This window comes from Argiope bruennichi, chromosome 9 (assembly GCF_947563725.1).
Source record: "Argiope bruennichi chromosome 9, qqArgBrue1.1, whole genome shotgun sequence".
NCBI classification, from domain to species: Eukaryota; Metazoa; Arthropoda; class Arachnida; order Araneae; family Araneidae; genus Argiope; species Argiope bruennichi.
Window position 1 is genome coordinate 18,327,479 of NC_079159.1, and position 72,089 is coordinate 18,399,567.

Here is a 72,089-nt window from a genome sequence, read left to right on the forward strand (position 1 = left end):
CATCTAAGTTCTTAACATGGTAAAATATTCTTACATAGATAAGCAATCGCTATTCTTTTCTCGGATTTTTATCGTAAACAATCTAATTCTCAAAATAGAAAACAGACTGTAAACTTAAGTCGGTAAATTTATTTCTGCAACCTTTGAGAAAGAAACAGACTCTAAACTTTTTTTTTCGAATTTTAAATACCTATTAAATGCAAATAAACCATGAGAATAAAATACATCATTGTTTAAAATATTGCTTTAATTCACTACGCCGGCAATGTAACTGAAAACAAGGTTCGAACTAACGCATTTAAAATGTTATTAATCAGACACAACAGTCAATTAAACACCAGTATCGACCCTATTTTCGATCATAAATTATATTGTTAATATTGATAAGAACGTTTAGGCCTTAGGCTCAAGTCTGCTGGGATGGAAAAGGGCCATTTTATCCAACGGGCGAAAAAAATCATTCGTTTCTCAGAAGGATGTTGTTACCTTTCTAGAACATTACGTGCAGTAAAGTGTTCTTAACAACCATTACTTTATTCTAAACCTGGGTCGATAGAAGAGGAAGAATGATTTCCTTTTTTTATTAACCGATGATAAGTGTTCTATTTCAAAATTTTTTTAGTACTTAGTTAGAATATATATTACTGTGTCATTAAAATGCAGCAAAAAAGTACGAATCATCGGCTGTAATTATAATCAGATTTTGTTTCCATTATTTAATGATTACTTCAGAGAACACTTTAGTTTCAAGAAAATCTTCGCAAATATCTCTGTCATTCATTAAAGACATGATTTATCATACGATTGATCCAAATGTTGATTTGATTTTAGTACATAAATTGGATTATATTCTTTTAGAAAAATAATTCCATTGGCAGAATAAACAAAATGTTGAGTAGACATAAATTTTAAAATCCGTGCTGTTAATGAAGATGTATTAATTAAATTATAATAATTAAAATAAAAGAATTAATTGGTATCTTTCTTGGATATGAAATAAAATGAAAAATACTCAAAACATAGAAGAAATGAAAGTAAAACTGTTATTTGAATGTTTATCAGATTTTATATATGAAATGATGCTTAAGTCGATTTCGGGCTCTTTCTTTCTCTCTCTCTATATAAAAAAAAAGTCATTTTTAAAAGTTTTGAATTCCGATACATTCTTGATCGGATAATCGAAATATTTTCATATGCAATAAAACATTTTGAAATATTTGATACATACAGTGGCTCAAAAAATTGAGAGTACACCTACATTTTACTTGACAAATTCGACTTTCAATATAAATAACACATTACCGGAAAGTGCAAATATGTTTTTGTTTTTACACATAACAAATGGTTTAATTTAGAATAAAAATAAAGAAAAATCAACGAAAAACTTCTAAATTGAAAAGTTTCAGAAGCATTTTAAATAAACATACGCAAAATTTTGCCTAAAAAAATTGAGAATACACCAATGAAATTTTTGCAATATCACGCATAGAAACAAAGTGTCACTATTAAGTTGTATGTCTTTTTGCTTTTCGAATGGCCTCTACACGTCATGGAACCGATTCGACCCATTTTTGGTGGTATCTGAGGATATTTTATCAATTTTTCTTGCACCACTTGTTTTAAATGGCTTTTGTTTCTAATTTTGTGTTTTTGGACCACTGCTTCGAGTGTGTCCCACAGATATTCAATGGTATTGATGTCGGGGTACTGTGGTGGTGTGTGCAACTGCTGTTTGCAATGAAAAAGACACCACATTTTGACGTTATGTGCATTCTGTTTGGGATCGTTGTCCTATTGGAAAACGAAATTTCCATCAAAACCGAAATATTATTTTGCGTATGCTTATTTAAAATGCTTCTGAAACTTTTCAATTTAGAAGTTTTTTGTTAATTTTTCTTTATTTTTATTCTAAATTAAACCATTTGTTATGTGTAAAAATAAAAACATGTTTGCACTTCCCGGTAATGTGTTATTTATATTGAAAGTCGGATTAATCAAGTAAAAGTGAGGTGTACTCTCAATTTTTTGAGCCACTGTATTTCAGTCGTTTATGTATCAAATCACCAGCTGTTAGAGAAAGAATTATCTTCTTTAACTCAACTTGAAAGCGATAGTGGATATAACATGAGCACGATGAGCAGAAGTGATTGAGCTAAGAAATTTGTGTTCGATCTTCATGTTGGTGGATTGGAAAGAAGTAACGCTTGCAAGCCATGCTGTTTTCATGTAATGTAGCCCAGTATGTCACCCAATAACAGGTGCTCGCTCAGCATAAGTTTTTTGGTTTCGTTATATAAACATCCCATTTTTAAACAATACTAGGATTATTTTGGGACGAATTTCGTAATTTTCAATCGCCAGATGAGGAGGACGACACCCGAGATAGCACTCCCATCTTTAAACTTCCACACCACAACAGCTGTAGTATACGTTTGGCCCTGAGAATTTTACTTGCACCAGACCAGCTTACACAACGGTTCTTCGGTGGAATAAGGTCTCGAACTTAAACCCTCTGATTCCGTAGCCGGGACGGGAGGCCACCAAGGCTTCTCACTCTGCATTAGAGTTATTGTAATTGTATTGATTTTGTAGAAAGCTGAAGTTTACGATGCAAGGAGGCTTGTCTTAGGAAGACATAAGTGCAATCGTCTCCAGTCGAGGAAGCTATAATTCTCGCGATTAATTTTTATCTCATTTTGTGTACTAATCGGCTCTCTGGTGAGCGAGTACAATGCTTTACGGGCAATAATTATCTTAATTAATTCTTCTTTCGCTTTGGATAATACTAAGGAGGTTCTGACGAATGCTTACAGTGTTTTATAGGTAATAATTTAGTGAACCAATTTTCCTTTCTTTTATATTGGATACCCTGACTAATGGGTATGGGTCTAACTAATGGGTATTCTGAAGGGTGTCTATAGTGCTTTACAGGCAATAATTGTCGTGATTAATTTTTATATCATTTTGTGTACTAATGGGCGCTCTGGTGAGCGAGTACAATGCTTTAGGGGCAATAATTATCTTAATTAATTCTTCTTTCGCTTTGGATACTAAGGGTGTTCTGACGAAAGCTTACAGTGTTTTACAGGTCATAAATTAGTGAACTTATTTTCCTTTCTTTTATATCGGATACCCTGATCAGTTTCTAATTAATGAGTACTCTGAAGGGTGTCTGTAGTGCTTTACAGGCAATAATTGTCGTGATTCATTTTTATCTCATTTTGTGTACTAATAAGTCCTATGATGAACGCTTACAATGCTTTGAGGGCAATAGTTGCCATTAATTACTTGTTGGGCAGGCACTAGTGGGTGATCAAACGCACACTTACATGTTGACTAATTACGTATGACTATGTGTTGAATAATTACGTGACTACGTTTCTGATGGACGCCTACGTATTGTCGTGATTAATTTTCCTTTCCTTTAATTTGCATACACTGGTCAGTTCTTGATCAATAAATACTCTGACGATCGTCTATATTTCCTAACAGACAATAATTGTCTTGATTAATCTTTTTTTATCCTTTGGTGCACGAATGGGCTCTCTGATAAGAGCCTATAAAGTTTTATGTGCAATAGTTGCCCTGAATCATTTTCTTTTCATTTATTTTGTATACCCTGACTGATTCCTGATCTGAAATATTGATATATATCCAATTTGTATTATTTAAATGTAAAATACTTTTGATATCACCTCAATACTTGATTACAGGAAAAAAAAGGTTTTAAATTCAGAGATCAATCATTTATTTTGAAAATTCAGTACTACTATGTGTTTTTGCATGCTTGTTTTACTTTCAGAAACTCAGCAAACTGAGACATAGATGATTGCACACTCCTTCCAAACGTGTAAATCTATTCACAGATTTATATGATTTAAAAAAATAAAATCATGATTTATATCTCAAGAATAATAGCCTTATAAATATTTACATGAAAATGTTTCGGTTCTTTTATCCATAAAGTTTTGTTTATTGTTAAAAATTATTGATATATGCATTTCAAGATGTGCAAAATAAATCATCTATTCAGCAGGTGTGACTGTAATTGTTTTGATAAGTGGAACATCAGGAAAAATAGAACATCTTCAAATAAATATTTCTTTTAAAGAGTGCGAATATAATGAGATAATTGGACGAGCAAGTAATTGAAATAATCGCAAGGCCATAAATTAGAGTCGTGACACAAATAGTGCATCATTTACAGCTTAAGAACGAATAAAAAAAAAATGGTTAAAATATTCTGAATAAATCAAAAGAGAAATCCTAATATATGTTGATGATTTGTATCAATCTTGTTTCTATTCTGTGACTAATAAGCATCTGTAATGTTTCCAAACATCGGTAAAGAGAAGCGTGAAAGCTCACGTTCAGTTCAACCAAACTGCACAATATCGATGAAGTCAACTTAAATCTATTTATATCTTTTCAGTTCAAGAACTCTTGTTTGATTTCTTAGCTGAAAAGGAGGAACAAAATCAAAATAGATGTTTTATATTTACAAAAAATAGGATTAAAATAAAATCTCAAGTTTTCAATAGTCAGTAAAACAGATTTTTATGTTTTATTATAAATTTATCGTTTCTAATTTCTTATGCCATTAATTTTTTTAAACAATGATGTGCATACATTTTATTTCTGGATATTCATAGTTCATTTAAGTAGAACTTTTGTGTATATATATATATATATATATATATATATATATATATATATATATATATATATAGCATAATTTTATTATATGCGTGGCCGAAGAAATGACATTTTAGAATAAACTTCAATTTATTTTTTCACTGGAAAGCAAAGTTTGAGCATGGGGTGGAATTTGGAATTTATTCGTGTGCACAAGAAAAAAGTGACAAAAATGTTTCCCTCTTCGAGGAATTTCTTTGACCTATGTCGATTTTGGGCAGGGAATCTTAAGTATCTTTAACAGAATGCCGTGGTCATTAGGTATTTTAGCTTTTCGTCCGGAGTGTGGTAAGTAAAAACTCAGCAACTTTTAGAGAACGTGCTAGAAATAATTACATAAAACATTAGAATTTGGATAAGAAAATAAGATCAGTTTATTAAAAGAGATCGAAATTTTTCATTTCAATTGTTTTTGCAATTAGATTTTGATAGGGATTTCTTTCCCTCATGATGTCTTAGGAAAGGGAAATTTAAGTATCCTTCAAAGCATGTGGCAAACATTAAGGAATTTTATCCTTCACTCGGAGCTTCAGAATCTACTGAAGTGAACAGTTTTATACAGCGAGTGTTGAATTAATTAAAAAAAATGCTTCAGAAAAATGCTTTTATTTATCATACTGATAAAAAAATATGTAGGCCCTTTTTTAAAAATGCTGGTAGTAAATTTACTAGGACTTAAATTAAATAGGACTTTACATATATATATATTAAAATTCCAGTGGTGAAGTATATATATATATATACGATTTTTCATGCCACAAAACTTCCTAATTAGTATCGCAAATATCTCGGTCAATTGACTGATAACACCATGACATTTTTCCCTGTGTTTTTATTATGATATAGGATGCCTTAATCTAACAAGACTTTTTGGCTGGTTTCCTTTACTTTTTTAGTTATTTTTGTACTTTCCTTATTTTATATCTTGAGCCACTATAACCTGCTTTAATAAATGCAATATAGTTGCTCTACATCAGATACGGGTTGCTTCCCTGGCTATATAAGATGACATTTTAAATTTAAAGGGCTTGAAACCAATTTATAGATCGCCCTGTATGTATTACATCTTCTTTCTTTCTTTTTTTTCATTCTGATGGAAAGAGTTTAATTGTAGGATGCATTATAAAAATTTTTTGTTAGTATCGGGATCAAACACTTGCTTAAACAAATAAAAAAAAATAGAAACAAGCAAAACTTGCAAAAACAGCTAGAGCTTATACAGATTTAGAAGACAATTTTAATGAAAGCATAGGAAGCGTTAATTTCATTTCACTTAATATAGGAAAATAAGAGATAGAGTGATTAGAAAATAATTAGTATTAAAACGCCGATAAGCTGATAAACTGATTGTTACATATTTATTTTGAAAAAATGATAAAAATAAGAGTTTGAAGAGAGAATGAAATGAAACGTGTTTTGCGAAGCATAATTCATTTCTAAATAATCACTTTATTTTCTTTTATTCCAGAGAAAATAATTTTCATTATTTTTATTACTTTTGAAAAAAAGGTTATCTTTTTTTTTCAAAATTCTCCGTAGGTAATTTATAATATCCTTATATATAACAATATTTTTAAGGGATTTTAATTATTATTGATAGTTAAAATATTAAAATAACTTGCAAGCATAATTCGATCTTGCAATACTTAGGAGCTGTGCGAAATGATGTTAAATGATTTTTCTGAAACTGAAAATGCATTTGATTTAATTTTCTGTTAAAACTAACATGTTTGTCAATTGACTAAAACTGAACTTCTTAAATGCATAGTTTCCAAACACCTTTCGAGAATCACAGTATTATCAAAACCGGTCTATCCTACGGCCTTGAGCGTGTAGGTTAATGGATCGTAGACTTCATAAATATTGAAAAAAATAGTTTGAATAAAATATTTTTATATTTATTTTTCTAAGCAAAATAAAAATTTTTTTAAACATTTAAAGAATAGTTATTGAACGCAGCCTATAAGAAATACATCGTCATCACACAATTATTTCAAGGCAGTATTTCATAGCAAAGACATAAATGAGTGACAGTTTTTTTTTTATTGCTAGAGAATGAATAGGTGTAATTGACTTTAAATAAACAGTCATCGACATATTAAAAGACGTTAAAGAAAGATGAAGAATATTTCCCTATTTCACCAGCTGGTCTCTCAGAAGAAGACAAGAAAAAAATTTGAAGAACGCTCATAAATTGCTCCAAATGCATCACCCAATTTTCTTTATTCACTCGTTGCTTAAAAATATTGCTAAATTTAGAGATGTTTCTTTCAGTCGCGGTTAAGGAAAACTTCAATTGTAAAGCTAAATAATGATAGTATGTAAATAATTGGACTGTTGTGAGATAAAATTTATAAAACAGGAGCTAAAATTACTGCAATGGTAAAGGTGAAAAAGGCTTTTCAAGTAAAGCGTTTATTTATACATTAAATCTTTTTCAATTCTGTTTTCCTTTTTCGTTTAAGATGAGAAAAATTAATCAGTTAGAAACTTTATGTTAATCTTTTTGACAAGAAAAAAAAATAGTGATATATGTAGATTCAGAAAATAGTAATGTTTTGTCCCTGTATGTATAATTGTTTTTTATTTCCTTAAAAATTTTATTTCTTTCAAGTAAATATTCTTTCGAATTTTACTAAATAAATTTTTATGGGATAAAATGTATTACAAAACACTGTCTTCTATATTCAAATAATTTTGAAACAGTTACTCTAAAAGATGTTATTAAAATATTTAAAATATGATGATAAATCTATTTTCAGAAGAGGTAATATACATTGCCAAATTCCATTTTTCTACAAATTAAGAAACTCTAATATTTTTAGAGATGTGAGTATATTTTTTAAATATTATTTTTTTCTGCTAATACATTTGTATGAAAACTTTTCAACTAAAAGTATATTGCATTATTTCAATAATAAATTCACAATTTACCTCATAATTTATCAAATATTTTTAAAGAGGCATCATCAATAGTAGTGTCTGATATTTTTATGAAAACACTCTATTTTTATATAACAAATTTGGACTAAATTATGTAACAAATAAGTTATTAGAAATATATACTTTTAACTTAACTACGAAATGGAATTTCATTATTTTAGTCTGCTTAAGAACCTAAAACCTAAAACAAACGGACCTAAAACGAACCTAAACGGAGTTACCTAAAACAAACGGACCTAAAACGAACCTAAACGGAGTTACCTAAAACAAACGGAAAACAAATTTTAAGGAAACAGAAAATCGTGCATTTGACCTTTTCATTACTCAAATCCTTTCGATACAACGTGAAAAAAAAGTGAAAAATTAAAATTTTAACTGATAAGTGCACCTTACATAGTAAAAATAAATTAATCTGATGATCGATTTTGAGTAAACATTTACAATAATTTAAATAAATAAACAATAACTTTAAGTGGTCATATCCATATTGAGAAAAAGTATAACAAAGATCAAGAATATTTTCCAACCTCAAAAGCTAGTTTCTCCGTTAGGGTGAAGAAAAAAATATTTTAAAACTTTTTCAGGAATTTCTTCAAATTTATCACCATATTTCCTGATCTAAAAAATCAGTGATACATATTACCAAATATGGAAATAAGTTCTTATTGCTTGACATGAGTTTTGTTTTTCTGACCTAATTTGTGGCAACAGAAGTCAAATAAAGAAGCTTTTTTCAATGTATAGCAAGTTAGATGGAAAAGCAAGCTTTCAAAGAAGAAAATATTTCCCCTGTGATTCTAATCTCTTTAATATGCTTTCATTTAAAGAATATTATAGAATTCCACTTTTTCCCAACGACATTTTTTAACTATTCCAAACGATTTTGAATCAAAATAAAAGAATTGTTGTTTTGTCTGCAATATCATGTTACAGAATAAGCAGTTTTCATTATTTTCTTTTATACAGAAAGTCAAAATAAGGCAAATGTGTTATTTCGAAAATTGTTTCCATTTTAGGGCTTCCAAATTTTTGAATAAATAAATAAAACACTTGACATTTTTTTTTATTTGTGAAAATGATAATTAAAAGCGAAGCGAGTCAGTAATATGAAATTTAATATTTTATCTTTCAAGCGAAACTTTAGCTTTAATGTTGTGCAAATCAATACCGTCACTCAGGAAATGTACTGAGATTGACGAATAAGATTTGGACAATGATTTAATCACCAAAAATTTAGATTTGTCTAATTTTAACAGATCTTCTGTTCATGGGATCGTCCTATTCTTACATTTGTGAACATAGCAATTAATATATCTAGCTAGATAAATAAAATTTTGCATTTGAATTACAAAACTATATAAATATGTATTCAATTGGACAGAGAGCAGAATTCTGAAATGCATATTAGAACTATACACTATTCTACGAAAGCCGGAGATAAAATATGTTGCATTGTGGAAATATTCTAGAAAAAAGAGAGGAGATTTCTGTTTTTGGTTCAGAGCTTCTTTGCAAATGGTTGGGATATTTGTTGACAATGAATCATTTTAATCTAAATAATTCTACGATAAACTTTCAAATTCCAATTTCTAATCAACCATTTAGTTGAATGAAATTGTTTATGAAGGAGTACAGATAACAATAAAACAACAGAAAACTAAAATATTTATGTAAATAACGTGAAGATTTTAAATCACGCTTCCACACAAAGCATAGCGTGATCGAATATTCGAAATATTTATCTGAAGATTTTATCGGAAATCTGAGATCCGTTTCCTTCCAATATTCTTCCTCGATTTCCTATCCCAATTTAAAAGGTCAATGAACTTTTCCAATTAGTATTAGATTTTTATATTTATTTCCCGAGAGTGAATTCGTAGATTTTGTTTAGATAATAATTAGGTCAAAATACGACACATTTAGTGAAAGAAATCATAAGCAATATTTAAAAAAAAATTGCATTAAAAACTCCCTTGTCAAATTATATCGTAATAAGGAGGAGAAAAACCCGATTTAATGACTTAATTTTGATGTTTATCTATGCATTACATTTAAAATTATATACTTTTTTTATCTCAATTTTTAATAAAATTAATTTTTTTACCCATACAAAAGGCAAAAACATACTTCTGTACATTTATTTCCTTATTAAAACTCTCCATTAATATTTCGTCATTCAGAAGAAACTGGAGTAAAAAGACAGACTTATTACTAAAATAAAATTGAAAAAATATCTATTTTAGTATGGAGAATTAAATGCGCTTTTATTCTCCAGAATTTCATTTTATTTTTCAAGTTTACTCTTTATCTTATATTAGCGGCAATGTGCACACACACACACACACACACACACACACACACACACACACACACACACACACACACACACACACACACACACACACACACACACATACTGTTTAATGACTTCGCAACAGGGGTGATTCTTAATTCAGTAGCTAAAACAATATGAAAAATATTGTTGCAAAATAAACTTGAAAGTATTTTTAAAAATTTGGAAAAAAATTAAGAAAATCAAAATTGATGTCACTTAAATATTAAAATGATATAAAAATAGTTTTTCCCAAATTATTGAGGGAAAACGTTTACATTTTGTTTATTTTTAAGGTAAAACCAAAAACTTTGAAAAGCATTTTCACAATAAACTCCTTTAATCAAGCAGTAATTATGTACCAACTTCTATAGCAATGAATTCAACCGTCTGCTCTTTGAAATGCAAATAATGATTTTTTCATCATGCGTGATGGCAATTTAATACCAGCTTATAAATGTTATATACCAACTAATAAATGTTAACATGTTAGTTTTTGATCCAAGCTCATTGTATCACAATCATTTCACCAATTAAATATGCGTATGATCAAAACTGAAGAATTTAAAATATTCAGCTATCCTTAGGAACATACAATTTCAAATTTTTTTTTCAAAGTCAATTAGGAAATGTAGAATCAATTATAAGCACATGAAAGAATTAAAATTATTTAAAAACGTGTAATTAATTTAATTAAAGTTTGTAATACAGTTTTCAAAATGCAGATGGGAATTCCGCATATCCGGTAATTAAATTCCTGTTCAATCATTGGTTGAACCGGAACTGGTTAACAGGAAATGAACTGGTTAATTAGTATCTCTATTACGTTTCTTATCTGTAGCATATATTCTTGAGATGGCTGCACGTCACCAGTGGTTTAGAGAGGATAAATAAAGTTATTCTCTCTAGGGGAATGTTGACGACTCTACTTCATGACGAGTAGAGGGAGGACATATTAGATCGGAATCTATTATATCTCCCATGACCAATCGTCATCATGATTTAATTTATGTAAATGGCTGTTACTTTATAAACATTAGTTTTTTTTTGTCTGGCATGATAGAAATGCATTGATTTTTTGTCCCCATGACCCTTCCAGGCGACAGAGGCATCTATAACCCTTTCCCACTATATGTGATATGTAGCGATAAGACAACAAACTTGTACTAATGTTCCCTAGCTTGTAATGAGAGTAATTAGGTCTTCAAGGAATTGAAGACCAAATCCGAAATACCAATTTTTTTTATATTTTCAAATGGAACTGCGTGGTCTGGAGGTTCGGTTTCGGCTGCGGGACCGAGGGGGGCACCACGATCAAAACCTAATTACACTAAAGTTATGCCATGAATACGAGATTAATTCACACTAAATTTGACATCATTGGCCTAAAATCATGCACTTAGTGTGGTGCGGAAGTTTGGAGAAATGAGACGCCAGCTCAGGTGTCGTCCTTGTCATTTGACAACAATTCAAAGTTATGTGGACTGTCATAAAATAATCTTATTATTGCTTCCATATTTTAATCTAACTAGCTATTTTTCATAAAAAAACTCTTCTCTATTATGTACTTAACTTAATAATATCATATACTCAGAATATGAACAATAATCGATTTATCCAGGGCGCATAATTCCGACCAAACGATAGATCGTTTTAGATTGGTTATATATTCACAAAGGCCTTACAAAAATGATTATCAATGTGCTTTACATCATTTCTTTCGCCCAAGCCGTCGTCAGTGTTTTAGTAAATATAAATAGTTTGTAGGGGTACGGAATTTTATCTCATTCTCATGATATTTTACATTAAAAGGTGACAAAACGTACTAGCGTTCTATTACCATGGTGTTCTATGAGACAAATGCATGCAACTTCCATACCACCCTAATACTCACTAAAATAGACGCCTCTTATCCGTCATTGCATCCCGGCTACTGCAACATTGCATATGATCTATCAAAGTAGAGATGGAGTACTTGCATAACAGTTCCCTACTTTATAAAGCAAATAGTTAATTCTGCATATCTAAATAAACCGACTGTAATTCAAATTACAAACATATTATTTTAATTTTCAAATGAATATATCCCCCTCCCACTTTAATGAAATTATCGCCTTAACCGAAATATAATAGCTCTCTCACGAACGGTTAATTCTGATGAATAAAAATTGTTCTTAATCCTGTGATATTATCTTTACAAAGTGCTTAAAAAATTGACGAAGTTTGTAAAATTTCACAGATCACAAGTAATGTTCCTTAAGAATCTAAGCTAATTATGACAAACCGCATATTTCCTAATTTTTAATTAAGCACTCTAATGAATTCAGGTGGAAAATTTGTGAGCAAATAGCTAATTTCTTTTTCCAAATAGTTCTCATTCTCATTTCTATTGCTTCCAAGTGTAATTAACGAAAGCTGATATTTGCATTTCCGGTAAGAAAGCAGTTTCCACTACTTCCGTATTTGAATAGTTCCATTTTTTAGGAAGAAAAAAAAATAGTATAGAAAAGGGTAATCAGAAGGACAAGGTGGTTCTTCCACTATAATCGCCATTTTAAGATAGAAATTGTTCTCTAAATGCCATAAACAAAATAATAAAATGCCATAAACAAAATACTTTCAGAAAAACACAAAACATAATTTCAATTTCACATTTAACTTGAGAATGCTTGATATACAATATACGAATTGTGACATGCATGATCGATAACACTCTTGAGAGCAAATGGTATGATCTAGAGCACCAAATTTCAGGTTATTCTAAATCTTCGATAGTACATGACCAATAAATAAAGGAATCTGGAAAACGTTTAATTAAAAATAAATTACAAATTTTATTTTCCCCTTCGATAAGTTTGGAGTATGTTTTCACAAAAGATAAAATATTTTTACATAAGTTTAATGTTCAAATTATAAGTTTTTCAGCAGTACTAATTTTATTTTATATAATATTTCTTTTCATATTTTCGCAGATTTTTACATTTATTTTAAAAAACACTTCTCATTGTTTTAGTAACTGGATTTATATAAACGTCCGTTGCCAAGATATTAAATTAAATTTTTTCATGCATACGTGCGCATTACTGATATTATATAATTAAGAGTATATTTAATTAGAATACGTTTAACCAAAATAAATAGACAAATCCTGAAAAACGTACTCATGCTTTCATGTTTTGACTAATTTTTTTTCAAATTTTCTTAGAAGATAAACCGAAATTATTAAATTGATTGTCAAATATACCTATTAATCAATCAAAATGTAAACATTTTCGCTCTACAACAATAGCTTGTGCTTATAAACGGAAAACAAATTAAATTTCTGAAGTATATTAAAATTATTTTAAAATAATTAGAAATAAATTCTCTTTAATTTTACTTTATATAATATTTTTTTCTCATTTTGGCAGATTTTTACATTTATTTTACAAAAACACTTCTCATTGTTTTAGTAACTGGATTTATATAAACATCCGTTGCCAAGATTTTAAATTAAGATTTTGCATGCACACGTGCTCATTATTGATATTATATAATTAAAAGTATATTTAATTAGAATACGTTTAACCAGAATAAACAGACAAATCCTGAAAAATGTACTCATGCTTTCATGTTTTGACTAATTTTTTTTCAAATTTTCTTAGAAGATAAACCGAAATTATTAAATTGATTGTCAAATATACCTATTAATCAATCAAAATGTATATATTCGCTCTACAAAAATAGCTATGTGCTTGTAAACGGAAAACAAATTAAATATCTGAAATATATTAAAATTATTTTATAATAATTAGAAATAAACTCTCTTGTAATAAGATTTGTATGATATTTACAATAAGCACAAGAATTCGTTCATCTTCAAAAGAAAACTCAAGTTTGAAGTTTCAACTCAAATTATTTCAAATTCAACTCAATTATCAAATTTTTCGAAGTTTTCACATTTGAAGACTAAAATTTATTTAAAATAATTAAAGTATTTTTTACAAAGTTTTTTTAATATATATATATATTTAAATTTCTTTTTACTTAAAAAATAAAAAAAAAGTCTAATTTTTGCTGTTAGTTTTACTTACAAAAGCTAACCGATGTACAAAATTAGGATTTTGAATAAACAAATAAAATAAAGTAAAATAAAAAACATTTATTGCAAGCACTTTTACAAACAGTTTTGAAAATTCATATCTTGATGATCTACAATTCGTAATTCAGTTATGAATTTATCATATTTTAGTTTAATTTTTAGAAAGATGTATATTTATTATTTTACATAAAAAAATATAAAACGTTTAAAAAACTGACGAATTTATGAATTTTTTTTATAATCAAATTATTCAAATTTTAAACGATAGATTTAATACTATACTGCTTTATTTTTTTCTTTAATATATGCTCCTTTTTTGTTCTTGAAGGAACTGGTTTAAAATTTTGACCATCAGTTCATTCATTGACATTTCTTTTACTGAATTCATTTTACATTTGAACAATTTTAGATTTGGAATTATCATAGATAATTGATTTTATGTAATTGTAAAATTCTTTCTTTTTGAATTGTATTATATTAAAGAAATCACATAAATAATCTCACTTGTAAAATTGGGGGAAATAATTCAAAGAGACTTTTCTTTCATAGAAAATGAAAAATTTCTCATTTTTTCATTTCTTTTTAAATTTTCAGCTAATAGTAAAAGGGCTAATAAATCTTTATAATCCTAAAACCGTTTTTATTGTGATAAGTATTATTTCTTTAAAATTGTGAAGCAAAATATGCATTTAAATTTAATGGAAATTCCAATACTTCCGCATTATTCATACTACTATTCAGACAAAATACTTAACGAGAACGGTATAAGATTTTTTTTTTCTCTAATGCCTGGAAAGTTCGAAAAAAAATAGTAAAAGAAACCTAATTCATCACGCCAATACATTAGATAACAATGTCCTCTTCGAGCAAAAACCCTTCCTTGACCTCACACGAAATTGCGTTTTGCTGTTCAATCATTGGATAATTCACTTGGCGAACATTGGCGCTCAGGTTTCCTCCAAATCGAGCCAAAGAAAACGCGCCACATTTAATATTTTAATTTCTTCCTCTAACTCTGAGATCCATATTATGAATTTATACTCCTCTCTGATCAGAAGAAATTTTGCTTCAGCTGCTTGAACGAAGCTGCTTAGGATAATATTTCAATATTTTATTAGACATTTTTTTCAAGATTTATTGAACATTCTTTTAAGAACTGTTCTTTTTAAGCACTTAATGAAAATGATTCTGGTAAGTTATAAATTTATCAGTGATGGAATTGTACTATCATATTAATGACTAACTGCTTTAATAATCATTTGTATTTTAATATAATTGCCTTCTAAGACTTTCTCTACGTTTATATTAATGTATCATTTGATTTAATTGCATATATTTGTTTTTTGTTAGTGTTTTATGCCTGTGAAATTTTGAGAATTCTTTCTAATATTTTTCTATATGAAAATACAATGAATAAAAGATGATAATCATGTATATTGTATTAAGTAAATTCGCAATTTTCTAAAGGTCATTAATAATATATTTAACAAAAATATTGTCAAATTAATAAATAGCAATATTCTAGTTAAATTAAATTTCATTAATAAATATTTCTACCGAATGTTTAACATAAATAACTTACGAAGTCCCTATTTTGGTTAGAAGTTGCTTTATTTAAGATAATTATTTTTTTAAATTCTTTGTCTCAACATTTTTAAAAATATTTTTGATTACAGACCATTTATTTTTATTTTTGAAGTTTGTTATCTGTTAATAATATCACTCTGAATTAGTCAATGTCTTTAATTAAAAATAATTAAAACAATGTAACCATTAATTAGTTCTTTTATTTGGAATCCTTATGTTTTCTGTCATGTATCCGAGAAATTTAAGACATTTTAAAATTGTTCTTATCATTATTGAAGAAACTGTTTCTCAGATGAAGGTTTTATTTTCTTGTATTCGTTATAATGTAAAAGAAACACATGAGAGATAATAATTTTAATAAATATGTATAAAAAAACATTGATCAATGATTAAGTAATGAAAAGAATTATGGGGCATGTTGAATGAAAAAAAAGATGAAAACTTGTGTTAAATGATTAATTTATCTAAAACCTCTGATTACATGAAAAATATAATAGCCAAACTTGGAAAGAAATATACTATTTTTAACTATACTGCCGTAATTATGTGTAAGTTCATTTCTAAAATTAATGTAAACAAAATATTAAATGTTGTTCATTCTGTCTTTTGTTATTTGATAGAATCAGGCAAGACATGGACTGATAAGAAATACAAACTCAATTATTGCATTTAATAAAAGAGTAATAATGAATATATTTTTTTACATAATCGTTTGCAACATTATGAATCTATTACAAATAATTAATTTATATTCATTTTCTAGTGACAGTCAAAATCCTTTTGTTTCAAAAACTATTTAGATAGTCTTCATCATGTATGCTTAAGAAAACACCCATTAAAAAGAAACATGAGTTAAGATTTGTATACATAAAAGCAATATTTTTTTTTAATTCTAACTTTTTCTAAAAGAAATTTTGTTCGATTCTTATACTTACTTTCTAGAAATATTAAAAGTAATTTTATTGCCAAAGACAAATGAGATTGTTCCCATAATCATGTATGTATCAAATTATGCAGGAAGGGGGAAAAATCACTCATTAAAAAAACATGACTTTAGATTTGCATATACAAAAGCAATATTTTTAAATCTAACTTTTTCTAAAAGAAATTTTCTTCGGTTATTCTACTTACTTTCTAGAAATATTAAAAATAATTTTATTACCGAAGACAAGTTAGATAGTCCCCATAATCATGTGTGTGTATCAAGTTATGCAGAAAGGGAAAAAAATCACCCATTATAAAACATGAGTTAAAATTCGTATATACAAAAACATTTTTTTTTTTAATTCTACCTTTTTCTAAAAGAAATATTCTCCGGTTCATATACTCACTTTCTACAAATATTCAAAATTATTTCACTGTCAAAAATAAGTTAGATAGTCCCATAATCATGTGTGTGTCAAGTTATGCAAAAAGGGGAAAAAAAACCCTATTGAAAAACTAGAGTTAAGATTCGTGTATACAAAAGCAATATATTTTAATTCTAACATTTTCTAAAAGAAATTTTCTCTGGTTCTTATACTCACTTTCTAGAAATATTCAAAATCATTTTATTTTCAAAAACAAATTAGATAGTCCATTATCATGTATGTCTTAAATTAAGTTAGAAGGGGGGAAACCACCCATTAAAAAAACATGAGTTAAGATTTTTATATATAAAAGCAATATTTTTAAATTATAACTTTTCTAAAAGAAATTTTGTTTGTTTCTTTTAAATGTTATCTTTCAGTTTAGACTTTTCTTTCAAATTTGGAATTAGTAGTTAATTGAACTATCATTGCCAGACTTGTCCAGTAAAATTACATTATTTCTTATAAGTACTCTGAAACGATACGATTAATTACTTTATTGTTGGCAAACGATTTTAATGTTTTTATATGAACTAACCTGACCGACATTAAACACAAACCGAAGTGTATCAATGACAGAATAAGCTCTATAATTAGATGCAATCTTCTTTTCTGTCTCGGTAATATATCAAAGATGCATCTGTTAAGAATAGATAACTAGTCATTGATCTAACTCGTTTCTGACTCACTAAAATAGCACGCGGTAAATGCCAGTTTTTATTTCTTTATTTAACGTTAATTTCCACTGTCTGAGGTCTTGAAATGACCAAACGTCTGATTTATATAGAGCATTATTTTTTCTTAATTTTTATTCAGTCACGTCTGCAAAGCATTTGATTACGTCTTAGAGTCAGTTTTTCAAGATGTCTTTTGTTTACTGACCAAAATACTCTGCTATGAATAAGCTATTTGATGATTCAGTCATGTTTTTAGTATCAAAGAGGTTTATATTTTTTTATTTATTCATGTATTTATTTAATGCGAAATAAATTACTTTTATTTAAAAAATAATTAAAATCAATCTCTTTTAGATGGATAATAGATTAACGAATAAAATTATAACATAAAAAAGAACTCAAAGGTTTTCTATTAAATATTCCTTCATGGAAAAATTATTTATACAGTAATGAAAGCAAAAGAATATGAGTCCTAAGAATACTGATATAATAGGTATGAAAATGAGTTGTAATTATTCTATTCAAACAAACGAAGATGAAACCGTTGATATTAAATCTAGAAAAAATCACCAGAAACATGTTTGAAAAAACTAATAGGCAATTTTTTTGAAATCAAACCCTTATGAATATGATTTTTAAACCTGAATTAAGAAATTATGTTCTAAAAACGAAACAATCTGATTTCCGAAAATGATTATAAAATGAAAATGAATATTAATTATTTCACTATAATGAGAATGAAAATTCTGATTATATAGTCTAAAAACTCATTTAAAAAAAGTTTAAAAAAACAACCAGAGTAAACGATTTTGCAACCAAACGATAATAGATATAAATTTCAATGTGAAGGAATATAAATGTATTAAATTTAGAATATTAAAAAAAAATAATTTTAAACCCGAAATGCTTCTAAAAATTGTTTTGTAATTCATAGATTTATATAAAATCAAGTTGAAAAAACAGACTAAAACTTTGTTACTTGATACGGAAAGCGTGAAAGTGAATATATCAGAATTCGTTGTCATGTAACTGATGATTTGGAGTAACTCATAGGTATTTTAGAAAACAGAAATAAATATTTTTATAAAGTAGATAAAAGAAATTGGTATCTCAGTTATATTATGGAAAGGCATATTAAATTACAACCATTTGAATTTGGCGTAGCTAAAAACTCTTACAAAATTTATTAATTCTTATACTTCTAAAATTTATATTCTTATACTACTATTTTCTTTTCACTTTTTATATGTGTTTCATCATATAATAAAATGATATCTTTATATTTGTCAAAATGTTCTGTCATTAATCTGATTTACTTCAACAAATGTTATTTAGTTTCTCCTATTTTGTTTGTTGAAAGATTGAAAAATATAATTAAAAAAATTGTTTAAATAATTTTATTTCAGTATTTCTAATGGTGAATATTTATAGCTTTAGAAACTGAAAAAAATTGTCCTTAAAATTGAATTATGCATTCAATAAATTATAATTATTCAATATTCAATATTCAATAAATTATAATTATTCAATATTCAATATTCAATAAATTATAATTTATAAACAGTATTATGCTCATATTGCATATTAAATATGTAAAAATGTAAGATGTTTTTAATATTATTATATATTAATTATTAAATTATTTATGTAATTTTATCATGGAAATGATGCATTATTACTAAATTTTTAATAATTTGTTGTGGAATCTTTTTTTTAAATGTTTAACAGTAAATAATGTTTTATAAATATAGTTATATAGTTTAAGTATTTATAAATTTACGATTTTTGTTTTTAACATTAAGATTAAGTCTGAGAGTTTCAGAATGTTAAATTCATCGACTCAAATCATTTGCAACTTAAATTGGTTGGATTTTCCTAAAGCATTTACAAACCTTAACTTTATTTTTATTAAACAAATTGATCTTCGATTAAAAAACGAACTGAACTTAAAATTTCATTCTATATTTGAAATTATTTAAAGAATTTTATCATTGAAATGTTTCGCCATCAATTCTTTACTCTCGTAATTTCTCAATTTTTCGATTAATGTCTTCAAGCTATATATTTTAATATTTATATCCTTTTAAAAGGTAAGTTTCTATGAATTTATGGCTTCCATTTAAAATTCATAAAATTAGTATCTGATACATGAGAAAGTTGAATTCCCGTATCGGAATAAATTATTTCTCTCAGATTTAAAGCTTGATTTTTATTCGAAATGGGAGCAACTATCAAATCAGGAAATAATTTTAAAGCATTTTAGTATTTGAGGCCTCAAGACATTTATAGTGATCAAATGCTTAAAACGCCATTTTAGAGATAAAAATTCAAACGCATTTGTTAAAATGCTTTCACATGATCGTTAAACTTTTCAACATGCACGGTCACGAAAAATAAAAAATGGTAATTTCTCCTGAAACATATAATGCTCTGAAGTATTTCACAAGCTTGTTAGCATTGCTTCCTTGAACAATAGTTGGAATTATTTTCTTTCGATATGTTAGGAAATGAAAGTTGAGATATTTTCACAATCTCTTCCTCAGATATTTGAGATAATTCATATGTTTTGTAGAAGTGCTTCAATTTGAGCTCTTGATTATTTGTCGTTATCAAGAACTTTGAGAAATGTATTGGTCAAATTGTGATTGCTATATTTCTTCCAAAAAATAAGTGAGGAACTGATATAAAAGCGGAAGTGTTCTACAGGAAGTGTTGCTATTCAATGCAAACGGACGTCCATGTAATTATGTTTATGTGAAGAAAATAAAATGTTATTATAACTCGTAGAAGAACAATAAAATATATTTACAACAAAAAAAAATATTTACTAATGTCGATTTTCTAAACTGAATAATTTTTTAGATGAACATTTTTAAACAATTCGTAAGAAATTTTAGCATAAAATACATTCTAGATACTTGATATTAAGATATTTATAGCAACTGTCTTTTATGAAAAATGCCTAATGTTCAGTACTAAAAGGTTCATAAGGTTTTGGTCTTTGAAAAATTGCATTATAATGATTTGTCGGCCAATATAATAAAGCTGGACTAACTAAACTAAGCTTAACAAACAGGATTTTTTTTTCAAAGGGATCATAAAAATTATACAATGCAACTTATCACAATATGCAACTCATAAACATGCAATACAAATTATTATAAATAATTGGCACGTAAATATTCAATATTATATTATTTTCAATAGTTTTATGAAAAATATATTCTGGACATATGGAAAGGTTCGTAAGAAATTTTTATAAAAATTAAAAGTTTTCAAAATTTGCTACAATACTATTTTACTAGTGTTTTGATCCAATCAATGAAATTAAAAGTTTATGTTCATTGAAATTGGAGACCTTTTTGGGAAATGCTCTGTAATTTTTCGAAAATATTAAGAAGTATATTGTAAAATGTATAAATTCATCATTTTTTTGCTGTTGCTTATTTTTGTATAATTACTCTAGAACATTATTTATGTCTTTAACTTCAGTCTGAAATACGATATTTAATTTTGAATTGTTCTTGTAATTGTTCATCAAAATTTATAAGTTGAATACCCTTTTCTTGATTGTCAATAAGAATGTTTCTTGAAGCAATTTCACGACAATTATTTTAAATTCCAGAAAATTACTTGCTGGTTTTTAATTTTATTTTAGTATAAACTTATAATATTTTAATAACTTATAATAATAATTATTATTATTAACTTATAAAAATAATTATTATTAACTTATAATAATTATCAATTCGTCTTTAATTATAACAAAAATGAATGTGTGTTTGTATGTGTATGTTTAAATTAATACTGTACAGGTTAGACCATTTAATCTAGAGCTACCTAATTAGGCACATGTATGTTTTGGAGGGCAAACATGTGTGTCAATGAGCTATTTTTTCGAACTTTTAATAAAAAATTAAGAAATTATTTCCGAAAATATTACAATAGATATATTTTTATATCAATTTAAAATTTTAAAAAATTAACTTTTTAATGATACAAATTATTTGCCGCACATGTATTTTTTCTTTATTTCATCAATTTTTTTAAATATATACATATTTTAAATGTGTTCTCCAAGAAGAAACAAAACATATTTAACGTATAACGAACGATAATATTAAAACATATGAATTCTGGAAGAACAAAATTGTTGATAAAAGTCACTAACGAAGTTACAAATATTTTCTCACTTCCGCTTCATTTTCTTTTCTTATTTTTTTTTTCATTTTCTTATTATTAACACAAACATTATATACAAATATGATTTCCGGAAAGCAAACGAAATGTTTACTTAATTCTGGGAAGAATGTGTATAAATATTTACATAAAAAATCTGGAAGAACACAAAAAGTGTTAATAAAAGTTACGAACAAAGTTACAAATATCTTTTTCATTTGCATTTCATTTTCTTTTCTTCTTTTCTTTTTTTTCATTTCCTTATCATTAACATAAATCATTATCGGGAAATAGGATTTCCGGAAAGCAAACGAAATATTTACTTTTCTGTGAAGAATGTGAAAAAAGTGTTTACATTTATTTTAAAATTACTATTTAAATGAAGAAAAATTCCAAACTTTATAATGTTTTTACTATTAATTAAATTGCATTATTAAAAGGTTAGATATAGCAAAATGTATGAATTTGTTATGAATTTTGAGAATGTTGACAAAAAGTTAGGAAATTCCATATTAAAATGAATAGAAGGGCGTAAGGCTTCTAAAATGGTATGAATGACATATCTACAAAAATTTATTCAAAAATATTTTGCTGAAGAAGACATTAAGACAAAGTAAATAAATTACTTAATTAAAAATTTTAACGTCTATCAACCCCGTGGAACCGGCTGGTTGCCAAAAGCGGTTAGTAGAAAATATCTTTCTTCATTTGAGCTTTAATCTCTTATTTTAAAAACTCGAAGCAAAAGATTTTGTTTCTTGGAGATTTTTAATTTACAGTATAAAACCGAACTGTTTGATCCACAAATTTATTTGCTAATTTATCAAAGTTTTTTAAAGAGAGCCTCCAATTAAATTTTAATTTTCATTTCCATTGTATTTTGAATTTTATTAAATCACTCTTTGATTAACTTTGTCGATATTTAAAACGTAAAATGGAAAGCTATTGGAATTCAGAACAGGCGGAGCATAATTGAATAAGCACAACATTCTCGAACTTTGTTATTTTTTTACATGTTGTATAAATAGAATAAATCCTAACCAAAATAAAATGACGTACTAATGATGAATAATTGTAATTTTTGGTACTGTTAAATGAGGGAATTACAGTAATATTATGTGTTGATTTTTCAATGAAATTTGTACAATTATTTCAAAATTGAATTATGGTTAGATGTTCCTGTATCTATTATACAAATCCATTTACTTTTATATTTATCTTTTCCATCAGGAATATTTATTGCTTTCATTATTTTTGAGAGATATTTGTAGCAATCATTTATTCTTCGATACTGTATACTGATTGATATCGAATAGTTTCTATCGGATTGAGTTGAATCATTCTTTTTTTTTTTATCAATTCGTCTCTAATAGTATCAAAAGATTTCGTTTCTGGATGATTGTTATCTACATCATAAATCTTATAAATACAATTTACAACCGTATCTGTTAACTTTTCAAGTAATCGATATTCATGGTTGAAAGAATATGAAAAATTGAAATCATACTGCTAATTCCACCTTTGTGGTTTATTATAAACTAATAAGCTTTGTCTTGCCGGCATCATCTAAAGAAATAACAATAGAATTACTAATATGTTATTTTTTAATCTCACTAAATCACAAAAGATTTGTTCTAGAACTTAGATAAAATGGGTCAATACAATTTTATGAACTGTGAACAACCTATATATACATAATCTTACCAATTTGTGGAAATAATACGATTTTGGCTTAAATAGTTTTTTTGGGGTTTTTTTCCAAGTAATATTCCGGACATAAAACATTATAAAAATTCTTATGCTGAATTTTTGAAACAATCTTATTTTAAAATACGATCCTTACATATTTTAATTAAATCATGAATGATATAGAATGCTTGAAGAATTTTATAAAATTTTCTGAAATCTGTAATCTTCCGGAAATCGTCAGAAACAGTTCAGAATTAAAAAGAAAATATTCCGTATTAATAGAAATATAATTAAATATTTCGAACCTAGAAAATTCTTGATTTTAATTTTTGCGACAACCTAATTTACAAATATGATCTTTACAGATTTGAATTATATCGTGGATGATATAAATTTCCAGAAGAATTTTACAGAATCCTTTTGAAATATGCAATCCCCCGGAAGCCATCTGTCAGTAGTTTAAAATTAAAAATTTAAAAAAAAAGTTTATTGTAATTTGTGTTATATCTGATATATATTCCAAATTAAATAGAAACTGAATTTAAAAGAAATATTCCGAATCTAAAAAATTGTAAAATTCTGGTTCTTAATTTATGTGACAACCTAATTTAGAAATATCCTTATATGATTCTTACATATTTGAATAAAATTGTGGATAATATAGATTGCCTGAAGAATTTCCCAGAATCTTTCTGAAATCTGTAATCTTCCGGAAATCGTCTGTCAACAGTTTAGAATTAAAAAGAAAAGAAAATAATTTACTGTAATTTCCATTGTATCTGCATTAATATCTTTAAATATAGGCAGCCATTCCTCATTTTACTGCTTTAAACCGAGATTAATGGAATCTAAAATGCTGTAAATTCATTTCTCTTTGTAATCTCCAGGAATTTTGCATTATTTATCCGTGTTAACACATTTTATCTCTGTCATCTATCCTGCAGTCATTGGGAGTTAAATTCTACCAGTAGAAATTTTGCCACAGGAAAACTATTATTTCCTGTCACAAAAATTTGCAAATGAAATTCCAGAAACAGCAGGAAATTCTGTTGATTCAAAAATGGTTCATATTTAAAAAAAAAATTATATTTAAAAATAATAGAAAAATAGTAGATTTTACTTTATTTGCCCTTTATTACCATCAAAAATTATTTGTGAATTTCAAATATATGGAATAATTAGACAATTTAAATAAGTTTATTTTTGAAAACTTATAAAACCTTCTAAAAATTGAAATTAAATTTAAAATATTTGCATAACTACACTTATTGGAATTTTGGTATATATAAATTTTCTTGAAGATAAAAAGAAATATTTGTTAAATTCTCTGGTGATATATATGAAGAATATGCGTAAATATTATGAAATATCAATATTTTTATCGATTTGTACCGATTTATTTATTGCACCAATTACCAATTTATTTATTGACTAGTTTAATAAATAAACCAAATTAGAAGAATTATTAGAAATGAATATTAAGTTTATAGCCGAAGAATCAAAAAGAAAGATAATAGGAATCCGGCCTGAAGACTTTCTCAAAGGTCACCTTCAGGCAAGGATTCAAACCAGGGATTTTTTCTGTGAGGGGTCTGACCTTCGTCCAACAAACTGACCTCTCGTGACCCGAAAATCCCAGAAAATTGAGGTTTCGAAGATAAAATTATTATCACAAGATTAAAGATAATTATAAACAAGTCAAATCATTGCCAAAAAAAAACAATCCAAATAAGAACACAGCAAATCAAACAACAAAATACCATGAAAATAGAACGAAATTCATTTAAACCAGAAAGCAAAATACTTACTTATTGAAAGTACAATTCCAAAAGACAGTGTGAGGTAAAAATGCTTGTTAGTGCAATAGCACTTCGTTAAATTAAACAAAATATAATTTTTCCGCGTTTAAATCCATGTTGGGTATTTTATGTTGAAACAGTTTAATTAAATTTAGAAACATAAATTATTTTAAAATTTTTAATATTATAAATACTATTATACTTTACTATTTAATAGTTTACAAGATTTAACGTTTCGTAACAAATATTTTTAAATGTTCTTAACCTATTACCATTTGGGACCCAATTTTCCAAAATAAGTTAATTCGGACTCTATTGAATTTTGTGAGCTAAAATTATAAACTTCAAAATACTGTGAATTCATATCAATCATTTTTAGAAGACCATTTTAGTTTGTATTAACAAAATATATCTCTTCTTATTTGAAGGCTCATCAATGAATTTTCTGAAAAACATTTTCTTTTATTTTTTTCATATCTTCGTGCCCTGCACATAGTCGCTCATAACTGCTTGGAAATACTTGTTTAGACTAATAGTGAATTCCATTCATTATTTTTTTAGATAGTGTCTTTGTTCTGTGTCTCCGTCTCGTTGACATCAGCTGCTCCTGCATATGGTAAAGATGGAGGTTACACAGGCTATGCGTCTTACGTTCCACTGAAGAACCAGCTGCAAAATTCTATTGGTCGTTATTCGGATGACAGTATCCATGCTTCCGCTGGAAGTCCAGGTAAGATTCATAATAAATAAGCCTAAAATATTTCATCTGACTCATCAAGTGGAATAAAGAATAAATTATATTTCTGAATCCAACCGAATAATTAAAAGTAAAATTAAAATTTTAGCTGTCCTACCAATGATCGAGTTAAAGCATTATATGACTAAAGCGTAGCAATCGACGATTTTAAGTTCGAGCCTCTTTTTGTGCACTGGTGGAAAAATCATACTTTCTATATTCTGATTAGTTTTCAATTGACATTTTTCAACAGCTGGTTGTCAGATGTGTCATTTAACAATGAATTATTCGTTGTAATAAAAATAATTAAGTGCTAAATTTTTTTTTTTGATTTCTTCCTAAAAAAAAAAAATCCAACTTCCCTTGGCTCCCCACTCCCGTATATTAGGACTTTTGCCTGCTGGTCTAACTAGATGATCTGATTGCTTTGACTCCTACACATATTTATCCTTTATTACGAGGCCTGAACTTATGAGCTTCGCTGAATATATTAATGCAAGTGGGATTTGAAAAACCTTTATAGTAGTATTTTTCTTATGATTACTACAAATCCCATAAAAATAGTTTATGTAGTTCCTCTAACTACAAGTAAACCAATTGCTTTAAAAATCAATGCTTTAATATTACTAAAGAACTATTTTACCTCCCCTTGTATAGTTCATTTGTAATATTTTTAATCATTTTATTCATCAGTTTACTCTCTTTTCTTATTGCGTCATTTTTTCGTGAATAATTGTAAAATATTTAAATTACTAATCTAATGGCGGTAGGCAAGAGTAATAATTATTATCTTTTATTGATTGAAAAAGGTGGGAATAACCTTTACAATTTTTATTAAATCCTATTCTTTGTATTGAAAAATCTTTATTTATTTGTAATTTAAAAGTTATTTCATGTAGGACATGTATATTCCACAAATTAAAAATAATTTTTTGCAAATAATATTGATTTACATATGAAAAGTACAAATGTTCACTAATTTAGATTCTCCTTTCTAAATAATGAATAAATTTTTCAATTTAGAAGAAAACAGTTATATTAATATTTTAATTAATTTTAAAAAATACGATTGACGTTTCGAAATTTTTTTACAATATTTGTTTGTACAATGTATAAATATTTGTTCTAATGTTAAAAAATGAAATTTTAATTAAAAAAAATTGTTTGTTCAAATGTAAAAAGTGAAATTTTAATTTATTTTTTGGACAAAATAAAGCCATTTAAATTAAGACATCTTAATGAGGTTAAAATTTCCCCACATTTTAAAAAGTAAATCTGAAACCGTATCAGGCAATTTGGTGTGTTTACATAGTTTCTTTTCGAAATACTTTTTGAACTGATTCAACCTTGTTTTCATCATCATCTTTGGGTTTAATGGGTCAAATAAAACTCTCGATCTTAAAACAGTTTATCTAATATGCTTAATCATGTTTCATATAAAGATCTCTGTCTTTTGCAATTTTTTTTTAAAAATATAAATCGGTAAAACAGCTATTTTTCTTTTTCAATTTATATTCCTTCTTATGAAAGATATACGCTGGTGCGTTTTGGCTGTTGCAAGCGTTTCTTCTTTTTTTTCCCCCTCTAATATTTGTGTTTGATATGTAGAAATTTTATTCATTATACAGATCCCATTTTTATAATTAAAATCCAAGCTTATCATAAAAGGCCCAATACACAAAAATTTTCGATAAAAGAAAGTTCAACTTATTTGATAGCTTGACTATATTCAAACTCCTCTAAAGCTAATTTTTATTCCAAGAACGAAATTCAATACTCAATTGTTCGTCGGTGGCCTAAGGGAAATAAATGATTTATCTTTCAAGTTATGAATCCTGTCATGAACTTCACGCTTAATTGGGAAGAAATCGAGAGTCATATTAGACTCGCTTGACTGAATTTGTCTCCACTTGAAAAGACAGACTCACTTTCTCTTACTGGAACATGTTCATTCAAATTGTCTAACGCTCTATTAGATCTGAATATCTACTTATTGTCTATTCTAATTTCTACTTATTGGTCTATTTTAACGGTTGCCAAGCAACTAACAAACAACTTGCCAAACATGGCAGTTGGTAATGGGACATTCTCTAGTAGATATTTCTAAGTGAAATTGGACTTTAATTATTATACAATCCATCTTTTAAGAAAAAATTTCTCATTAAAATTGCTAAATTTTTATTAAATAGAATGTGAAATTAGCATTTTTTTCGTATTTAATTCGATTACATTGTTAGTTAAAAATAAAAATACTGACAGACAGGAAATTTAATTGTTACTTATTATTATTATGAAGATAAATTGCTTCTTAAAGAAAAAAAAAATTATATGTACACCATGTTTAATTAATTTGCAAATATTGAGCTGAAAGCCAAATTTGTATGGATTTTTAGATGATTTTTAGGATTGAAAATATATAAATAATTTGGATAGCTTTAATATGCACTATCATCCGCAATTTCCAAAACTCAAAATGATTAATACATTAAAAACCATAGGGACCAAAATATTAATTTACTTAAATTGTGAATTAAACAAAGTTATAATTAATGTAATTCTGATAGAAACATGGTTAGAGCAATCGTTGATGTGGAATTGCCATATTCAGAAAATATTATACTTTAGATATATTTGATGCTGACTTGAGCTCAAAACACCTTACTGGAGCATCTTGTTATTAATAATGGCTTGCTAATAAGACCAAGATTAAGAAAGCTTCTGATGATTAACAGTATTTTATCTTTGTTAATTTGAAGCATCGAAACTAAGTGTCTTTATTTCTTCATTTAATGACTATTCAAAATTTGAAGATCGTAATAACATATAGAAGGGTGCAGATATCTAAATCTAGATAGGCTATCTAATCTAGATCGACAATGGAAAAATTCAAAGGGTTTAAAACCAAAAATAAGTTATTTTGAGGCAGTTTTTCTGATGCCACTAGGTCTAGCATATCCAACCGACGCTATGAAGTTGCACTATATGTATACGGTATTGTTCGATGTTTTAAAAACTGTTCAGTACTATAAAGGTACTGAAACGATATTTTTAACGATATTTTGTGTTATTAGGAAAATTTGTGAATCAAATTAATATTGTTAAGAACAGCAATTTTAATTGCTCAAAGCTTTTTAGAATACATAAGTAGCACTTAAGGAATAGGTTTAGCATATATCTAATATATACTGACATATTACATTTATAAAAAACTTAGTAGTAATCTGTCATGGTTAGTAGGAGCGTTGGATTTGCATTCCTTGGGTGGTGAGTTCGAACCCGCCAGCCGAAGACTCTGCACGTATAAAATTGTCGTGGTCACAAAGTCCTCCATGTTGAGAGTAATACTACTTGGGGTACTGGATCAGAGGCGATCGTTCACTGGTTCAGGTCTAAATTATATCTGTGGTTGAAGGAATGAAGTACATGAATGAAGTCCGCCCCTTAACAAGGGTTGTGACGAATGAGTAGTTAACTACCACTTATTCTTGGCCCTAGACGGCGCTACTAAAGAACAAGAAACGAAAAATTTTCGGCTAAAATTTGCTAAGTCAGTCAGCGGGCTTGTCTATGACAAGTGCCAACAAAAACAACAACAACAGCATATAAAAATCTTTCAGAGAAACGAGCCCACTTCGGCGTAAGATAAACTATTGAAATATGTAGAAACTAACCAAATTACTGCGAGCAATTTGCTGTTAAATTGCTTTTGCAACGAGTAATGTTTGAATATTGCTACTAAACGCACAGGTAGGGAATAAAACCCATCGCAATTTCTGATTCATATTCCACTGCCTTGCCTTACCCCCCCCCTCCCCTGGGGGTGCCTGTGTCATGGGAGTTGAAAGGAAGCTATTATGATGGTTGGCCATCCTGGTGGAGACAGAAATGGTGTGAGATCTACTACCCCTTACCGATGAAGGGATGTCTCCTACGAGAAGGATTGTACCAAGGCCGGTGATGGCCCTTTGGATTCAACCATATTTCCTACTTACATTGTTATTGCGTTACAATCATTCAAAATTTCTATGTACCTTCGGGTGGGTCAGAGCATCTGTTTATGGTTTTCTTGCTCATGAGGTTACTGGCTGGTAAATTGAATTATTTAATATCAAAGAAAGGAGTTCTAAAATTATTTGTTTTACAGATATAACGAGAAAGCCTATAAAAGAGCTCGCTCCAGCACCCCAGAGAGATTATGAGGCACCAACCAATTTAGCATACCAAACGCCTCAGCATGGTTATGACAGCAATAGGCTAGGGCATGACACTCCAGCTGTTCCATACGCAAAAGCTTCCCTGTATGGGCAAGAAGGAGGATACAAAATAGCCGATGCCTACCAGAATGGACACATTGATTCATATGAAGATAAAGAGCATGATTATAAGGATGATTATGTAAGTATATGATTTATTTGTTAATAAGAGATTATTAATGACTTAAAGATCATGATCTATACTTACAATAAAGCTTAATGCGCATGTTGGTGTTCTACAGGCCAGACCGTGCGACCTGCAGCTACCAAATTTGGCACGAGTATAACATAGAGGCCAGGAAAGCGCACCTCTGAGGGATTTTTTTGAATTTTTAATTAAAAATTAAGCGAAATGTTGGTGTTTTTCTGCTATAACTTCCGAAAATGTTACAGCACAAACTAGATTTTTACATTATATTGAAGTATAAAAAATTATCTTTTTAATGACATCAATTTTTAAAACTGTAAATTAAATTAAAACTGTAATTCTATTTTCAATGAATTTCAAAAATATATTTTAACCATATTTGTCAACAATATATTTCGTATAAAATAAAAATTTAATTTAATCTCCTCGAGCGCGTTACGTGTGCATGGGAAAAAATGACTTTTATCAACGCTTTGTACCACAATGACAAAAGCTCAAATTAAAAAACAAGTTAACTATTACTGCAAATTAAACATGTGAAAGCGTAATTTTCAGCACGTGTCTATATGAAATGAGTTAAATATGTAATATATTTTCTAAAAAGTAAATGCAAGTTGTTTTTTTTGATATTTTATAATATTTATATAATTAATTCTATAAATCGGTTTTATTTAAGGACTATATAATTTAATAATAAACAGGATATCCCCTCTAACCAGGGCCTAACAGCTAATTTGTAAACTATTAGTAATAAACATGCATCTGACAACAAAATTGTCAAAATGAGTTACATTTTATATTTAATTTTTTTTGAGTCAATAAATGCTCCGATGAATTACGAATTTTAAATTCTTATGTAGATTTTTACATGCCCTGTGAATCATATTTAACAAAATATTTTTGAGATATTAATATTTTAAATAAAAAGTTACACTCTATCAACTAAATCACTGACTAAACTGACTGATTTTCGAAAATTTGAATTACACAATCTATAAAAACGGGCAATTAGAGTCGATTCCATCGACCGTCTCAAAGGAGATACGCCGATCTCAAGATTGATTGTCGGATCTATAAAAATTTTGGTAGTCAACTTAAACTTAACTCAAAACTTAATGAATCAATAGATTTGATCGCAAAAAATAGAAATTTATATTTATTTATTAAAATTTTGGCGTGTCAAGAATATTTTGCAGAGTATGATGCTTCTGGAAAAAGGCTGGTATAAAATTTAAACTTCATAATACAGAAACAAAATACAATATTGACGTCATTTAAATCCTTTTAAAATTAAAATTAAAAACTGAATTTTATGATGAATCAGAGAAATTTTTGTTGAATAATTCCTTGAAATATTGCATGTTTAGTTTAGTTATATTAACGTACCGTTTGAAGCAACACTAGGGCTATTTGGGGACGGACCTCGTAATTTTGAACCTTGGTCAGATGACGAGGACGACACCTGAGTTGGCACACCAGCGGGAAGACGTTTGGTCAGGACGGATTTAACGTGCAACAGACCCCCTTACACGACGGTTCTTCGGTGGAATCGGGTCTCAAACCTGAAACCCTCCGGTTCCGAAGCCGAGACCTTACCACCAGGCCACCGCGGCCCTTGAAACATTGCATAAATTATTTTATAAAAATTCTGTGGCATACATATGATTACATTGCTGATGGATTCGATATTTTGTATTCATATTTTTTAAAAATATGTTTGGTTTCAGCAAAAAAATTTTCATGTTTATTGAAGTTTTATCTGCTTGTTTCAAATTCAAATTTGAATCTTCTGTCAGCTGACAACAAATTACAGAGTTATAAAGTACAATGAAAAAATATTCTAAGGTTTTTATAATAATAGGGATTATGTGACTATCCAAATTTGAATCTTAAAAACATTTTTCCAATGACCAAGAAAGAGAGCCTAAGGTACATAAACTTTTAATTGAAAATTTTAGCGAGCATTAATATTAACGAACCGGGTGGTCGCCAAAATCGACTGGTTAGTAATAAAATAAATGAAAATAATTTTTCAGATATGTCTATCATGTTAAAAGGCATTAAAGAGACCTAAAACTACAAAATGCCATACACTGTTCTGTCAATTATGGTATTCGCAATATGAAATGTAATTATGAAGATACCGTATCATGTGTTAATATCAAAAAGAAACACAGGGAGATGAACGTAGCATTTTAAATTATTCAGTGACGGATGCACATTCTTTAGATAAATTCAGAGGACGAGGATAACACCTGACCCAGACAATTTGGCTTGAACGCATGCCTCCTCTACTCCGAAGTCGACACATTAGCAACATAACACACAGGAGTGACGACGAATATTATTCAGAATCAATTAAAAGAATCTCGACTCAATGAATAATATTTTGGAATCTTTTGTTGCATATATTTATTAGTATATTTTCTGGGGTGGGTAGGGGGTTGTCATTTCTTCTTGGATATAATGTAGCACATTTATTTTTTCAATTAATAAAAAGTAATTCTTTCTTTTCATCAGTAATGGTTCATTTTTTCTATGTTATCATTTTCCAAAAATCCATTTATTTAGAATAATTTTAATTTTACAATTTACTATTTTAAATGTACTTACCATACATAGATTTCACCAAATTAACCAAATTCTATATGTTCTCTTTCAACTGGGCTCTTATAAAATTCGTGGAGATCTCTGTTAGCCCAATGTTTTATTATTTGTTGCCTTTGAGACAAAAAAAAAAAAAAAAACATTCTATGGCATAAAATAAATATATATCTTGCCTTGCTTTGGACAGTTAAATAATTAATGATTATTACCCAAATGAGTCACACTGGATATACATTGCAAATAATTACTCCTATATTTCCCACACTATTTCTAAGATAAGAAGATATGAACATATCTCTTAAGAATAAAAGGATAAGATTGTATATCGCAAACTGAATCCCCCCTTATAATTGAGTCACCTAGTAATTGAGGATGAGAATATTCCGGCAGGGTGGTTGGTTCTCACTACCCTGGTGTGTACAGAAAAAGATGAGAGACTGGCTTCTCTCACTGATAACGGGATGCACTTCCCATGGGAAGAGTTGTACCGTGGTCGGTGATGGCCCTTACGAATCAACCACAGTTCCCGCCGGTGTTGCTGTTGCGGCAGCCAGTCATTCAGATTTTTCCGTGTCCCTCAAGGCGGGTCCGAGTAGCCAGTTTAAGGATATCGCAAACTGATTATATCAAGTAATTCATTAAATCCATGAATATATTTATGGAAAAAATATTTACAATTGCTTATGCATCATGAAGACAAAATATGCTAAATTATCTCGGAGATATTTTAATATTTACGATTTAATTGTCCTTATTTTTAGGTACTTTAATATTTAATTACTCTACAATTATTGCAAAATTACCGTTGTGTTTAAAATTTTAATTTTTTACAATATTTTCTTTACAGCTGAATAAATAAATTTAAAAAATCAATGTTAATGGTATTTGGGCCTTTTTTTTTCAGATCGCAAACCCTCAACCATACGAGTACGGTTATGCTCTCAAGGATGAGTACGGTAATGCTCAACACAGAAAAGAATCTAGCGATGGACAGGGAAAAGTAGAAGGCTCATATGGATTTACGGATGAACATGGACTTTACAGAAGCGTTCAGTACGTCGCTGACAAAGAAGGATTCAGAGCTTCCATCAAAACCAATGAACCTGGAACTGAAAGCCAAAATCCCGCTGATGTTCACCTGGATTCTGAACAATCTAAATACTAAAAAAAAAGGTATTGTGTTCGTACCTAGTGGTATTTTCCAATGGTATTGTAATATACATCTTTTGTTTGCAAGTAGTGCAGATTACGCACTAGAATTTTTCCCTTTGCCCATGGACTATTAATTTTGTTAAATACTGTAGAATGTCAAATAATCGTACACTGAATTTTACTGATAGTGCGAAATGCTCGTTAAGGGATTGAATTTTCTCTTTTGGAATCCATGTAAAATAGAAAAATTCATTACACTCCCCAAAAAATGCTCAACACATTTACAGTAATGTAATTTATTATTTATAAATACAAAATATTTACATAAGAAAATTGTCTAAAGACATTTGTTGTTTGGCTTCACTTCAAAATTTGCCAAAATTGAGACACAGCAGTATTGTTAAATAAATTTTACATTATGTATAGTATGCTTTATTCCGGTGATGATTCTCAATTTACTATATAATAATTTCCAATGCATTCAGCATCTTCCTTATTTAATTGGAAAACTATTGCTCTGTTGATTCTGTTATGTCGCCCTTTCCTTACCAAATTTTCTCCGCAGTTTTTTACCGTGACAAAAAATTGCGTAATTTCTTCCGTACTACGTCTGCAAGTCTTTCTAAGCTACGCCCGTAAGTTCTTCCAATTCTTCGATGACTTTTCTAACTATCTCTAACTCCGTATTCTTCACCAGAAACACAACCTCGACAATTACGGCTCTACAGGCACTTACCCAAACCCTTCGTAGTTGCATTCGGTAATGCTATCCGGCCGAAGCTTCTTCCATGTAGTTATAAGGGTTCTCTACAAGTAATGCTCAACACACATTGATGTTACGGTATCTCCCCGCCACTCGTTCTACGAAACACCACTCGTTAAGCGAGTCACTATTTCACGTTTTGATTGTTTGTTATGCGAATGGCTCGTTGAGTGAGTCACTATTTTGTGTTTTGATTTGCTTGTTATGCGAATCACTTGTTAAGCGAGTCACTATTTTACGTTTTGATTTGTTTGTTATGCGAATCACTCGTTACGCGAGTCACTATTTTACGTTTTGATTTGTTTGTTATGCGAATCACTCGTTAAGCGATATTCTAATGTATTATGCAATATTATTACAGTGACAATAATATTTATGAATATTTTGATCAAACTTTCTATCTATTCTAATTTATTTGATTTATATAATCTATAATTATCCAAAAGATTTTCTTATCAATATTCAAATGTTTTTATTTCTTTTTCAAAATTCATCAAATAAAATTTTAAAAGAATTAAAAAATAAATTTATAAAAAAAACACACGTTCAAGGATATATAATCGGAAGTGCTCCTATATGAGTTAGATGAAGAAAGAATATGTAGAAATTAGAGGTAACTAATCCTTTTTACTTTCTCGTATACATAGTATAGAGATAGTAATTGTCAAATAATTTCATTTCAAGATTTTCCCGAATTTTCACATTTTAGACCACAAAATACATTTTTGGAAGATGAAAGATAACTGAAAAACTCTTCGAGGGTGGTTGAAATTTGGTATATGGTCTTTAGACCAAATTTGCAGATTTCTACCAAAGTCTGGGGAAAATCCGTTCAGAGAAAGTTCGTCAACCCGGTTGTTCGATATTGCGATAATTAGAAAACGAAGAGAGCTAAATAGATAAAATTCACTGCACAGATATAACATTTTTTAATATAAACAATTATCAAATTTTGAGCTAAATCCCACTATGTGACTGACTTATCTGCCTGTCTCTATTTTTAGAAACATGCAAAAGAGATAACTGTAAAACAGAGCAGCATATATATATCAAATTTGTTATGGAATTTTATAATTACAAGTGTAATTTTGTATCAAATTTTCGTTTCAATCGGCTGTGAAAAACGCTTCTAGAATACAAATTCTATTTTCAAATACTATTAACAGCGTGTCATAGATAAATCGCCCCTCCCCCCCCCAAAAAAAAACCTCGCCAAGGATGGCACGATATATTCGATAAAAATTCTAAATTCTCGCCAAAGATTAATATTTCGTACCTCTAGCAAGCCAATGCCATGCAAGGTGTTTTCTGGGATAACACCTTTATTAAAGAGTATGCGAGAAAGTTTTAAGGAGACCACTCCCACTGGTTTATGATATGTTGATAAACGTCGTGCAAGCGTCCATTTTCATAAAAACTCTTACCATCTGTAGCTGTGCACGAATGTTACGGATCGGCACGTGAATTTTCAATGGCTATAAAAATACTTGGTACGAATCGGCATATGAAATCAATGGTTACCTTGTTGACCAAAACCTATTATAAGAATAAATGTGGATGAATAAAACGGAGGCTATCAATTAAGTCGAGGGATATCATGTAATTACATGTGTTTGTGGTGAAAGCTTATAAGCCAGTTAACAACTACGCTACACGAGCAATTGCTTTTGTATCGTGGTCATGTTACTGGACTGCGAACCACAAGGTCCCAGGTTCTATCCTCGCGCATCGCAAAACCGCCGCATTGGTTTCCCGGGCGTTCTGTTTTGTTTCTGCCTATCTAATTTACGGAAACTGAAATTCGAATACTTCCGTTTATAATAATACTGTTTTTGTAACAACTGATTTCTGTTTGTTTTTTCACAGGGCAGAGCAAGGTATGGTTCATTGCTGTGACGTTTAACATTGCCAAAGTTACCTCAACTTCCATGGTAGGGAAAGGTGGTGAGATCATTGGAAATCATGAATGCTTTGCACTTATTTAGTATGCTTCGAACTCCATTCTGAAGCATTCAAATCAGTACAATTGCCATTTAAAACAGAAGATAGAGGGCATTCTTCCTCAGATTGTATTATTGTTATTTCACTTGGTTGAATTTGTATATTTTTGTTATTTATTTATTAAAGATCTTGGATGGTTTATTTTTTTTTCTCTATTATATACAACAACACACATTTTCACTTTCTCGTATATATACAGTGACCACCAAAAAATTCGAACCAGACATTTTGATGTATCTCCGCGTTTTAGATCTCCCTGTATTTGAAAACAAATTTTTAGAAAATGTCCATCTATCTGTGACAAAGATACCTAAATAAACTTTGAGCAGGATGGTTGAAATTTGGTATTCGGTCTTTTCACCAAATTTGAAGATTTTTTTATTAAATTTTTAGTAAAATTCGTTCAAAGGAAGTCCATCTGTCCGATTGTTCGCATATAAGCTAACATTATGATCGCAAAACGAAGACAGCTAAATATATAAAACTCGATTCACATATTTAATATCTATAGTGTAGACTCCTGTGCTCTAAAATGCTGTGCTCTCGCCTGTGCTCTCGAGTTGATTGTGTGCTCTAAAACACATTGGCATTTATCAAGTTCGGTACGGAATTTTGTGATTTCAAGGGAAGTTTTGTGTCAAAATTTAATTTCAATCGGCCTGTCTAAGGCCTGTCTAAAACATAAATTTGATTTTTGGATACTATTAACGCATGTCAGGAATTAATCGCCAAGTAGATATGATAGATTCAGTAAAAATGCTACTAGTTGGCAGTCTGTCTATCTGTACTTTCAGAAGATTGTAAACGTGATAATTCAAAGCGCAATAACTTAAATATATCAAATTTGGTATGGGATATTGTAACTGCAAGTGAAATTTGGTGTCAAATTTTAGTATCAATTGGTTGATAAAAATGTTTCTAAAACACAAATTTGATTTTTAGTTATTATTAATGCATGCCAGGCATTGACCTCTAAATAACTCGCCAAGGAGATATAGCAGATTCAATAAACAGCTAAATTCAAGCCAAAAATTAATATTTCGTGACTATTGTATGACAATGCCATGTAAGGCATTCTCTGTCGCGACAAATTTATTGGAGAGTATACGAGAAAGTTTCAGGAAGACTACTCCCTCTGGTTAAATATTTGCTTATCACTATTCATGCTCATAACATTGGCAATAATCATCTTTGCTTTTCGTATCTAATGTAGAGCAGTTAAAAATAACTGAACCTTGAAAGATTGTATTGAAGACGAAAGGCGCTAAAATGGGTTAAGTTTTTGCATTGTTTAAAATAATTTTATTTCGTATTAAATACGTGAATAAGTATGTTTAACTTTGAATTTTTAGGATTAGTTAATTATTCACCTAATGAGTGTAGGCTCTCTTGATAAATGGATCATTTAACATGTAGTGAATTAAGTGAATCCGTAGTGCATTAACCTTAATTTCTCTTTGCCGGGATTCTCAACTATTTGTGACAAAAAACTTCCTTTTAATTTCTTTTATTTTTATTGGCTCTTTAAAATTCTTATTAGGGAATTTAACTTAAGTTCCGGTTACTTTTAATCATTACGAGAAAAAGAAGTATATAAATTTTTTTCTGTTAATTAACGTATCACGATACGTTGCAGAAGCAATAACCTGTCCGTATTTTGCAACCACTCTACGGTAAATAAGTATTACAGTTTTAAAATTAATCAATATATCACTGCATGTTATTAATATAACACTAATTATGACTATCAATATAGGAATACTGGGACTAAAATCAAAATTGCAAAGTTATTAACATAAAAATACTTACTATTGAACGTTAATCAAAGTACTTATTAATGACAAACATTAAAATACTTATTATTGAACATTAATTAAAATACTTATTAATGACAAACATTAATTAAAATACTTATTAATGACAAACATTAAAATACTTATTATTGAATAAACGTGAATAGAAAATATTAAGCAAAATCATTATCAATTCAATATTCTTTTGGTTAGTATAGTTCATTTTGCAAACTTACAAAAGGAATTACGACATCTGGAATTAGTTTGATAGAAGTATTACTATAGCTGGAATCAAATCAGATTATCTATATGCTATGTATAACAGAGGTTTTGAAAAAAAAATTGAATTCAGTTTAAAAAAAAATTAAATCAGATTGATATTTCTAAAAATTATGTCAACCATTTAATGAAAAATAAAAATAAACTGGAAAATTTAAAACATTTTGTTAGAAATTGCTACAAAAAAGTTTAAAACCGTGTAGGAAACTAAGCTACATCCGCCTAGTTTTGTTTCCAAAAATCAGAAAGATACAGAAAAAGCATTTAATCATTCTTAATCTACATATATTGTTCAAAAACTTAAAGGGATGACACATTATCCTTCAGAACAAAATTTCCTTATACGATTCTCTTGAAGATTTTCACCGCACATCTCTTCTCAACAGAGATTCTAGAGTTCTTAGATGTTTATCATCCAAATGTAATCAGTCGCAAACTGTAGAAGGTTGAGAATTTGTAGCTGTTAAATCAGGTTGAAAAAATTTCCATCCTAACGGGAAATAATTACACAGGTCATCCACGTGTTTGTACTGACCGAACTGAAACCTCTAATCACATCAATGTAGTTAAAGAGTGGTGAGCAAAACAGGTTATCCAGGCGCCATTTTGGGAAGTAACAACAATATCAGATTCGTTGACACCAGTAGCTCAATCCTTATGCATGCAAAGATAGTTAATTAATTAATTATAAAGCTCGAAGTTTAACATTGGCAACTTAATTGTAAGTCTTTACTAATAATGAAGATGAATGTGTGAGTGTGTGTTGGCGCTCTACAGACCAGACTGTTTGACTTACAGCTGCAAAATTGGGCACATACATGACTTGGTGGGTAGTAATGTGCACCTAGCAGCAATATTTTAAAAAATTTATCATTGTGATAAAAAGTAGATTTGTTTAATTATAATTATTTTATACTTTATAGTCTTAAATTTATCATTCATTATCTCTAATAATAATAAAAATAAATGTGTGTGTATATGAGTATTGGCGTTTTAGAAACCAGACTGTTTGACCTACAGCTACGAAATTCGGCACATATATGACTTGGTGGGTAGTAATGTGCACCTAGCAGCGAATTTTTTAAAAAAAATTATCATTGTGATTAAAAGTAGATTTGTTTAATTATAATTATTTTATTCTTTATAGTCTTAAATTTATCATTCATTATCTCCACTAATAATAAAAATAAATGTGTGTGTATAAGAGTATTGGCGTTTTAGAAACCAGACTGTTTGACTTACAGCTACAAAATTCGGTACATATATGACTTGGTGGGTAGTAATGTGCACATAGCAGCTATTTTTAAAAAGAAATTATCATTGTGATTAAAAGTAGATTTGTTTAATTATAATTATTTTATACTTTATAGTCTTAAATTTATCATTCATTATCTCTACAAATAATAAAAATAAATGTGTGTGTATATGAGTATTGGCTTTCTACAAACCAGACCGTTTGACCTACAGCTACAAAATTCGGCACATATATGACTTGGTAGGTCGTAATGTGCACGAAGCAGCGATTTTTAAAAAAAATTATCATCGTAATTAAAAGTAGGTTTGTTTAATTATAATTATTTTATACTTTATAGTCTTAAATTTATCATTCATTATCTCTACTAATAATAAAAATAAATGTGTGTGTATATGAGTATTGGCTTTCTAGAAACCAGACCGTTTGACCTACAGCTACAAAATTCGGCACATATATGACTTGGTGGGTAGTAATGTGCACCTAGCAGCGATTTTTTAAAAATGTTATCATCGTGATTAAAAGTAGGTTTGTTTAATTATAATTATTTTATACTTTATAGTCTTAAATTTATCATTCATTATCTCTACTAATAATAAAAATAAATGTGTGTGTATATGAGTATTGGCTTTCTAGAAACCAGACCGTTTGACCTACAGCTATGAAATTTGGCCCATATATACCTCGGAAGTTGGTAATGTGCATCTCGGAGCGATTTTGTAAACTTTAATTATAATTTTTAATTAATCAAAAATTAAGCTAAATTTTGTTGTTTTTCCGCGATGGCGTCCGAAAATATTCGTGCACAAACACAAAATTTACATCGTTCCTAAATTTAAATTTTTTTAAAAAAAAATATTAATGGTCGAATAACATTTTGCTTAATTTTGGAAATTTCTATATTTTTAGCAATAGCTTCTTATGAAATTTCTTTACCTAATTTCCAGAAATATATTACAGTACTGCTCTCAAGTTTAAACCATTTTCGTTGTTGCATCATCAATCAGATAGCGTGATTTTCTTCTGTTGTTAAAAGTTAAAGAATAAAGAATTCTTTTTTTAGTATGTATCTGTGCAGCTTACGAGACGTATAAACAATATCGCAAAATATATAAGATAGATAAACCGCACATTTATATTTCTAACAATATCATAGAACTGATCTCCATTAGACAGTCTCATGCACAATGAGAAGAACATATGTAATATGATTAAAATAATGCATCTTGAATGTCACGGTGATGGGGATATGAAGCTACATATAAACGATTTAATTGAAATTAAAAATTAACGGAGCGTATGGACGGTAAACGAATGAACCCGGGTTCGAGATCCACTTTTATCAAAGCTTTGTAATTCGGTTTGGGGCATTTATATACGTCGGAGCCAAATGTCCTGCCGCTGGTGCTGGCGGACACTTGAGTTGGCAAAACTTCAAGGTCCGTCTGATATAATAACCCTAGCATTGCTTAATAAATGGGCAATTAGTAAAACACATATAAATATCCATATTTATTTTGCCAGTTAGATTTTCGCCTATTGCATAATGATAGTAATAATGCTGAAAATCAATTTCGCACTGACTGACAAAATCATATTTCTGGTTATAGCTTTTATTCGGAAGACCCTAAAGAATATGGAAAGATGGCATCTTTGAGCTACTTACAGTTTCTTTAAAATGATGACGTGAATAATTATTAATGATAATTACGATTTTCTTTATGAATCTATAATAGACATGTTGTGACAAAAATTAATCAGAATATAGACTAATAAAATATAATCTGAGATCAACGATGATCAGTTAAGAAATCTTACGATATTTTCTGTTGTTGTTTTGTTTATAATGGCACTTGCCATGGACAAGCCCGCTGACGAAGTCAGCGATTTTAAGCCAAGGGAGCGTCTCTTGTTTTAGTAGCGCCAACTTGGGCCAAGAGTACGTCTTAGCTACTCACGCCTCACATTCGCTTGCACAGCCCCTTTTTACGGGGAGGGGGCATTCATACATCTCACAGAACAGATGAAAAACAACCACACCTGAACCGGGACTCGAATCCAGGACGCCCAGACCACGGGGAAGACGCGTTACCCCTATGCCCGGACGCCGGCTCAATATTTTCTACTTCTATCTATATCTCTACAACTAATAAAAATGAATGTTTGCTTGCGTTGATGTTTTATAGGCTAGACCATTTGACCTACTGCTACTAAATTTGGTACATATATATTTTGGATATCGAAAGTGTTCACCTCTAAGCGGTGTTTTAAATTTTAATTACAGCTTTGATAAATTAAAAATTAAGCAGAATTTGGGTGATTATTTGAATACACAAAACATCCCGAAAATATTATTACAAAAAAATAAATTTCACATATTTTAAAATTCAAATATATATATATCTTTTCAATTGCCATTTTTTTAAAAAAAATATTTATTTGCTTAATTTTTATCAATAAATTACATTGTTGTCCAGAAATTCTAATCGTTTTCAGTTTCTCATCAAGTATTTAATTCCTTGATTTTCCTTCACCGTTGAAAGCTAAAGAAGAAGGATTCTGAATCCTGTTTCACATCTGTAGAGTTTAAAAGTAGATTTTAAAAAGTAAATTTACATTATAGCGAAAACTAGGAGGTAGTTGAATACATTTATATTTTTCAATAACGCTATGATGTCACTGGCCGTGTCTCCATTAGAAATGTTCATGTATACAATAATCAGAAGATACGTAAGACAGTTAAAATAGCAAGGATTTAATATCTGAATATTTAACAGAATAATAGACATCAGTTATATCTAAATTATTTAACTAAAATTAAATATTGCCAAAACTTTCGGCAAGCAGCTGGTCGCCAAAGTTAGTTTTTAATTAAAGAGAATGCATGTGTGCTGAATCTGTATAAGACAGACCTTTCCTCCTAGAGTTACTAAATTTGGCGCATATATTTACTCTGAAACTTGGGAATGTACTGCTCACAGCAATTTTTGTTGTAATTTTAATAAGACATTTAATTAATTAAAAATTAAAAAAAATTACAGAATATATTATTGAATAAAGCAGGATTTTGTATTAATTAATAATTTTTAAAAAATGTCTTGTTAATGATACCAATTTAATTGTTGTGTAATTTTTTCCTTGAATTTTTGGCTGCTTTAAAACAAAATAGTTTTCCCTAGTTTCGCATAAATCTTTACAGTATATTTCTTTGTAACCATTTTCGTTGTTTCGTCAAATATTTAATTGCACGGTATTCTTCATTTACTGAACGTCATCTGATTTGCTAATCCCGCTAGAGATGAGAACACTTTGAAATAGATTAATCAGACGATTAAGATTTTAATGGTACCATAATGTCATCGGACTTGCTGGTAGTAAGAAGGTTCATGTAGGTACAAAATGAGTAGAATAGGTGCAAGGGTATTAAAATAATTCATCTATCACGATTTGATATATACTTGAAAGCATCATAAACATCAAATTACGTATAACAGAATTGTTTGAAACAAAACACATTCTCAGTGAATCAACTGGACACCAAAGGCGGCTAGCAGAACATTAATTAATCCATGAAGCAAATTTGAAAGAAACAGTGAGGTGGTAGCAAAACAAGCATAAATTAAATTATGATTTTGTGTTTTACATTAGAAGTAATTCTTTGATTAAACTTATCATTCCTTAATTAAATAGTAAAATCTGGTAAAAGAATGCCTTGAGGGGCAAAAATTGCATTTAGGGTATTGTCTCTAACACTTATACAGAGAATAAAAGAAAAAGAATATATTTTGTAAAAATTAACAAATTGCACCAAAAGTATGTGCAATGTATAAATTAAAATTTTTAATCGATATATATATTTTAATATTAAGAAACTAGTGAATTTTGATTACAGGTTTATATATCTTTGCATTTCAAAATGATAAGCATGAAAATTAAATAAAATCCGGCGTGAACTGTAAAAAAGGAATGAATTTTTCCTTAAAATACAGAAATATTACTATTTATCCTAACACTTTAAAAGGCTTACAGGATTACTAAACAAATATATTTGCATTAATGTAATTCATAAAATAATGCCTCGAATCGTTAGAATCGATTTCGAAAAACTTTACTGTCGATAGTTATTTCCTTCCAAGCAATTAGAAGAAAAGATGTAAAATAATTCTTTTTAATGTAAAAGAATTAGAATTAATTTTACAATTGCTTTTTTCTATATATTAGTCTTCCTAAAGAATGTTCTTCCCTTCTCTCCTTTAAAAGTTGTTTTTAAAACTTTCGCCTTTGTGCATTTTCGACTGTTTTGATTTAACGTTCTTTAATGCTCGTTCCGCCATCTGGTGAGAAGAAAGAAAAGAAACTCTCCAATTAATAATTTTAAAACAGTAGATTTTCTTTACAAATTTACGAGAGAGTTGGTGGTGGATAAATCATAAGAGGTAAAATATATATTTTGTAATCTTAATAATGACATTATAAAATTCAATTACCATTTTAAATTATATTAATCCTTTCAAAGCCTAAAATAAATCTGTGCAGTTAAGAATTCCAATAATGATATTATATAAAGAAGAAAAGTTCTTAATACATGAACAGAAGAATTTCTATCTATGCATTTAAAGTATTTACGAATGAAAATTTTCCCCTTAATATTTAATATTAATTGCTGTACTTTATGTTCATATAATTACTTCGATATTACTTTATATTTATTTATTCCTTTAATTAGCATGAATCAAGGAAAATATAAATTAGTATATCGTTTTTCAAATATCATAAATATAACCATTAGTGACTTAAAAAGTTTGTGTGTTCACAATTAAATTTTATGTTTGAGATTTTAAATATGCTATAAAATGTATACTTTTTCTCCTCCTTATACAAAGTTTTTTTTCAATAAAACAGTAACTAATAGTAATTCAAACTGCTTTTAAATAGAAAAAAAAAATGTACCAAACATTTTTTTTAACGGAAGTTGGATATTCAGCTGGGAAAAATCTACAATTCTAACAAAGTATACACATAAGAAATGACATAAAATGGCAACTGAAAAGATTATGATGCTTCAAGGCCGAGCATCGGTGGTTCAGTGGTAGAATGCTCGCCTGCCACGCGGGCGGCCCGGGTTCGATTCCCGGCCGATGCAATTGTTGTTTTTTCAATTCTCCCCTTATGAAGAATATTTTTCGGAATTTTGGATTCAATTTATTTTATTTTCTTGGTGTTTCGCTGTTAAATTCGATTAATAGAAAATGTTAAGTCGATTGCAGTAAATTTTTATAAGATGATAAGAAAAATGTGGGACGAAAATGCTGCAAGATTCTGACTTAATTGGTAAAAATGTAATACATGCGCGAAAGTGTATGAAAGTTTATTTCTAACTAAAAACTGCTCGAATGCATTTTCTTTTTTAGCTGTTGCAGAAAGCCTAATAACTTTAAACTAATAGTGAACAAATTGAAATGCCATACACCATTAAATGAAGGCAAAAGTGAATATCAATACAGCCCTGAAAACGTAAAAGTATGTAATGAAACTCTCGAAACATAATTTTTAAAACTATCATTAATATTCTATTTTCAATAACGAACCAAAATAGTTATTAATGTCCTATCACTTATCATGTTACCTCAAAGATCACCCCCACTCGAATCAATACATAGGACAATAATAATCGACATTAGATAAAGTAGACTCCCGATTATCCGCGGGCGGGTTATCCGCGCCTGCCGCACTAAGTTTTTTTTTTTTTTTTTTGCTTCCAAGCAAAGAGAAAATGCTTCGAAAGCAAGAAGCAAACTGAAATGGTTGATTTCTTCAAAAAGGTGTAGTTTTACAGTTATGCTTTTGTAATTACATAATACATTACAGTATTAAAACAGTACATATGCATTAATTTTTCTGTATATCCTTGACGCCTCTCGTAAGTACAAAGCACTTTTCTGTTTTCATTAACAAAATGCATTTTAGGTTAGTTTTGAGTGATATACTAAAATATTAAGCGTTAGTGAAACCTTTCCTGCTGTTTATTTTACGTTTTATTGTACATAAAACGATTTTTCAAAGTTGGAATGACTGTTTTCTCTTTTGCTATACCCGTTTTTAGCTTTTTTCGGATTATCCGCGATTTTTGTTATCCGCGGTGGCCGCGCCATCCAATTCCGCGGATAATCGGGAGTGTACTGTAGTTAGATTTGAACGGAAAATTCAATGAAGTTGCTAAGAACTTTTATATAAAAAATGCTTACTTAGTGGTAAACGCCGAATATTATGCAAAATATGATGGAAAGTGTTTGCCTCGTAATCACAAATTGTATCCAGTAAGATGTAAGAAGACATAAAAGCAATCAAGAAATATGTTTCAAGTAAAAAAATTTAATCGAACGCAAAAATAGGTTTAACGATCGTTTAATGGGTAATTGTTGTAGCTTGGCTATGTAAATTGTTATTCATATCTTCCAAAACAATTATCTTACAAAAATTGTCTTCGTATTATTTTAAGACACCAAAAATTTTATTTTAAATGATATCAGTTCCATCTACGTCCAATTTTCACCTTAGTTTTAATAACAATTTTTAAGTCAATGTATTAATCAATCTAAATAATGTCTTTAAATATTATGATGGAACTCAAATTCATTTATCAAAACATTCACAATCATGCTTTTAATTCCATAGTAATATTTTCACTTTCCCTTTTATTTCGTAAAATATACATTTTTTAATTTGATATAAATTGATTTAATAGAATTATTTTTTTTCAGTCGTATTATATAATAAGATGGAAAATTTTAAAGAAAATTATACTCCGATTAATTATTTAACAGCCTAAAAAGTCAATAATTCAGGCAATAAAGCTGTTCGCCAAAGGCGGCTAGTTTTTATAAAATTGAAGTTTTTATTTAACTATTCATTCACTTAGATCTTGTTAATTTGTTCATTGTTAACGTTTGAAATGAGCATCCTTTTTTCAAAACTCTTTTAAAAAAAGATCAGTCAAGAATATTTTATTTGATCAATGCAAATAATAATAATAATAAATAAGTTTTAAAAAAAACCCTTAATCTTATAATTTATGATTTTATTTTCTTAACAAAATATTTCTATATTTTATAAACATTTTTGTACACTCTATATAGTTAGTTAATATCATTCATTTGTAAATTGGAAGTTTTAAATCTCTGAAACTGATTTTTATTTTGAAAATGTAAACAAAAACATATGTTATAATTTTGGTAGTTAAATACAATTCTTATAAAAGCATTCTTATAGCTTGGCTATGAAACACATACAGAATTCTTATACAGTTATTCTTAAAAACTTTTGTAAAAACTGTATTCTTTTCTATAAGCTCTTTTTTCAAGATTGCTTGTTTCTTATATAATTGGGATATCGGGAAACTTATTTTTTTACAAATCAAATTAAAGTATGAATTTAGATTTCACGTTTTGGCATGTTTTCACAGTGAAGCATCTTGTTTCAATAAAGAAGTTATAAATATAATGAATCAATATGAAAATACAAACTTGGACCAAGAAAAGTTATAATTGTCACAATAACAAAATCAATAGTCATATTATCAAAAATTACACATATATATAAATTTAACTAGGATATTTAATTTAAAACAATTATGAAAAACAGAATAATTTAATCTTTCAGAAGTTAAACAGGAAAGTTATTTCACTCTCACATCATTCCAGATACTGTTTTTTGGGGGGTGGGGGATGAAGAATAAGTTCCTGCAAAAAGATTTGTGCTGCCATCTATTGAGAAATGATATCATTATTATAATTTATTTTTCAATAGAAATTACAGTTTTCGAAAATAATGTTCAATTTCCATCGCTTAGCAACTGGGAATGTTTAAATTTTACTTCCCAAATTTAATTACTAATAAAAAGTTACAATATTATTCATGCCCTATAAATCTCTGAAATATTTTTATTGTGAAAACAGACTTTTGAAACATTGTATATTGTGAAAACAGACTTTTAGCTAACATTGCAAATATTCAAAAATTCACTGTTTTAACAGCATAATGTTTATAGGCTAACATAAAGTATATAAATTACGCAATACGATATGGATAATAAAATGAATCATTCAAAATGTTCTATTGCATAGATTCTTGGGGCTACAGCTGCAAAATTTGGTGTGATTACATTTTAGTATTAAATGATTACTAAGAAAGAGTTGTTCTAAATTAAAATTAGATATTTAAATTAATATCAATCAATACATTTTTAGCAATAATTTCAGCTCTTGTTAGTGCACTAAAACTTAATATATTTTAAAATTATATAAAAGAAAAGTAATTTTATCTTATATTTTGCATTACATATTAAGTTGTGAAACATTAAACATGTATAAAATACATGAGATGAATGTGAAATTTGTAGTTCTAGATCCAACGATCAGCCCAATAAAATGCTTTGATTTTTTTTTTCGCATCATTTGAGTATTAATTCGCAAATAATATCTAGTCAGTAAACTTTAGATTAAAAATTATATATAAAAGTTATAACGTTAAAATATATAGTCTCATAACTACTTCTGAATCATATTTAAAAAGTGATGTGACTATTAAAACCATTTAATTCATTTTTACCGAATTGTAAAAACTGTTTATTTTTTATGCATGAAAAGCAGGAATCATTAGTCTACCCCCCCCCCCCTCATTTTCATTATTTTCAGGTTAAAAAAATTCAATGCAGTTTTCAGCTTTGAAATACACTAATTGTTTGTTTTAAAATATCGATATTGAATTCAAATCTTTTTATAGGAATTTCCCTTGTTTTACGATGTAAAGAATTCTAAGCATCTTTAATTTCCAATTCTTTAATTAATTTTTAGTTTTGAAACACAAGTTTTATGCTTATCTTTTTAAAAAACAATTCTCTATTGAAGAATTCAGTTACTACATTTTTTATAAATTTTTATCATCTTGGCTCAAAATAATCATTCTATAGGCTTCTCATTACTGATATATATATTTTCAAGATTATGTTGTTTATGAGACTGAAGCTAATGGAAGGTTTGGAAATTTTTCATTGTGATTTCAATTTTTCAGAAAACATATTTTTATCAAGATGAATTCTAAAACTTCGCCTATTCCATATTAAAGGAAAATTCGAAATTAATTATTTGATAATAAAACTGTATTTTTTAAAAATGTTCTGTATATCATTTATTGCCATTTTTTTGAATTTAAACAGGATTCTACAGATAATTTTAGATCTTGGTAAGTGCAAATATCGAAAGGATATTCGAGGCTAATAAGAATTTAAAGAAGTGATTAATTAAAAAAAAACTAAGTATAAGTTTTTAAAATATAATTTAATGTTGAAAAAATATAATTCAACGTTCCATATTTAACCTTACAATGCATGAGGTTTTTTATTTTCAGTAGCATATATGCAAATCAACAGAAATGGAATATATTGAATCAAAGGTTAAAAACTAATTAATTGCCAGCTTAAATATTTATTTAAAATTGCTTAGTTATAGCTGGTATTTAAAAAAAAAATCAGATAAAAAGCTTTTGTATTAATTTCAAAATATAATAAATTAAACAGTTCGCTTATTAATTATTGAATTATAAATTTGAATTTTAAAATGGCAAGAATACGAGTAACATAAAAGCTTCTGAATTTAACTGAAGTTTTAAATGTGTATATGGATACCATAAAAGAAAACTTATTAAAAAAACAACAACTATAGATTAAGAAAAAAAACAGATGTTTATTTTGTGCGTCAGACTGTACAAAACGTAGAGGCATAAATAACACATAACATGTAAGGAGAGGAGCCAGAGCATGTGTTTGCATCTGTGCTGTCCTCTCCAATAAAGACGACACATCTCCTATAGCTACAGATTAAGAGCACGTCCAGCAGCTGCTGAAGAACCGCAGGGCAGCCATGGCTTCAAAGCAAGAGAGGAGTCCTTGAGCAGATTTGGAAAGTTTCCTGTTGACAAAAAAACTTTCATTATTCAAATAGAAATTATGATAATTCGATCATTGTAGAGCTAAAGATATGATTCCAAATTGATAATTATAGATTTAAAGGTACGATTGCAATTTCATGGTTATTCATTGATGACATGATTGCAATTGGACATGATTGCAATTTGATGATCATAGACAAAGATATGACTCCATTTCCATGATTATACATTTAAAGACATGATTGCAATTTGATGACCATAGACAAAGATATGATTGCAATTTGATGGTTTTAGATTTAAAGATGTAATTGCAATTTCATGGTTATACAATTAAAGACATGATTGCAATTTGATAATTATAGACAGACATTGCAATTCGATAATTATTATGAATTATGATTGCTATTTGATGCTTATGAATACAAAGATATGATTGCTATTATAGATTTTAAGCATAAGATTATTAGAATTTCCCATTAATTAGCAATGAAATACTTGTTCAATAGAGAAATGATATATGTATCAGACTATACATATAGGAGAAATAATTTTCTGATATTTTAAAATTGTTTATAAGGAAAAAGGGTTATTCACCGAATTTATTATGTTTTAAACTATATTCTAACCGATATTTATTTTGCATTTAACTAATCCATTATAATGTTTTTTTATGCTAAACAAGTAAATGAAACCAGTTCAGTTAGTAGCATCTTACCTAGTTTATAACTAAATAATAACAAGGTGTCGTTTATCAACCCTAAAGAAGGATCCATGTCATTTAAAATTAGAACGGTAACATCACAATTAAGGATAAATCGAATTAAGATCTATATTTCAGAAATATATTGCTCGATTCAAAATTAGTTGTACGCTTAGTTTCACTTTTGTTTTCATTCCACAACAGTTACAAAACAGAATTTTTAAATTAACAATTAAACTTTAAAGAGCTCATTATAATAGTTTTCGAAACTATTATTTAATCTGTGCTTCGAAAATACTAAGACTGAATTTGGTTTTGATTTTTGAAGAAGAATACGGAATACTTTCCATGAAAATTATAATAATTGATTATGAGCAAAGGAAGTAGAGTTTTAGTTGCAGAATTTTATGAAAACTCAAATCAATACTTGTTTTGTATATTTGATTTATCAGATCAAATTACTGAAATTTTGTAACAATAAGCTTTGAGTTTGAGCTACAATGAAACTGAGTTTTCTCTAAAATAATCTTAGCTACAGTGTTAAAAAATAACATTTAGGAAATGATCTTAAAGCTTTTTTTTATTTCTTTCTATGAGTTTAAAACTTCAGATAAGAATGCTGATCAGTGCAATTAGGTGAAAGACTCAGAGCAAAAATTATAGATTAAAAATTCAATTTAGATCAAATATATTCCGGCTAAGATGCATTTAAATTAAACATTTCTTAACCTCAGAAGAAATTTTTTTTTTTTTTTACTTGCAGATTAAATATGTTAGATAAAAAAAAAGCATCATTAGGTGAATAAGCTTAGCATCGAAACAATAATAATAATAATAATAAAAACGAGGAAAGAAACTGTTTTAAACTTGATGGACGTAGAAAAGGTCAAGAGCAATGCCTTCCCTCCCCCAAAAAAGAAGGGGGGGGGAAAGATAGGGCAAGAACCAGTTTCTTTTTAATTGGAACCACTTTCTTTTTATCTTAGTATTCTTGTCTTGCAAATGCTTGACTTCTATAAGCATATTATCCATTTTATTTTGCGGAGAGGAAAATACTTAAAAAAAGATATACGAAGGCTAACTGATATAATTCTTCTTTCATTCCAAGCTTTTGCAGTTATTTTAAAGTGATGCCATATGAAAACTAATGCTCTTGTTATTATTTCTATAAATTAGAGATATAAAATACATAAAGATTAATGTAGAAATCATAGAGTTTCCTTACTTGTGTATGTATTAAGTATAGATTTTTAAATTTTTTGTCTTAAAGTTAATTTATTTACTAATTTATTTTCCTACATTAATTAATTTAATTATTTTCCTTTAATTTATTTACTTAATTTGCTTATTTAACTCATTTACTTACTTTTACTTTACTTCCTTTATTAATTTATTTACTGATTTATTGACTTAATTTATTACTATTACTTAATTTATTAATTTATTTTATTTACTTAATTTATTTACTTATTTATTACGTTATTTAAACTTTATTTAATTTACTTACTTACTTAAGTTATTTGCTAATTAATCTTTAAAGTTAATTTATTTACTTATAATAACTAATCATATGGATGCACTCGTGTGAACATTTCAAAGTAAGTCATTTCTGATGTTCGAAAATTACTTTCATTTTTCTGTGCATTTATTTATTTAATATAAATTCATTGAGGAAAGTTGCATGGTGGGATATATTTTAGCACACGTATTTGTATTTAAAAGAACTGAACTCCTGCTAGTGTTGATGATGCAAATTAGAAAATTCAAGAGTGAAAGTTGATTAAAAATAATCTTATTTACTAAGTAATTTTTAGACATAATAATATTATTCAATTCATAACTGCTACAAGCTGCCTTTTGACTGGAATTGGGCGATACCAAACTCGATTAGATGAAACTGCTTTACCAAAATATACGAAAATCAAAATTAAAATTACAAATAATTTAAAATTTACTAGAGAAAGATCAATTTTCCATAGAATTACAAGATTCATGAAATTATAAATATAAAAATAATTACCTAGGCAATTAAATAAATTTACAAGTCCTAAGTCATTTAATAGAGTGAGTGTCCGTAGGATGGTCGGGGAGCATATCCACCATGTTGGGGTTGGGCATGGAGCTCAACATCAGCGGGGCTCTGGTTTTCAGTTCCAGGCTCGTTGGTCCTGACGTTAGCGCGGAAACCATGGGCATCAGCAACGTAGTCGACCTGTCTGTAGTTTCCATGGGCGTCGGTGTATCCGTAGCTTCCTTGGACATTGCCGTGACCATCTCCATGCTCCTGTCGGGTTTGTTTGAAGTCTCCGGAGTGATGATCTCCTCCTACGATGTCGAAGCCATATTGGTAGGGGATGGGCTGGGCCTGTAGGATAAATGATCAATTTATATTCTTTTATTAATGAAATTAAGCACTGGAAAGTTTGAAATATTGTGTTCTGTGAGCGCTAAATATTGAAAAGTTTAAAATTACAGTTTGAAAAGATAAAGCAAGAGATTCAGTTTCTAATGGTAATGATATTCAATGATGAATTTTTGGTAGTAAAGGATATGCTGCCATGCAATAAAAGATAAAAGGAAAGGAAAGTTTATGAAAAAGATAATTTCCCTATTAGCACAAGATATTGTACGATATTCTGGCGATATTGTTAGATTTTATGAACGTCTGCTAATGTTGGGAAGATATCGTAACAGGATGTGATGATAGGAATGTGATTATAAGGCTACTGATATCTCCAGAACCTCGGATATATTTTAAATCTAAAGGCTGGAAATGAATTTTTCATTATTTTATATATTATCTAAATGAATTTTTAAATCTTAATAATGGAATGCATTCTTAAAATCTGGAAATGAGGATGTTACCATCTATCTAATGGCAGAGTTAAATCATTAAATTAAAAAAAAAAAAAAAAAAAACTGGACTTAAAACAATATTTTTTTAAATAGGAATCTAAAGTTATATTTTATCATTTTGATAAACTGAAGCAAATTACATAAATGAATTTGATATTGGTCTGTATCTGTATTGGCAAGAGTTTAAATTATTGATGATTTTATTCTTTTCATAAATCCATAAAATATTGTGCTTCTCTGAAAATTAGGTAAAAGAAGGAACATTTTTATAAAAATGAATATAAATAAAAAAATTAAAGAAAAATTTAAATTTTACTGAAATTAACCATGTTTGTAATCAATACAGTAACCAAGGGATTGTGTTGCATTAATTAAGTAATTTAATTATTGGTAGTTTATTTAGAAGAATAGATAATTAAGTAACTAAATTTAAGTATTGAATATTTAAATAACTGAATTTGGTATTAAATTTTAGATAGTTGTCTTAGTAAAACGGTAGTATTCATATTGTTTATGGCTCAGTGTTTACTAGTTCTTAGCTGACAAAGCAAGACATTTTTACATTTCGTCTCTCCTTTATGAAGGAGAAATAAGTGTTAAAAGATCGTAATAAATCTTATATAAATAACTAAATTTTGTATTAAATTTTAAATAATTGTCTTAATAAAATGCTAGAATTCATATTGGTTATGGTACAGTGTTTACTAATTCTTTGCTTGCTTGGAGAAACTTTTTTTTATTTCGTTTCTCCTTTATGAACGAGTAACGTGTCAAAAATCGTAATAAAGTAGAAAAAATTGCATTAAAACCTATGTAAATAACTGAATTTGATATTAAATTTGCCTACGACTCAATTCATAGCTTACTAGTTCTTAGCTAGGTTTTTTTAATGCTTTTTTTCTTTTTGAAGTAGAAACATTTGTTAAAATTCATAATAAAGCAGTTAAATTCATAATAAAGCTTTGTAAATAATTTGGTACTAAATTTTAGATAGTTGCCATAGTAAAATGGAAAATATGTATTGCTTATGGCTCAATGTTTACTAGTTCTCAGCTACCTAGGCAAAACTTTTTTTAAACTCTTGATACTCCTTTATGAGGGAGTAATAAGTGTTAAAAACCATAATAAAGCAGTATCACTTACGTAGTCATCATGTCCGTATGATGGAGCTGGAGCACCATAGCCTCCATGTCCATATCGCTGAGCGAAAGCTACAGCAACCAAAGATGCGATAAGAGCGATCTGTAATAAAAAAATAAATTTCGATTATCCCCCAGTATGAAACAGTTTTGGGCATAATCTATTTATGTAATTTTAATTACTTAGTCCTAATAATTCTTTTATTTATTCACAATTATTTGCTACGAATTTAAAAGCAATCTTAACTTATATATCGTTTGAATCCTGTAATTAATGAAAAAAGTAAACCAATTACTAATTTAATAAGTTAAAATGCGTTTAAAATTTAAAAAATTATTTTATAAGCAGAAAAACATTATAAGAAATTTAAAACCTCAAATATATAAAATATATATAAAAAAAATATTTAGAGAGATCCTTTCAGTTAAATAAACTTTTATCTTAATATTTCTTTTAATAGATGCTATTTTAAAAATAAAAATTTTAAAAATAATGTATGAATATAATTGCATTTTTGTGTAAGTTCATTGAAGAAGAATTACTTTTGAATTATAACGCAAAATTATATTGGGAAATTTCACCTATTGAAATATGGCTCGTAATTATCTAGAAATCTTATTTTAAGAATTTTTTTTTCAAATCAAATTTTACTTTAACTAGTTTTTTTTTGTAAAATAAGACTAATAATTAAGATATCTTTGAACTCAAGGACCAAAAATGGTATTTGGATATAAAATTCTTTTTAGAGCTGTAGTGGAGAAAAAGTATTTTTAAATCTTTGGTCACGAATAACTTGAAATTTACCTTTAGGATTTTATGGAATAAAATTTTATATCTTAATTTTTTATAAATATAATTATTGACGTTATTTGAAAAGTAAAAAAAGAGTAAAATAATATGGGAATATAAGTAATTTTTGTTAAAAATAATTGTAGAAAAAACAATTCTTTTTTTGAATTCTGTTTAAAATTAATTGAAAGAAAACTGCAAGAGACCATTAATTTTTTAGCAAATATTACGAATCCTAATAATGTTAATATTGGATAATGCTATTTGCTTTGTGATTTCAGAATTAAATAATTTGAATAAATCTTATATGTATTAAGCTTTTATTTTATACATTTCATACCATAAGTTTTCCCATATAACCAACAATTATATTAGCCTATTTAATAAGGGAAGTTAACAAATTGAAGTTTAAATAAAAATAATTTCTTTTTCTAAGTAACTTTCACAGATAACAATGTTATCTGATTCATAACCACTCCCTGACGATTTTCAATTGCTTGATACGAAACTTGATCAACAGAAATTACTTCAGAAAATATAGGAAAATAATTTTTTTTTCATATTTATATTTTTTAAATTTCTCTGAATTGAAACGACGAAGTCCCCTAACGAATCAGTTTTCCATAACATTCGTTAATCTTTATATCACTGCTTCATAATCTGGATTAAAGTTTAAAAATGCTTTTAAAGCATAAAAAGACGTGTAGCATGTCTTAAAAGTCTCGAAAATCTAATGAATAAAAGAGTTAAACCGTAAACACTCATGACCAACACCACTCATCAAGCAGACAGTAAACCAATGACTTTACCAATCAACATATGACCAATTTCTTACCTTGAACATTTTGTCAAAGGTAGGTAGGCGACTGCTGAAATCTGGGAGAAGTGCAATTGGTGAGCTGTTGTCGATGGATTATGTTCGTCCAGATTGACACTCCACTTTTATACTGCCGACCAGAAAGATAACAAACAAAAATAACGTTTTTGTGTTGTACAGACGCCCTCAATTAACTAGCAAAGCACTTTCTCTCACGCAGTGTAAGATCTAGATCTCGGCCAACAGGGTGGGGCACAGGTGGTTTCGGAAATCGAGAGTGATCGGACTACCGTTTTCTCTTCCTGGAGGGCACTAGAGCACACCCCTGTGGAGGTGCATCTTGAAATTGATTCAGACGAGTGTTTACAGTAAAACGGGAAGGAACACTTTCGATCGAAATCAGATGTTTTTAAATGTTTTGATTGCTCAGTTAGTCGCTATGCGGATGTGTAGATATTTACTCTCAGTTTAAAGCGAATGGATAGTCTCTTGAGTTTTTTAAAATTTCATTTTAATGTTTGATAACGTAATTGTGATTAAAAAAAATTGAATCATTGTCACTTTATTTTGCTGGATGATTTATTTTTTTTTGTAAACAATTACAATTGATCCGATTATTTAGCAAAGATCATTCAAAAAATGTTTTGATCGCCAAATTCATTACTTTGGCTTTGGGAATATGCAGATATTTTACTTCCGATTAAAGTAAATATATAGTATCTTGTTTTCAAGATATTTATCTAGTGATGGTGAAAAAAAATATCTTTTTGATATTTTATTGGATAATTAAACTGTTTTGGTTACATTTACAAACCATTAATTAGCAAATGTCATTGAAAATATTTTCGATCGCAAATTTAGCTATTTTGAATATATGGATGAGTAGTATTTGACTGTTAAATTATCTACTTTGGCTTTGCGGATATGCAGGTATTTTAATTTTAGTTTAAAGCAAATGGATAGTCTCTTGAGTTTTTAAAAGTGGAATTTTAATGTTTGCTAACTTAGTTGTGATAAAAAAAAAGAGATTCATTTTCCTGCTGTTTTGGTGCTCAATTAATATTTATTCGATTACTATGCAAATATCATTGAAAAAAATTTCGATTGTAAATTTAGCTATTTTGAATTTGTAGTGCTTGATCGATAAATTAGTTTCTTTGGCATTTTTGCAGATATTTAACTTTCGGACTAAAAAAAATATATATAGTCACTTGTTTTTACAGATGGGTTGTTAATGTTTGTTTAGTAATGGTAAAAAATCATCTTTTTGATATTTTAGTGGATGATTAAAATGTTTTAGGTATATTTGTGAACCATTATTTATCGAATGCCATTGAAAATATTTTCGATTACAAATTAGCTATTTTGAATATATGGATGAGTAGTTTTTGATTGTGAAATAAGCTATTTTGGCTTGGGAGATGTGTAGATATTTTGCAAATGGATAGTTTCTTAAGTTTTTTAAAACTGGAATTTTAATGTTTGCTAACTTAGTTTTGATAAGAAATTTGAATATTTTTCTTGTTATTTTGGTGGATGATTTAAAAAAAAATGTTTTTTTGTATGCAATTGCAACTTATTTGATTTCTATGAAAATATCATTAAAATTTTTTTTGGTTGTGAATTGGACTGTTTCGAATATGCAGATGTGTAGTTTCTGATCGTTAAATTATTTACTTTGACTTTGCAAGTATACATGTATTCTATTTTCGGATTAAATCAGATGTATATTTTCTTGATTTTAAAGATGATCTGTTAATATTTGTCAGGTGATGATAGAAAAATGAATCATCTTCTTAAAATTTTACTGTATTTACAAACTATTATTTAGCAAATGCCACTGAAAATATTTTCGATTGCAAATTTAACTATTTTGAATATATGAATGAGTAATTTTTTACTGTCAAAAAATTATTTTGGTTTTCTAGATATATAGATATTTTAAGTTAAGGTTAGCACGAAAAAATACTCTCGTGTTTAGCATGGATTTCTATTCAATGGCTACTGAGATAGCATTATTTAAACATTTGAAATATCTTTTTTGATGTTTTGGTACATTTTATAACTGCTTAAAATATCATTTCAAATTATTATTTTACATTTATGGATTCATATTTTTTCATTTGCTATATATGAATGTGTAATGCCTGCTTCCTAAAATAGATTTGATGTACAGATATTTAGTTTTCAGGTTAAGCTGAGTGGATTTTTTTTTTTGTTTTATGCTGTAGAATTCCATTAATATTTAACAATTTGATGATAAAATATCATAAAAAAATCTCCCAGATATTTTAGAAGTCAGATAAAAGGATTTGGAATTGCACGTATCAATTAAAAAAGACTTTCGGTTGTAAATTCTATTGTTTTGAATCTGTCTGCTTACTACTGATTTGATATAGAAGCGTTGAATTCTTGAATCAAAACATTTCAGAAATTATTAATATCCGCTAAATTTTTGAAGTATATTTAAGCATTTCATTATATTTAATCGTGAAATATTTGAATCATTTTTGAGATACGTTCAAAATATCTTAAACATTTTACTATTGTAAATGCTCCTATAAATTATTTTCTGTTTCGAAACTATAGCATGTATATGTAATTGTTTAGAAATTCGTTATTTTGATTTCAGTTAATGACAAGAAGAAAATGAAGTTAATAAAGTTAAATGCGTTAAATGAAGCTATTGTCTTTAAAGTCAATAAAATTCTTTTAATGTCAGCTAAGAATTTGGAAAGATAGCATTGATATCTCAGCATCGTCTATCTTTTAATAATGATCATGACAATGTTCTTAAATTAAATAATTTTAAATGAAATTCAGACATAACTTTTTGAGTTATGATTGTTATATCACCAATAACTCAAAAATTGATTAGATGAATTTTTGAATTTGATATTTATACCAAATTTGCAGATAAACATAAAATTTTGATCAAATTCGTTAATTCAAAGGGATTTTATTCCAAAATTAGGCTTTCTTCATTCTCCTATAAATTAATTGAAAACTTATTGTAATTTGGAAATTTATTAGAAGTCCGAGGGAGAGAAATTCATTGGTAAAAAGGTAATAAAAAATTCATTTGTTCCCTCAATAAACTTTCAATATTAAAAAAAAATATATATTTTTTTAGCTGTTTACTAAAATAGTTGTCGGTATGTCAGACAAAAATTTAGAATTTACTAACATTTTTTTAAAGGAAAAAAAAAATGTTATTTTCATATTTAAAAAAACTGCTATTTTCATACTAAAAAAAATTGCTATTTTCATACTTAAAAAAATTGTTATTTTCATACTTAAAAATAATTGTTATTTTCATACTTAAAAAGAATTGTTATTTTAATGCTGAAAAAGAACGTTTAGTGAAAAATAATTGTTTTTCATTGTTTTACTTAATAATTTACTGAAAAATAATTCGAGATTATACATGCTAGGAGTATTTATCATATAGAAACTTTCCCATTTTTGAATATATAAAACTAATAGACTTTTTTTCTAGTTACTTTCTATCTATAAGTCTGTAACTTTGTAAATAAAAATAAACTAAATTAAAAATACCCTACATTTTATTACAAAATGCTTCAAATTCTGTAAAAAAGCTTTATATTTATTAATTCATATTTTATTTTAATTCTAAAATTAAGCTGCCTTAGAATTGGGAACTCAGTTGCTATGTAATTTGAAAATACTATTGAAAATATTAGTTATTATAACGGTAACGAATAATCACTTATTAGAACATAAATTTTCAGTTTATAATTTATATGTATTGAATATTATTCAACGAAAAGAATTAGTTACGAAAATATAAGTAATTTTATTTCATATGTTTAAATTCGAAATGAAGTTTCTAGTGGGTACATAGAACTCCATTAGGCGCGGAATTTCAATCGTCGGAAAATGTCATTAAAAAAGTTTTTAAAAGAAATAATTTTTATTAGCATATTAAACAGTTTTTTCATTTTTATTTTTCTTCAATTTATTGCTTCACGGCGCTAGGCGAGTGTAAACAATATATTTAATTTAGTTAATAATTAACAGAGAATTGCGTTATGAAAATATTAAAATAGAGTATTTTTCTCGAGAATAGACAGGTTTGATAAATTTTATTTCTCTAGTACGTGATGAAGGGAATTAAAACAAATAAATAGCATAATTCAATCTTTGTAAATATGTAAATAAACGCATGTACGAATATTTAAATTCGGTAAGACAACAAAACGTTTATTGCTATTGAAAACTTCTAATATAAACTTTTTAATTGCGATGAAGAGCTGTTTCAATGTTTAAATTCTTTTCCATTACATTTCAAATAGTTTATCATCTATTTCGGTCAATAGGTTGGGAATTGAAGTATTTTGAAATCGAAAGTGATCTAAATATCTTTAAACTCTTCCTGAAAAACGTCAGAGAATACCCCGTTGAGGCTCATGTTGAAACAATCTTAAACAAGTATTTGGTTTAGAACAAAAAAAAAGAGCTCGTTTTGCTGAAAAATTATTTTCCGTAAGCATTTATAACTAGCGGCTTAGCTGCTTTGTCTACGCGGATGTATATATATTCAAAGCTTTTGTAGGTTAATGTAAATAAAAAAGTTTTATTTTAAAAAGATATTATTTGTATTTAATAGAAATTAGTTATTTAATAGATAACTTTTAATTTGGATGCCTCTTTCGTAATTTAATTGAATTCTCCATTTTATTTACTAATTATTTTATTCTGGAAAAAATCTATTAATTAATTAATTATATAGAAAATTCTCATTTAATTAAAAAAATTGCTTTTGCTTTAACTAAGATCTGATTGTTATGGATGCAATAGACAGTAACTATCGTTATAAATATACAAGTAAATATGCGTCACAAATATACAAGCATAAATATACAATCGTATTAAGTATTTTAATAGCATTTAAATTTTTTAAATGGATTTATTATTTCATTTTAGTTTCTCGCTCCCCATATACAAAAATGCAAATAGACAGTATTAAAATATCATATATTTGTTGTTTTTCACTTTAATTTTAGATGCTTTCATTCTTATACTTTAATTTTAAACAAATTTTACTTTTAGACAGATTTGAAGTTTGGACGTTTACTTTTATTTTAGATAGCTTTTATTCTTATGCTATAATTTTAGACAGCGTTTACACTTATGCTGTAATTTTAGACAGCTTTTACTCTTATGCTTTAATTTTACATCTTTTATTCTTATGTCATAATTTTAGACAGCTTTTATTCTTATGCTATAATTTTAGACAGTGTATATATACTCTTGTGTTTTGATTTTAGACAGCTTTTATTCTTATGTCATAATTTTAGACAGCTTTTATCCTTATGCTTTAATTTTATACAGCTTTTACTCTTATGCTATAATTCTAGACAGCTTTTACTCTTATGCTATAATATTAGACAGCGTTTTCACATATGCTGTAATTTTAAATCTTTTACACTTATGTCATAATTCTATAGCATTCTAATGTTGTTTCACAGTAAAATTTGGACAAAATTCAATTTCTATAAAATTATTTTCATAATGTATTAAGTAGTTAAATAATAGTAATATCCTTCTTTGCTTCCATTTTCTATATTTCAAAACTAATACAAGATAAACATTAATGTTTGGAATTATTGTATGATCGCGGTCTTTTCCTTGTTTTGATAATCAAATGAAAAGGCATAGTAAGATTTCCTCACACATCCTACGTGTATTTCTTGTGGCTGTTCCAACGACGGCTGGCGCCTACTTAACGTCTAGGCCTGAGTGATTATTTTAAATCCAATTCAATCTTAATAATCGCCCGGTTCAATCGCGTTGATTGAATAGAAATAAATACAGGAACCCATCATATTCTAGATTATTATATTATTTACATATTTACAGTAACGGTTTAAAATATAAAACATAAAAGTGAATCAAGCATCTCGTTCATGGCGAACCACGCCACCTTCGCTCATCGTCCCTCGTTTTCACCCCCTCGGATACCATGTGACCTTTCCCCTCCTGACTGGTCTTGCAACCTTCGTCGTTGGGAGCGGAGGAGCGGGTCTTACAGGCATGGTATCAATTTAATTTTTTTAAATGGATTTTATTCAAGAAAAGAAAATGCACAAAATGCAAGAACTTTTGATAAAATGCTGTGTAACTGTAAAATATTAAATATTCGTAAGAATTGTCAATTAAAAAAATACTTTATAGAAATATGAAGAGTTAGTTATATTTACAAATTTATGTCTTTTAAGCCATTCTTTTTTATCAAATGAAAGAAGGAAAGTAAATTAGAAAATAATTTAAATAGAATCGAGCGGATGGACTTTTGATAATAATTTTTTTATTGATAATTCCTTAAAATAATGAAAAAGTGTTTGATGCAGTTTCAGTTGTTTAAATGATACATTTTTAAAATCTGTCACTAAAACTTTTGTTAAAAGTATTGCAGTGAATGGTATTTTTGTATTGTTAATTCTCACATCTCGGTGAATTATCAGCCTAACCTCCACACATCTCTACCACACCATCTTAAGGATGTGAAAAATTCAATATCAGATGATTTCGGTTTATTAGGAGTGATGTTTCTTAAATGGAAAATTTAGCACAACCAAGTGAATGTGGATGATAATCTCGTTATTGAAGATCAGATTTCCGTGCATTTAAAACTTAATACGAATTCATAGATTTGTTTTTTTAATAAAAATATGAAGAAATATTTTAGAGGTCGAAATTACCAATCAAGTCTTATCTTGCATTTTATTGATTTTTTAAAATAAGATAATCAATTGCTTGTAAAAGTAACCATTTGGAATTATTTTATACATTTTTTTTTGTATAATTTTAAGAGTTTGGAGTATTTATCTTACAACTCATAGTAAAAATATTTTGCATATAGATATTTGTACCGCAAATAAGCATTTACCTATAAAATCTATAATAAACATTTTATCTATTAAATAATTAATACCTATCTTTAATAATCATATCTAATTAATAATTTTAATAATAAAATATTTTGCAAATATTTAAAATAAACTTTTTGAGTACTGGTCTTAAAAAATGGAATTGGTTGAAAAACTCTGTAATATTGTAAAAACTTAAAAGTAGAATTTGGAATTCTGAAATAATATTTATTTTGATTCACATACTTTGAATCGTGACAGTGAATTCAATTTACATAAATTGTAAATAATTATTCTAAATGTTTACAGTAAAAGAATTGAAAGTAATTGGAGAAATTTGGTCAAATTATATTTTGCTATGATGACAAACATATAATATTACAGGATACTTTGAATTTTTTAAAGTTTAAATTATTTTTTTAGCACAAAATATGAAACTTAGGAAGAGATAAAGCCTGATGAAAAAGTGTTCCCGAATGGATAATAGCAGGGAGTTTATAAAGTTAGGAAAAAACTTCCTAGGCTTTTAAAATTATTCTGAAGGAGAAAGAAGTAACTTTTAATAAACTTTCGAACTTTAAAAATGAATAAAAACAATTAGCGATGATTCCAAAAAAGAAGAAATGAATAAAGTAGATGATGTCGGGGAAAAGAAAAAGGGATCTAACCTAGTTTATATCTTATGTGGTATACTATTATTTATAAGCAAATAAGTGATGTTCGCATTTTCCTTTAGCATTTTTAAGAAATTGTGTTCTTTATATGTGCCCCTTTTAACTTTCAAAAGTTCACATAAAAATTATTCAGTGCATTGCCTGCTTATTTCGTATCTTTTCATGAAAACACTTTGTTTCTAAATTTGCTTTACTTTCATTATTTATCCACAGCAACACAACAAAGGATTCATTCTCTTGAATGATTTATAAACACGTTATTTATTCAGATTTTTACGTGAGTAGATTGTGAAAGAATTCCAAATTTTTAAATTTCATTTAACCATTTTTATTAATGCTAGATTATGTGTTCTGAATACATTGTCTGATGATAATAAAGAAATTTTTGAATCAACTTCTAGATTAAAGTTTACTTCTTTTTAAAATTCGAAATATAAGGAAATATTCACTCAAATAGAATCTGTTATGTTTTTATAGGAAGTTTTGTAGTTTATACGAATAATATGAAATCTTTTGTCTTTGAAGTGGGTACTTATTTATATTAACAGAAGTGAATTTATAGCGAATTTTGTTTTTACCGGAAATAGTTCATTAATTGTGTAAATACTTCATTTATTAAGCAGATGAGCAGATGATTAGTTTTTATTTAACAGTATAATTAAAAATAAGTTAAATATTGAGTTCTATATTAGGAATATATATGGAATATTTTTCAATATATAACATACAGTAAATAAAACATTGATAAACAAGTGTATTAAATTCTGCTACTAAAATAATGAGTTTTTAATTACAAATAATATCCTTTAAAATTCTTTAGAATCTAATAAATTTAAAGCTACAGGCATCCTATTCTTGACCATTTTTTATGACTGTTAACAGTCAAGACATAAATGATTCAGAAATAAATTAAAAGCTAAAGAGAGCTTATTTTTGACCATTTTTTATGACTGTTAACAGTCAAGACATAAATGTTTCAGAAATAAAGGAGAAAGTTCTTTATTATTATATATTTGAAAGATCAGCTTCTTATATCTCAAAATTAATTGTCAATTAATACTAGGAAATTTCAAATGTGTTTTCAGCCCAATGATAGCATAAACTTCGATAATACGGGGCATATATTCACCGGATAGTAAAGATAATCATATATTCGTTTTTAAACAGGATATCTTCAGACAAACCAATTCGATCAAACTTTAGATACTTTACAACAATTTGCATTTGAAGACCACACTCAAAATTCCAATCCTCATACTCTTTGCTTTTTTGAATAATAGTTTTTACATGTAATTTAATCTTTAATAAATTTGATTAAAAAAAGTTTTAGCATGTAAGTTGCGAATCGATAGTTAATAAGCAAATGCTTCAGCACAAAAATATTCAAAGAGTATTCGCTGAAAATCAACATTCCAAAGGTAACATTGGCCTGCCTCCCTAGTTTGCATGCTTCTACCTTTATAGTTCCCGTGACCAGGCATCGAACGTTTCAGAATAAACGCCGGAGCGCAAATAGTAATGGAGAGGTTTTCAAGATTCTCAAATATTCTGGATCTTTCATTTACTTTTTTAAAATGACACCAATAAGTCACCAAGTTCGGGAATCATTCAGCCTCTAGCAGGGCTATTTAAAAAATTATCTCTCTTACAAAAATATTTAGTGTGCTTAGAATCAGTATTTTAGATTTGACACAATCTAAAAATTGTTATCGTTATTTAAAATGAATTTAAAATTGATTTTGACAGACTGAAATGAATGAAATTATAAATAATTTTATAACTTGTATCATATTTGAAAACTTAACTCTAAATCAGCCATTATATTGCTATAAATATTGATTGTAGTACTAAGGATGATATACAAACTGTATACTCTAAGCATAGACAAATAGTACATTTACCTTGGAGCTATGCATATGCTTTCAGTTGGAAAAATATTCTAATTCCCGTAATGATTTATTTTTTATGATATGTGAATCAATAAATGTAACATTGAAGGAATAACGATATATTAATATTTATTAAAACATTCTTGTTATACCATCAATTTAAACAAAAAAAAAATCAACTCTTTCTCGAACAAAACCGATCAAGTAAAGAAATTTTGATTATCTTTTAAACAATCCCAATAAGAGCTTTAAGAATGCTATACCAATCAATACGCAGAAAATTTTCAAAGATATCGATACTTAACCTAAAACAATGAAATTTGAAATTTTATACCTTGATAAAGTTTGGAAGGAGAAATGAATTATTCAAAGAAAAAATAGCAACGGGGCAAAAATATTTTATTAAATATACCCAAAAGAATCCAAAGGATTGCATAAGAATTAGTAGTTTTTTTAGAAATATATTTATTGATTCAAACTACAAAAAAGTTAATTCTTCAATCATTTAAAATATTTTTTTAAAAATGCATATTAGAATAAGAAAGAAGAAAAAAAAACACGTGTTTTTTTGTTTTTTTTTACATTGCTTTATCGCAGAAAAATTGAGAAACTGTACGGAATATGAACGCAAATTAGAGAATCATGACGAGGACAAAAAGTTGATTATTATCAATTTCATTATTTTCCCTTTTTCATATTAACTGAAGTTAATTTTTAAAATTTCATTTTTTCTGCAGTTGTTTATTATAAAGAAACTATAAGCTATTTGAAAATTGTAAACCATCTAATCATAGAGAAAAAAAATTCTTTCATTTAATAACTTTCATTACTAACCGAAGGCATCTCAGATAATAATCAGTTGAAAGTTAGTTTAAAATCGATTTCAAAATTTCACTCACATACGTAATAAAAAATATTAATAATTAAATAATTTTTTTTGTATACATATTTTTTAAAACTAAAACAACAATTCAGTGTTTAGTATAAAACAAAAAAAACAAATACAATTGTTTTACACTAAAAACTATAAAACAATTTCTTGCAAATATAGTTGCAAAGCGAAGAAAAATTGGTTAATTCTATCATAATAATTTTAAATACATATTCCTAGTATGGATAATATTTAACTCATATATATATATATATATATATATATATATATATATATATATATATATATATATATATATATATATATATATATATATATATATATATATATATATATATATATATATATGTATTTAAAATTATTATGATAAAATTAACCAATTATTCTTCGTGTAAACAGTTCTTTTTTATACTAAATATTTTAAAATGTAGCCAAAGACAAATGTTTTTCTTGTAATACAATTTTTTTGTAAATAAAATGAGGCATTATAAATAATAAATTTCATTATTATAAATCTGAGTATTTTTTTTTTTCGGAATGTAATGCATTGTACTATTTTACATGGATTTATATGGAAAAATTGTGTTTCGCATTAAGAACAAAATTTGGGAATGAATTAAGCTGGTTAAGCAAAGCTCCTCTGCGATTTTATTCATTATTTTTTCACGATCGTTTGGTGTCAACAATTTTCACTGCTAATACGTGAGTAATTAAGCATGTATTGATAAGCATAAGCAAGACTAAAATTTTTCTTTCTTCAGAAGAACAATATCAGAGAAAATTGCAAAAATAAAAAAGAAAGAAAAAAAAGCGTGATGAAATGTAAATAAATTTTATATCCGTGAAAGGAATAATTAAAAATATATTGTCATTTATTCCATTCCACATTGACTGAGAAAGATTTTGATTGGAATTTTTATATCATTTATCTTGAAAAAATTATGATGTGCGAAAATGTTTCGATTCAAAGGATTCAAAGAAATTTTGCCAAAATTACAAAATAATTATTCTTTTTCTACTTAAGGAAAATACTAAATAGATTAATTATTAATCACATGGACTAATTATCAATTACTCTAATATTTAAGACTAAATTATTGATAGACTTAAAAATGAATTATTAACTAGAAATAAAAAGAATTTTTGCATGATTTTAGTCTGATGGTAAAATTTTTAGAATATTTTAATCTTGCCTTTAGAAAGTTCCTTTTAAAAATCTGAATGGTTAATGTATCCCCAAAGCAATGATTGAAATAAATATTTAAAAATACTCGGTCTATTTAAATTGAGTTAATAATCTGATAATTGGAATTTGCTTAAAATAAGCAACAATGAATGTAAATAAAAAAATCTCATAATTTATTCTAAATGGAAGAGCCGGATATTTTGAATCGTTTATTTCTATTGTAAAAAATGTTATTGTTCGTTCCTGACTTCTTTTATTCATTACAAAAAAGTTCTTAGAAAAGACCGGCTCTTTTAAAAGTAGAAATTTTAGATTCTACAAATCATTCCCTGATTACCAAATATTTTTTCACTTGACGTGAAACGTTTCTTATTAGTTGGCTGTCAGTTATAGATTTTCTATTCAGAGAAGTTTTTTAGGTCAGAAATTCCACTTCAAAATGTCCTTTTTAGCATTGTATTTCTTTTTTTCCGAGCAATTTTTAATATTGTTACAGAAATCCTGTGAATCTTTTTATTATTTATTGGCTTTGAGGAGGAAGATAAAACTATTCACAGCGATATTTTGAAAGGAAAAATTGCCTCTGGGCAAACTGGAAAGCAAAGATATATCCTTTTACATTTACGCTACTATCTGGAAATATAAATTGTTGATGTTAGTAACAGGAAAAATTAGTGTTTGAAAATCACTTTTCAGCCCCTAGCTTCTATTACAGACATCGAAACAATTTAAATACAAAAATTGTTCGTCTTAATGAGGGGCTAATTTGGCTAGTTTGATTTATTTTTCTATCTTCAATATCAAGAAAAGTTATAGCGAAATGAAAATTTCCACCCCCTTTGATCTAGATCTGCAATACACACACACACACACACACACACATATATATATATATATATATATATATATATATATATATATAAAGTAAGAAAAAGTTTGAAAACGAAACTAACTGTTGGGAATAAATAAGGATAGTTAAGAGAGCAAGTCTTAAATTTCATAAAAATCCATTAAAATTCAAATTCGTAACCTGTAGCACTGGTAGTTATAATTACTATACGGGTAAATATTTCTTTAAATACTTAAAAATTATCCTGGACAAAATAAAAAATGAAGACAACTTTATTATTTCTAGTAACAAAGAAGTTTTGGATTTTCTTAAAGACAACAACATTAATAAACTTAATACTTTTGATTTCGAAAATTTATACACTAATCTACCTCATGAAAAATTAATAAAGGTCTGCACTTTTATATATGACGAATATTTAAATGAAAATATCATTCCTAAAAATAACTGGCTTGAGTTATGTAATTTTAATATTACTGAAAATTACGTGTTTAATGGTATTAATTTTTATAAACAAGTCAAGGGCATTCCAATGGGGACAGCTTTCTCAAGTGCTTTAGCTAATATTTTCCTGCATTACTATGAGAAAAAAATAATTAAATATAATTTAATAAACGGGTGGAGATATATTGATGACCTACTTTTGATTAACTTCGACAATACTAATATTATTACTAATTGCTATCCAAAAGATTTAATTTTAAAAGATACAAATAAAAATCAACTTGAGGCTACCTTTCTGGATTTAAAAATCGAAATTGCTAATGATAAAACAATAGTTGGTATATACGATAAAAGGGATGATTTCAACTTTAAAATAACAAAACTATGTAACTACCATTCCAATCTAAACTCTAAAATTTTCAAAAATCTAATTTTCTCACAAGTTAACAGGATCAAAAGGGTTTGCAATAATAAAAATTCTTATATTGAAACATCAAATATCCTCCTTAAAAATTTAATTAAAAATGATTTTCCTAGAAATTACTGTAATGTCAATTTTTTAATTAAACAATGTATGGTTTGGGATTAATCTTTTGGCTTAAATTAAAATAGAACTTTACTTGCATATTGGTTCACTCAATAGATGGCGCTGGGTGCCTACCTCTGTTTACATAATTTACCGTTAACTTTTGTAAAAACAGGAAATCACAATCGATTGTTTAAAGTTTCCTTCACTGTTGGATGGTATGTACTGGCCTTTTCGTTTTTAATTTTAATTTTAATATTAATGCTGTTTTTGTTTTTATTGTTATTGTTTTTATTGTATTTTTACTTTGTGGTTATTTTTTTCTATTTTGTTAATTTGTATTTCCTTTCTGTTAAAATGGTTTATCTCTTGAGCATAATTTCAGGGGATTTTCGGGTCACGAGGAATCATTATTAGACTTATGTCTGTATGTCCTCACAGAAAAAATCCCTTTATTTGAATCCCTGCCTGAGGGTGACCCTTGAAAAAGTCTTCAGGCCGGATTCTTTTTTAATATTTTTTTAATAATTTTTTTGGTTTAATTTTTATTTGATTTTTGTTTTTCCTATTAACTTGATTCTAATACTTTTGTATATATATATATATATATATATATATATATATTGCAATGATAGGTGAAAAATTGAAGAAATTTTACTGAAGGCTTGTCATGAGAACCATTGCTATAAGTAGTCTTCCTATACGAATCTACCTCAAATATTTGATTTCAGATTTATTTCGCTTTTCTATTAACTGTCATAAATTTAGATTAATTTACATAAATTTAGATTAATTTTCATTTTTTTCTAACAATTAAAGGTATAATACACAATATATGGATGCACATGTGTAGTTAAGAATTCAGTGCATTAATTTTGTGATATGACATTTTCAATGAAACATTAGGATTAAAATTCAAATGCTATAATGTATCAAAGTAATTAATGCATTGCCAGCACTTTATTCTATAATTTTGAAATTAGCTCAATTATTTATTTAAGCTTTTATGTTTTGGATATAATTTTAAACAATTACCTTAAAATCCACACTCAAAAATGGTAGGTTTCTAATTATGTAATTGCGTTCTTGTTTATATAACAAGGAGATTTTTTAAAAAAATAAACTAACAAAGCGTTCCAACTCTTCATCTTGACGGAAGAAATAAAATAGTTTGCTTTCAACTTATTGCTTATTCTTATTGCAAATTTACTTATATATTGAGCCAAACTTATGCTGAAAGAAATAATAGCCCCATATAGTTTCAGGTGAATCCAATAAACTTGAGACTTTTGAATTTCCATATTTTTTTAACAGCAGTAACTTTGCAATATTACAAGTTAAGAAGAGAAAAACACATCCCCTATCAGTTAATTAGCCACAAGAGTGTTTTATTTTTCTCACGTCAAAAAAATATATCAAACATTCTAAAATCTTTAAATTTTAGATTAGATTAGAGAGACTTAAATTATTGTTCATATTTGTAATGTTTTCTGGTGTAATCAGTAAAAACGATTAAAATATACAATTTTAGAAGTTCCATAAATTTTGTTTTAGATTTTTTCATTTTAGCTGTATAAATTATTCTTAGTAAAGATATAATCTTTTAATCAATATATTTTTTTAGAAAATCGATTGATTAGGTACTTTGAATTCGTACTGTGGTATTTATTTAATTAATACTTTGATAAGAATTAGACAAAATGTCCTTAAATTACACGGTAGATATGTACATGTAAATTACACAGTATATTATTTGATAGAATTTCCGAAAATTAAATGGTAGATTATGTACATAAGTACATTACATAGCAGATTACATACATGTAAATTACATAGTAGATTATTAGATATAATGTCCCTAAATTACACAATAGACTATAAGATAGAATGTTCTTAAAATACACAGTCTCATTATGATAATTTCCTCCTATATTAGAGGACATCAATTTGTAATACAGATATTCCTGGAAGTACATATTGCGCACGAATTAGGACTGAGCAAAGCAAATATTGGTAATGCCGAGAAACACAAAACATAACGGATTAAAGTGAATAAAAAGAAAGCTATTGAATTTTGTTCTTTAAATTCATGTCAAAACAAGTATTTATGCAAGTTCGGAAACTATTGGTAGCAGTTGGAAAAGAGTACCAAGCACTCAGTATTAATGCAAGA

At 27.6% G+C, this 72,089-nt stretch overlaps 2 protein-coding genes and 1 non-coding gene across 3 annotated transcripts; 2 read left to right on the forward strand and 1 right to left on the reverse strand.

Moving 5' to 3' along the window:
• Positions 1-15,102: 15,102 nt before the first annotated feature.
• Positions 15,103-37,093, forward strand: LOC129985160 (uncharacterized). The gene is made up of 5 exons (XM_056095085.1): positions 15,103-15,242; positions 25,893-26,061; positions 30,212-30,462; positions 33,980-34,248; positions 36,857-37,093. Exons 1-4 carry the CDS (start codon positions 15,228-15,230, stop codon positions 34,238-34,240), a joined length of 696 nt encoding a protein of 231 aa, XP_055951060.1. The 5' UTR covers positions 15,103-15,227; the 3' UTR covers positions 34,241-34,248; positions 36,857-37,093.
• Positions 37,094-45,387: 8,294 nt separating this feature from the next.
• Positions 45,388-45,458, forward strand: Trnag-gcc (transfer RNA glycine (anticodon GCC)). The gene has a single exon. It is a non-coding gene; the product is annotated as a tRNA-Gly (tRNA).
• A 4,596-nt stretch (positions 45,459-50,054) lies between these two features.
• On the reverse strand, positions 50,055-56,644 carry LOC129985211 (cuticle protein 10.9-like). Its single transcript, XM_056095154.1, has 4 exons — positions 56,581-56,644; positions 54,960-55,058; positions 52,981-53,325; positions 50,055-50,280 (listed from the first exon to the last, which is right to left on the reverse strand). The coding sequence occupies exons 1-3, from the start codon at positions 56,587-56,589 to the stop codon at positions 53,017-53,019; spliced, it is 417 nt and encodes a 138-aa protein (XP_055951129.1). The 5' UTR covers positions 56,590-56,644; the 3' UTR covers positions 50,055-50,280; positions 52,981-53,016.
• Between the last annotated feature and the right edge of the window lie 15,445 nt (positions 56,645-72,089).

Excerpts from the sequence above, each read along its gene's own strand:
- LOC129985160 (XM_056095085.1), top strand. Across the intron at positions 26,062-30,211 it reads TGCTTCCGCTGGAAGTCCAG|ATATAACGAGAAAGCCTATA; the intron begins GTAAGATTCATA and ends TTTGTTTTACAG. Across the intron at positions 30,463-33,979 it reads ATGATTATAAGGATGATTAT|ATCGCAAACCCTCAACCATA; the intron begins GTAAGTATATGA and ends TTTTTTTTTCAG.
- LOC129985211 (XM_056095154.1), bottom strand. Across the intron at positions 53,326-54,959 it reads CATACGGACATGATGACTAC|GCCCAGCCCATCCCCTACCA; the intron begins GTAAGTGATACT and ends TTTATCCTACAG.